A 72,089-nucleotide genomic window follows, 5' to 3' on the forward strand; every position below is an offset into this window, starting at 1 on the left:
CAGTGTGTGTATAAGTATTTTTTGTGCACGTTCAACAATACCGCGAGAATATTGACAACCATGATAATGTTGGTCACGATAACCGCAACATGAAATATTTAGATCAGGGGTGTCAAACTCAAATACAGAGTGGGCCAAAATTTAAAACTGAACAAAGCCGCGGGCCAATGTTGAACAAATTAACCTTTTTCATAGGGACTCAAACAAGTTTTGCATTAAATATTGAACAAGCAAGGCTTATATAACTTTATAGTGACATGCAAAATCGCGTTTCAAATAATAATAATTAAAAAAAATCAATGGCATATCAAATACAATTTAAATAAAAATTGAATGCCTATTTTCTATTTGCAGCCTTCTGAGGTAAATATCAACATTAACTTTTTCCACAGGCTAATAAATTTGAAAATAAAATAATGAATAAACCAACCATTCAGGACTTTAAACTGCTCAGTTTTCAACACACTGATCTAATCTGATGTGCCCAAGCCAGATACCTGCCATCTTTTCTTGGATGCTAGTTCATTAATGTCGGGGCTCAGGCTTTGAGCTGAGGCATCTTTCATTATCGAACGAAGGTGTTCATCAGTCATTATAACTCGTAATCCACAGTCTTGGGGGCGTGCCTTAAAGACACTGCTTTTAATGTCCTCTACGAGCTGACGTCACGTCCGCTTTTCATCCCTTCTAACAACGTGCTGGCCCAGTCACAAGATATGAGTGGCTACTGTAGCACACACAATTGAATGCAAAGCATACTTCATCAACAGCGATACAGTTTACACTGAGAGTGGCCGTATAAGCAACTTTAACATTGTTAGAAATATACGCCGCACTGTGAATCCACACCAAACAAGAATGACAAACACATTTTGGGAGAACATCCGCACAGTAACACAACATAAACAAATACCCAGAACCATTTGCAGCACTAACTCTTCCGGGACGCTACAATATATACCCCCGCTACCTCCAACCCCCCCCCCCCCACACACACACACACACACACACACACACCTTGTAGCGTCCCGGAAGAGTTAGTGCTGCAAAGGGTTCTGGGTATTTGTTCTGTTGTGTTTATCATCAATCAATCAATCAATGTTTGCAAAAAAACAACAACAAAAAAACAATAATACTACAAAAAACTACGGAGCCCCTAAAGGGCGTGGCGAAGTTGGTAGAGTGGCCGTGCCAGCAATCGGAGGGTTGCTGGTTACTGGGGTTCAATCCCCACCTTCTACCATCCTAGTCACGTCCGTTGTGTCCTTGGGCAAGACACTTCACCCCTTGCTCCTGATGGCTGCTGGTTAGCGCCTTGCATGGCAACTCCCGCCATCAGTGTGTGAATGTGTGTGTGAATGGGTAAATGTGGAAATACTGTCAAAGCGCTTTGAGTACCTTGAAGGTAGAAAAGCGCTATACAAGTATAACCCATTTATCATTTATTATCATTTACCATTTTTTTATATAGCCCTAAATCACAAGTGTCTCAAAGGGCTGCACAAGCCACAACGACATCCTCGGTACAGAGCCCACATAAGGGCAAGGAAAAACTCACCCCAGTGGGACGTCGACGTTTATGTTGTGTTACTGTGTGGATGTTCTCCTGAAATGTGTTTGTCATTCTTGTTTGGTGTGGATTCACACTGTGGCGTATATTTCTAACAATGTTAAAGGTTTTTATACTGGCACCCTCAGTGTAACCTGTATCGCTGAAGATCAAGTATGCGTTGCATTCACTTCTGTGTGCGTGTCAAAGCCGCACATATTATGTGACTGAGCCAGCACTCGTTTGACTGGACGAAAAGGGGACGTTACAATTTTCGGGAGGGGCACTGAAAATTTGGGAGTCTCCCGGGAGGCTTGGCAAGTATGAGAATTAGCGGTGTACCGCGGCACCGCAGCTGTATATAATCGGCGGGCCAGCTCTAGTGTTAATTTGATATCACCTCACGGGCCAAGTGAAATTACACGGCCAAATTTGGCCCGCGGGCCAGAGTTTGACATCCTTGATTTAGATCGTTAACATCGATAATGCCGACTTACACTAAAAATGTCGGAAGTCCATCCATCCATTTTTTACCGCTTGTCCCTCGGGGTTGCAGCGGGCTGGAACCTATCCCAGCTAAACTCGGGCGGAAGGCAGGGCCAACACAGACTTGTTCATGAAAAAAAAAAACTCCTTTGTGTCCTTAGTATCAAATCGATACCAAAACTTGCTGAATTTCCCAATCCTAATTTGTGATAGTAACAGCTCTCATGAATAAAAAGTAGGGATGTAATTAGTCATGATGCTTTTACTTGGTTGTGATGTATTGTTGAACATGTGAGAGAGCCAGGCTTTGCATAAGACTTCATTTCCGCTAAAGTGCACACAAAAAGGGGCGCATAGAAGCAGGATTTGCAGCTCGGTCACGTTTGGCTCACGTTTCTGAGCTGGCCGTCGGTCAGCTGACGACCAGGGGGAGGGGCTTGTTGCTGGAACATGTAAACACTAACACTGCGGCCACGTGAGCACGCCAATGACACATTGTAAAATAGTAATAATAATATATAATTATATTCAAAATTTAAAACATGTCGTGATGGTGATTACGTCACATTACCTGAGGTTATCTGGGGTGAAAGCTCGGTTGAGGTCGGTGTCCACGTATCTAGTGCATTTCTCCACTGCCCTCGGGTTGGTGATGAAAGGTTTGGTGTCCACCGTCTTCCTCTGGATCTCGGCGCTGTTCTTCATCCACAGGTTGACGAGCGTCACGCCGGACATCTCGTTGCCGTGAGTCCCCCCGAAGATAGCCACCCTCCTGGCCTCGTTCAAGCGCGCGCTGTGGCTATGGGACGCAGACATGGCGGGCGGGACAAGTTGGAGGCGAGCGGTTGGTGCTTCGAGAGCTCGAGACAAAAAAAGAAAGTTTCCAGCCGAAGCGTGGCAGTTTTTCCGGCTTTTAAACGCCTCCTCCTGTGGTTCTGCGCTTGCGTAACGTCGCCGCGGGATCATTAGAGTCCGCCACTGAGCAAGACATGTCTACCTGCAATACAGCTGTTGTCGTACCCACACTATGGAGCATAAACTGTACCGTGTTGCCAGATGTAAAATGACAAATTATCCTACCAGAAGCTTGACATCGTATTTTAAGGAAATTAACGCACATACCCGATTTGACAGTGACCTGGAACATCTGCAACAATAAAATGTCGTGTATAGTATAGTTTATAATGCAGTTTTCTCTTTAAATAATCAGCACTGTTGAAAAACGCTCACACCTGGCTGTAAAGCGGCACGTGAGACAACGCCCAACATAATGTATCTTGTTTATTTATGCTAAAAGTCATGTATTAAAGAATTACTGCACAATATATACTTTTTTGAATTATTGGTAGGGTACAGAGAGATATAATCGACAAAAAATATCGTACGTCTGGCAACGTTGACTGTACCACAGGAAACAATCATACCGGAAATACACTTCCGACATAGTCCTTTCAAAATAAACTCACAGAAAAAAATATAGCGGTTAGGCGTTACTTCCTGTAATTACCTTTCTTATTAAAACAGTATCATGCAAGCTTCATTTATTGCCGACCATAATTTCCACAGTGCATGAAATATATTTTAACCTGAATTCATTCATACATTATGCAAACACTACTGGGAATATGGGTAACATTTTAGTATGGGGAACACATATTCACCATTAATTAATTGCTTATTAACATGCAAATAATAACATATTGTCTCTTAATTAGTTATTATTGAGTACTTATTAATGCCTTGTATTAATAAGTAAGCCATTAACTAAGAGTCTTCCCTCAATAATCTCAGAATTATTGCTTATTAGTAACCCTAACCCTAACCCTTATATGTTCCCCTAGTGTCCAAATAACTCTAAATTAAGTCTTTGTTACTTTAATAAGCAACTAATTAATGGTGAATATGTTCCCCATACTAAAGTGTCACCGAAATATGTGATGCATTACATTGTATCGAATGCATGTTCGAAAAAAAACTGAAACTGAACTGAACTGGACATTTAAATATTATATAAATATGCAACATATAACATAACACCATATGAAACAATACATTAATTCAGGATAAATGAGTGGTGTCCAAAGTGTGGCTCGGGGGACATTTTCAGCCCGTAGCTAATATTTTATCGTCTACAGGCAAAATGAACACACTTTTGATTAGAAAACTAACACAAACAAAGGAAATATGGAAGAAGCGCAATTTCCCTCCAAAATGGGACCTGAAAAACAAAATGGCTGTGAACCTGTGTGTCTTCTACATGGTGTTTGATGAAAAGATGTGGTAAGAGTTTGAGTGCGCTAAAGCCCAGGTATAATAATGAGCTTAATATTAATAATAAGAATTAACATTTTAATAAACTATATTGTATTGGTTTTTGTTACGTTTCGGTGTATATATGGTCCCCAAATGCAGAGACGGCAGGCAAGTGCAGAGAATAAGCCATCTCTTTTATCATTTAATATCAGCAATTAACTGCTTGCCTGCTTCTGCCATCCTAGTCACTGCCGTTGTGTCCTTGGGCAAGACACTTTACCCACCTGCTCCCAGTGCCAACCACACTGGTTTAAAAATGTAACTTAGATATTGGGTTTCACAATGTAAAGCGCTTTGAGTCACTAGAGAAAAGCGCTATATAAATATAATTCCATCCATCCATCCATCTTCTTCCGCTTATCCGAGGTCGGGTCGCGGGGGCAGCAGCCTAAGCAGGGAAGCCCAGACTTCCCTCTCCCCAGCCACTTCGTCCAGCTCCTCCCGGGGGATCCCGAGGCGTTCCCAGGCCAGCCGGGAGACATAGTCTTCCCAACGTGTCCTGGGTCTTCCTCGTGGCCTCCTACCGGTCGGACGTGCCCTAAACACCTCCTTAGGGAGGCGCTCGGGTGGCATCCTGACCAGATGCCCGAACCACCTCATCTGGCTCCTCTCGATGTGGAGGAGCAGCGGCTTTACTTTGAGCTCCCCCCGGATGACAGAGCTTCTCACCCTATCTCTAAGGGAGAGCCCCGCCACCCGGCGGAGGAAACTCATTTCGGCCGCTTGTACCCGTGATCTTGTCCTTTCGGTCATAACCCAAAGCTCATGACCATAGATGAGGATGGGAACGTAGATCGACCGGTAAATTGAGAGCTTTGCCTTCCGGCTCAGCTCCTTCTTCACCACAACAGATCGATACAGCGTCCGCATTACTGAAGACGCCGCACCGATCCGCCTGTCGATCTCACCATCCACTCTTCCCTCACTCGTGAACAAGACTCCGAGGTACTTGAACTCCTCCACTTGGGGCAGGATCTCCTCCCCAACCCGGAGATGGCACTCCACCCTTTTCCGGGCGAGAACCATGGACTCGGACTTGGAGGTGCTGATTCTCATCCCAGTCGCTTCACACTCAGCTGCGAACCGATCCAGTGAGAGCTGAAGATCCTGGTCAGATGAAGCCATCAGGACCAAATCATCTGCAAAAAGCAGAGACCTAATCCTGCAGCCACCAAACCAGATCCCCTCAACGCCTTGACTGCGCCTAGAAATTCTGTCCATAAAAGTTATGAACAGAATCGGTGACAAAGGGCAGCCTTGGCGGAGTCCAACCCTCACCGGAAACGTGTCCGACTTACTGCCGGCAATGCGAACCAAGCTCTGACACTGATCATACAGGGAGCGGACCGCCACAATCAGACAGTCCGAAACCCCATACTCTCTGAGCACTCCCCACAGGACTTCCCGAGGGACACGGTCGAATGCCTTCTCCAAGTCCACAAAGCACATGTAGACTGGTTGGGCAAACTCCCATGCACCCTCAAGGACCCTGCCGAGAGTATAGAGCTGGTCCACAGTTCCACGACCAGGACGAAAACCACACTGTTCCTCCTGAATCCGAGGTTCGACTATCCGGCGTAGCCTCCTCTCCAGTACACCTGAATAGACCTTACCGGGAAGGCTGAGGAGTGTGATCCCACGATAGTTAGAACACACCCTCCGGTTCCCCTTTTTAAAGAGAGGAACCACCACCCCGGTCTGCCAATCCAGAGGTACTGCCCCCGATGTCCACGCGATGCTGCAGAGTCTTGTCAACCAAGACAGCCCTACAGCATCCAGAGCCTTAAGGAACTCCGGGCGGATCTCATCCAACCCCGGGGCCTTGCCACCGAGGAGCTTTTTAACTACCTCAGCAACCTCAGCCCCAGAAATAGGAGAGCCCACCACAGATTCCCCAGGCACTGCTTCCTCATAGGAAGACGTGTTGGTGGGATTGAGGAGGTCTTCGAAGTATTCCCTCCACCGATCCACAACTTCCGCAGTCGAGGTCAGCAGAACACCATCCGCACCATACACGGTGTTGGTAGTGCACTGCTTCCCCTTCCTGAGGCGGCGGATGGTGGTCCAGAATCGCTTCGAAGCCATCCGGAAGTCGTTTTCCATGGCTTCCCCGAACTCCTCCCATGTCCGAGTTTTTGCCTCCGCGACCGCTGAAGCCGCACACCGCTTGGCCTGTCGGTACCTGTCTGCTGCCTCAGGAGTCCCATGAGCCAAAAGAACCCGATAGGACTCCTTCTTCAGCTTGACGGCATCCCTCACCGCCGGTGTCCACCAACGGGTTCTAGGATTACCGCCACGACAGGCACCAACTACCTTGCGGCCACAGCTCCAATCAGCCGCCTCGACAATAGAGGTGCGGAACATGGTCCACTCGGACTCAATGTCCAGCACCTCCCTCGTGACATGTTCAAAGTTCTTCCGGAGGTGGGAATTGAAACTCTCTCTGACAGGAGACTCTGCCAGACGTTCCCAGCAAACCCTCACAATGCGTTTGGGCCTGCCAGGTCTGTCCGGCATCCTCCCCCACCATCGCAGCCAACTCACCACCAGGTGGTGATCGGTAGAAAGCTCCGCCCCTCTCTTCACCCGAGTGTCCAAAACATGAGGCCGCAAATCCGATGACACAACTACAAAGTCGATCATAGAACTGCGGCCTAGGGTGTCCTGGTGCCAAGTGCACATATGGACACCCTTATGCTTGAACATGGTGTTCGTTATGGACAATCCGTGACGGGCACAAAAGTCCAATAACAAAACACCACTTGGGTTCAGATCCGGGCGGCCATTCTTCCCAATCACGCCTCTCCAGGTTTCACTGTCGTTGCCAATATGAGCGTTGAAGTCCCCCAGTAGAACGAGGGAATCACCCGGGGGAGCACTCTCAAGTACTCCCTCGAGTGAATCCAAAAAGGGTGGGTACTCTGAGCTGCTGTTTGGCGCGTAAGCGCAAACAACAGTCAGGACCCGTCCCCCCACCCGAAGGCGGAGGGAAGCTACCCTCTCGTCCACCGGGTTGAACTCCAACATGCAGGCTCTGAGCCGGGGGGCAACAAGAATTGCCACCCCAGCCCGTCGCCTCTCACTGCTGGCAACGCCAGAGTGGAAGAGAGTCCAGCCCCTCTCGAGAGAACTGGTTCCAGAGCCCTTGCTGTGCGTCGAGGTGAGTCCGACTATATCCAACCGGAACTTCTCTACCTCGCGCACTAGCTCAGGCTCCTTCCCCCCCAGCGAGGTGACGTTCCACGTCCCAAGAGCTAGCTTCTATAGCCGAGGATCGGACCGCCAAGTGCCCTGCCTTCGGCTACCGCCCAGCTCACATTGCACCCGACCTCTATGGCCCCTGCTATGGGTGGTGAGCCCATTGGAGGGAGGACCCACGTTGCCTCTTCGGGCTGTGCCCGGCCGGGCCCCATGGGGACAGGCCCGGCCACCAGGCGCTCGCCATCGTGCCCCAACTCCGGGCCTGGCTCCGGAGGGAGGCCCCGGTGACCCGCGTCCGGGCGAGGGAAATCTGAGTCTCGGTTCTTGCATTTCCATAGAAGTCTTCGAGCTGCTCTTTGTCTGATCCCTCACCTAGGACCTGTTTGTCTTGGGAGACCCTACCAGGGGGCATGGAAGCCCCCGGACAACATAGCTCCTAGGATCATTGGGACACGCAAACTCCTCTACCACGTTAAGGTGGCAGCTCAGAGAGGAGCTGCCACCTTAACGTGGCTAAATATAATTCACTTCACTTCATAATTGTCTTACAAGTACATTCACACCATACTTGGTGGTGGCAAAGTACTATAACAGCTACAGCTGCCCCTGAGGTAGACTGATTGATTCCATCCATCCATCCATTTTCTACCGCTTATTCCCTTCGGGGTTGCGGGGGGCGCTGGAGCCTATCTCAGCTACAATCGGGCGGAAGGCGGGGTACACCCTGGACAAGTCGCCACCTCATCGCAGGGCCAACACAGATAGACAGACAACATTCACACTCACATTCAGACACTAGGGCCAATTTAGTGTTGCCAATCAACCTATCCCCAGGTGCATGTCTTTGGAGGTGGGAGGAAGCCGGAGTACCCGGAGGGAACCCACGCAGTCACGGGGAGAACATGCAAACTCCACACAAAAAGATCCCGAGGCCGGGATTGAACTCACGACTACTCAGGACCAGAGGTGGGTAGAGTAGCCAGAAAGTAGAGAGTACTGTTACTTTAGAGATTTATTACTCAAGTAAAAGTAAGGAGTAGTAACCCAAATATTTACTTGAGTAAAAGTAAATAGTATGTTGTAAAAAAACTACTCAAGTACTAAGTAACTGATGAGTAACATACACACACATATCATATATATATATATATACACACACACACATATATACATATATATATATATACACACACACACACATATATATATATATATATATATATATATATATATATATATATATATATACATACATTGATATATACAGTAAATAATTTTTTATTTTTTTTTGCCGTTTTTGTTTACATGTTAATAGTGTTTTAATGAATATACATGCATGTTTAACACATATATATTCCTTTCTTTCATGAAGACAAGAATATAAGTTGGTGTATTACCTGATTCTGATGACTTGCATTGATTGGAATCAGACAGTAGTGATGACAAACGTCCACGTTTTCAAATGAAGGAGAAAAAAAGTTCCTCCTTTCTGTCTAATACCACATGAAAGTGGTTGGTTTTTGGCATCTTATATGTCCAGGTTCCATATTCGTTTTTATACACTTTACAAGAAATACATTGGCGGCAAACTCCGTAGCTTGCTAGCTTGTTTGCGCAGGCTTTCGGAGACTCTTATTTTGAAAGCGCAGGCGCGATGGAGCGGCACTTTTATTGTGAAGACAGGAACTGTGCAGTCAGTCTTTAGGCTTTTGACGGGGTGTACGGTTGAAATAAAAAATGGTCTTTTTTCCTTCACACTTTTGATTGATTGATTGGAACTTGTATTAGTAGATTGCACAGTACAGTACATATTCCGTACAATTGACCACTAAATGGTAACACCCCAATAAGTTTTTCAACTTGTTTAAGTCAGGTCATGTGACCCCTGGCTCTGTTTGATTGGTCCAACGTCACCAGTGACTGCATCTGATTGGTGGAACGGAGTGAACGTCACCAGTGACTGTATTTGTTGAAACGCAGGCACTATGAAGGTCTGTCTGACAGACCAAAACAAACAAAGCGTGCATTAACAGATCGATAAAAATTAGTAGCGAGTAGCGAGCTGAATGTAGATAAAAGTAGCGGAGTAAAAGTAGCGTTTCTTCTCTATAATACTCAAGTAAAAGTAAAAGTATGTTGCATTAAAACTACTCTTAGAAGTACAATTTATCCCAAAAGTTACTCAAGTAGATGTAACGGAGTAAATGTAGCGCGTTACTACCCACCTCTGCTCAGGACCTTCGTATTGTGAGGCAGACGCACTAACCCCTCTTCCACCGTGCTGCCGACTGATTGATTGATTGAGACTTTTATTAGTAGGTTGCACAGTGAAGTACATATTCCGTACAATTGACCACTATATGGTAACACCCGAATACGTTTTTCAACTTGTTTAAGTCGGTTTTATGGGTGCCACCCCTTAAAAAGACTCTGCAGCCACTGCTTGAATGTACAAAAAAGTACAAGGTGGCCCCTACAGCCTGGAAAAAGTTTGGACACCCCTGTCTTAGTACATTGTTGTATATCCTTGCTCATTGTATCATATATATTTTGCAGTGAATTGTCTATTTTAGTGTTTCTATCAGTTTTTATTGACATGTGTTCCGTCTCCCCCCCCCCCCCCTCTTTTAGAAAAATGGTAAAACAAATACAGGATGAATGATGCAGACGTGATTTTCAGCATTCTTCTTCACTTGTTTTTTTTCTTCCTTAAACTGGCTCGCAATAGTACTTTGAGTTCCCAGTATAAAGTATCATATATTTTGTAGTTAATTGTCGATTAAACATTGTTCGTCAGTTTCTACTCCTTTATCAACATTCTTCCATTAAGCTATCCACAATCTCTTTTAAACCTTTTATTATACTTTCCCGTTCTTCTGATTAAATAAGATCGGCAGGTTGTGAGTTCAAACCCCGGCCGAGTCATACCAAAGACTATAAAAATGGGACCCATTACCTACCTACTTTGCGCTCAGCATCGAGGGTTGGAATTGAGAGTTAAATCACCAAAAATTATTCCTGGGCGCGGCCACCGCTGCTGCTTACTGCTCCCCTCCTCTCCCCTCCCAGGGGGTGAACAAGGGGATGGGTCAAATGCAGAGGACACATTTCACCACACCTAGTGTGTGTGTGACAATCATTGGTACTTTAACATGTTAGGAGTATAACTTTTAAGCTGTAGTGCAAGGGTGACCAAAGTGCAGCTTGGGGGCCATTTGTGGAACATTTAAAAAAATACTATTCCTAAAACAACCCAACAAAAAAAAAATGGAATGAACGAGCAAACGTCGTGGCTCAGATGGTAGAATCCAGCTTCCGCCATCCTTGTCACAAGCGTTGTGTCCTTGGTCAAGACAAGTCACACACCTTGTTTCCGGTGCCGCAAGTACTGGTGTATGAATGTAAATAAATATTTGGTGGTAATCAAAGAGGCCGTAAGTGCAAATTGGCAGCCATGTTTCCATCAGTCTACCACGGAGCAGCTATTGCCAAATGTAGCTATTGTTACCATCAATGTGTAAATGTGAAGTGATTGAATGAATCTGATTGGTTCTCAGTTCTCAATATAAAGCGCTTTGAGTGTCTAGAAAAATCCCTATATAAATCTAATTATTATTCTAACCGGTGTAATGTAATAAGTTTAAATGTTTTTTCTTAAAAAAAATAAAAAAAAATCTATATATTTCATTTCAGTATGCGGCCCCCCAATGGAAAAAGTTTGGATGCCTATGTTGTAGTGTGACCCAGGCAATGATTAAAAGTGTACATACTTTTTCATGACAAACTATCTCTGAAAATGTTTCACCTCTATCATGACAACAGTATTACCTATTAACCTTAGAAATGAGTTGCAGCTCTGTTCCACTTAACACAGCTGTGTTATTTTGTGTAGAACTACACAGGTTGCACACGACATGGAGCAACCTCACTTTTCCTGGGCAGGACAGCACAAAAACTTATTGGACAATATAGTGTAGTATTCAAAACAATGCAATAGTCTGAGTCATGAGGAACTGTGCACAAAGATTGTCCTTCAATGTTCAAGTTTAAATCAATGTCCCCAGCTGTCAAAAGTACAGTAGTTATCCAAGGGGGTCACAGTCCTAGAAAGCAGTGAATGGCGATAAAACCGCGAATGGATGCACCCATAACAAGTCCTAAAAATGCCTAGGTTTCATGCTCCAGGAGTCTCCAAAGAGTATAGCTCGTGATTATGAAAAGCTTACCAAAGGGTTAAATATTTGTTTACACGCCCAGTATTTGTGCAACCTGTCAGTGACAAGCCTGACATAACTGTTCAATTCACACAATATGCCTACGGTATATTTAATGACAAACTAACGCAACAACAATGACTGCACTGTTTGGATGCAGATCTGCTTCCTAACATAAAGTACTTATATGATGCCAAAAACGTACTTTTTTCTGTCAAAGTAGCTCTAATAGTGATACAGTATATAAAAAAACCCTGAACTAAACAGAAATACATACTGAAATATGCAGATGACCAATTTTTTGGTTGATTTAATACATTTTGTTAATCTTTTGGCAAAACAAGCTTATTCCCATTGTTTAAGTTGAGATAAACTACTGTACGAAAATAAACGCTCTTAGGTTTTTATTTTGTAAAAGTAACTCTCAAAAGAAAAAAGATCGGACGCAGATCCTTGCATAGACATTTTAACCTTGCGAGCAAACTGCAATAAAGGGCGGTGGGGTCCAAACCTGTGGTTTACATAACGGAGGCGTTCCCCGACGCACCGTTTTAGGTTCTCACCTTTTTGGCCGTTATACGTTTTTCGTGATGTGATTTATGTAACCAAGGTGTTGCTGTAACTTGCTTACTTCAAACGCAGTCAGTAGTCATTTGTTCAACCTATTTATACGAGTGGTTATCTTTAAGGTTCCATTATAGGTCCTCTCTTTTTCATCATTTGAGCTATTCAACTGGTGGCCCATGACTTCCGTTGAAAAAAAAACAGTGACACATTTTTGCAGAAGATCTTTAAAAACAGCAGATTGCTCCTGTAACTCTCCCAATACAATTAGACACAAATTAAAGTGGCTCTTTAGTATATAGTAAAATAAGTCCTTAGCTTCCGGTCCTTAGCTTAATGAAAATGTGGCCCCCAAAACAATTTTGTTGAATATTCCTGCTCTAAACTATGTATTAGGACTCTAAAAGGCATTTTTTGTAAGTTTTACACTATAGGGAATAATTACAGAACGACAGGATACAGTATTGTACTTAAAACATGTACATTCACCCAACATATCTTGTCAAAGAATCATTCTGCTTGAAAATATTGAGTGAAATGACTGAGACTGTCACGTTTGAGATTGTGGCGGCAAAGTGAGGTGTACCTAATTACAAAAAAGGCAAAGGCAACAGTGGTGTGCTGTTTATAAAAGGTTTATTCCAAAACCACTTGAGGAAGTCAGGATGTAAAGGTACAACATGGTAACCATATGTCCAAAATGCAAACACAGGCAAAAGCTAGAAGCATGAAAATAATGACTGGCTTGGAGCAAGACTCACCATGACAAATGATGTTTGACAACCAGACAGCAAACTGAGAACTAAATACAGACTATAAATAGACAACATAGCTGGACAAGACACAAAAGGAAGGAGCAAGCTGACTGGAGGAAACAGCTGTCATGACAAGGCACAGGTGCAACTCAGGACACAAATCACAGGACAACCAGAAACAGATTGCACCATAGTTGCAGCACTTTCCCCCCTGTAAATAGTGCCATCAAACCACTTTCTTTTAGTTAGGATACCAACACAGAAATATAAAAAAATTTAATTTGAAAATACATTTGCAAATAAAAATCTGAATATACAGTATCACTCATTTCAATTATTTTTAATGAAAAGCCCACAGATGAGCAGTCTCAGTTAGCTGTAAACACATTGAAAGCTTTCAAGGTAATAAAACTGTCATACAAAACAAAGTGGATTTCATGCATTACTGAATGTCTATGTATGTGTATACACACACACACACACACACACATATATATATATATACACACACTGTATATATATACATATACACTTATATATATATATATATATATATATATATATATATAAATACACATACATACACACACACATATATATGTATATATACATACACACATATATATACATATGTGTGTGTGTGTATATATATATATATATATATACATACACACACACACACACATACATATATGCACATATATATATATATATATATATATATATATATATATATATATATATATATACACACACACACACATACAAACCCCGTTTCCATAGGAGTTGGGAAATTGTGTTAGATGTAAATATAAACGGAATTCAATGATTTGCAAATCCTTTTCAACCCATATTCAATTGAATGCACTACAAAGACAAGATATTTGATGTTCAAACTCATAAACTTTATTTTTTGCAAATAATATTTAACTTAGAATTTCATGGCTGCAACACGTGCCAAAGTAGTTGGGAAAGGGCATGTTCACCACTGTGTTACATGGCCTTTCCTTTTAACAACACTCAAACAATTGGGAACTGAGGAAACTAATAGTTGAAGCTTTGAAAGTGGAATTCTTTCCCATTCTTGTTTTATGTAGAGCTTCAGTCGCTCAACAGTCCGGGGTCTCCACTGTCGTATTTTACGCTTCATAATGCGCTACACATTTTCGATGGGAGACAGGTCTGGACTGCCGGCGAGCCAGGAAAGTACCCACACTCTTTTTTTACAAAGCCACGCTGTTGTAACACGTGCTGAATGTGGCTTGGCATTGTCTTGCTGAAATAAGCAGAGGCGTCCATGAAAAAGACGGCATTTACCGTAGATGGCAGCATATGTTGTTCCAAAACCTGTATGTACCTTTCAGCATTAATGGTGCCTTCACAGATGTGTAAGTTACCCATGCCTTGGGCACTAATGCACCCCCATACCATCAAAGATGCTGGCTTTTGAACTTTGCGTCGATAACAGTCTGGATGGTTTGCTTCCCCTTTGGTCCGGATAACACGATGTCGAATATTTCCAAAAACAATTTGAAATGTGGACTCGTTAGACCACAGAACACTTTTCCACTTTGCATGAGTCCATCTTAGATGATCTCGGGCCCAGAGAAGCCGACGACGTTTCTGGATGTTGTTGATAAATGGCTTTCGCTTTGCATTGTAGAGCTTTAACTTGCACTACAGATGTAGCGACAAACTGTATTTAGTGACAGTGGTTTTCTGAAGTGTTCCAGAGCCCATGTGGTGATATCCTTTAGAGATTGATGTCGGTTTTTGATACAGTGCCGTCTGAGGGATCGAAGGTCACGGTCATTCAATGTTGGTTTCCGGCCATGCCGCTTACGTGGAGTGATTTCTCCAGATTCTCTGAACCTTTTGATGATATTATGGACCGTAGATGTTGAAATCCCTAAATGTCTTGCAATTGCACTTTGAGAAACGTTGTTCTTTAACTGTTTGACTATTTGCTCACGCAGTTGTGGATAAAGGAGTGTACCTCGCCCCATCCTTTCTTGTGAAAGACTGAACATTTTTTGGGAAGCTGTTTTTATACCCAATCATGGCACCCACCTGTTCCCAATTAGCCTGCACACCTGTGAGATGTTCCAAATAAGTGTTTGATGAGCATTCCTCAACTTTTTCAGTATTTATTGCCACCTTTCCCAACTTCTTTGTCACGTGTTGCTGGCATCAAATTCTAAAGTTAATGATTATTTGCAAAAAAAAATTTTTTTTATCAGTTTGAACATCAAATATGTTGTCTTTGTAGCATATTCAACTGAATATGGGTTGAAAATGATTTGCAAATCATTGTATTCCGTTTATATTTACATCTAACACAATTTCCCAACTCATATGGAAACGGGGTTTGTATATATATATATATATATATATATATATATATATATATATGGTTAGTGCATGTGCCTCACAATACAAAGGTCCTGAGTTCAATCCCGAGCTCAGGATCTTTCTGTGTGGAGTTTGCATGTTCTCCCCGTGGCTGCGTGGGTTCCCTCCGGGTACTCCGGCTTCCTCCCACCTCCAAAAACATGCACGTGGGGATAGGTTGATTTGCAACACTAAATTGGCCCTTGTGTGTGAATGTTGTTTGTCTATCTGTGTTGGCCCTGAGATGAGGTGGCGACTTGTCCAGGGTGTACGCTGCCTTCCGTCCGAATGCAGCTTAGATAGATACCAATGCTATTTATATCATATTCTATTTACATTATTATTACGTAGATATCATTGTTCATGTGGTACTCAATGGGTTAAATATTGGACGTTGTGTACTAAATTTGCGCCATCTCATGTGTGCTTGAATCTTTAAAAGAGGACTTTTTTGATTTTCTTGATACTTTTTTATGAGAACTTTGAATGAGGGAGTCAGTTTTTCTTATCACAGAATTCTTATTTTTGTTACATTTATCAGCCTCATCAGACGTCAGCTGTTCTTCTTGTGCATCGTCCATCATGTGCTGCTTTTTTAGCTTCTTTTTCTTACGTTTTAAGTCACTGAACATCTGCTCTTCAGGTTCCCAATTAGAGGTGAGAGAATCAGCATTGTGCTTTTCATTCCGTGTTGTGACTTTCTTACATGACTTGATGGTGGAGCTCTCAGATTCGGGTTGATTTTCTTCGGCTTCGCCATGCAGTAAATCTTTATGCTTCTTCTTCTTCTTTTTTTTCTTTGTTTTCACCTCAGCCTGGTCAGGTTGCAAGGGTTCCAAACAAACATTTTCGGGGGTTACCTTAATTTCTGAGCCCACCTTGGCGGTTTCAGACGAATCACTCTGACATGATGCTCTACCAACATCCACAGCATTCTGGTGGTCAGCTGACTTCTTTTTCTTTTTCTTCTTTTTCCGATCATGTGAGTCTGATTTTACACAATCAGCAACGAGGAAGGAAGAGGTCTGGTTTTCTGGGATGTTTCCACAAGATCTTTTCCTCTTGAGTTCAGAATCTTTGTCGTCAGTCGTCTTCTGGGTTTTGTCAGCAACATTTTGAGGGTTATATATAGACGCCTCCTCAGATACACAGGAAGAAACTTTCTTCCTCTTTCTTGTACTCCCAGTCAAAGGTTCAACTTCACTGGTGGGTTTCTCACTTATGTCATTGTCTTCTTGAGTTTTATGATATTTTTTGTTCTTTTTTCTTTTTATAGTTTCTTGAGAAGCTGCCATCAAGTGTAAATGACTCTCTGGTTCTTCTAACGACTCTGTTGATATTTCATGCAATTTATTTTTCTTCTTCTTTTTCCTTGGACTCTCATCTCTGGTGGTGCAGGAAGATAATTCTTCAACATTGTCACTCTCCTCCACTCTTTTGTTTTTCTTCTTCTTGCAGCTGCTCTCTCTGGGCACAGAAAACACACAATCTACTTTCACACTGAGGTTATGCTCCAAGTTTGCATTCTCATCCTCTTGTCTGTTCTTTCTCTTCTTTTTCTTTTGTTTTAGTGGGGCAATGTCACTTTCCCCCCTGCAATTATCTTCTGACCTCATTGTGCTGGCATTATGTGACACGTTCTCCATCTCCTTGTATCCATTAAGCAGCAGGTCGTCGTGGGCTGATGTTGCAACATAACCACCTTTTTCCTGTATGAACACAAAATCCGTTTCTTTTTCTTGGTCAATCTCATCGACATTGTCTGTACTGTTGAGATGATCATTAACTTCATTGACAACATCTTGTCCTTCCAATGACAGTTCATCACAATAAGTGTCCACTTGGCTTTTCTCTTGATTGACTGGCTCATATCCAGCCAAGGGAGCCAAGAAAGTGCTCTTTGTTCTTTGTGTTGGACACTTTGATGTTTGGGTCTGTACTACATCATTTCTTATGAGTTTAATATTCCTGGTAGAAGACGACCCAACATTGGTTTTCTCTTTCGTCAAAGACACCTCAGTTGACATTTGGACATTTTTCTCTCTTTGTTGAGAAGCAGCACCTTTTTCATGCGTGGTACACGGCGGTGGTGAGTACCAAGTTTGAAGGCTCTTTGCTTTGGATTTTGCCAGGAAACACTTTCTTTCCTGCAGCATAACACATAAACAGCGAGGATCACTTTCATTTTCAGGATATACAATGCATCTGGAAAGTACTATAGACTGTTGACTGCACCGGCAAATTAGCCGCACCCACTAAATTCTAGGGGAAAAAAATGTTTTCCATATATTAGCCGCACCGCAAATATACAAGTCGCGAAATTAGTTATTTACAAAGAAAGATTCTATAAATTAGGGATGTCCCGATCCGATATTTGGATCGGATCGGCCGCCGATATTTGCCAAAAAATGCGTATCGGCAAGGCATGGGAAAATGCCGATCCAGATCCTGTTAAAAAAAACAACTCCGGTCCGTGTTTTCCAACGCACCGATTTAAATAATACATTCCACTTTTCTGCTGCTCCCTAATTTCCGTTCCGCATTTTCCAGCACACCTTCAACACATCCACAAATCTGTGGATTCTCACGCAGTTGCTTTTAGCTGCTGGTATTACACGACAGGCTCTTCTCACTCTTTTCTGTGTCTCCCTCTCACAGACAGCAAGCGCACCTTCTTACACACGTCACATACTGTCACGACATACGTCACATACGTATACGCCCTCCCCGAGCAGAGAGGTAGCAGCATGGCTAACGTTAGCTGTGATGCTAGCGCAGCCGTGTGACCAACGTTCCCTATAAGGTGCGCGCCTGTGCAATTGCGCACTGCCAAAGCGTCCTCTGCGCATAGCAATTATATGCCACGCACAAAATCAAATAAAAAAATAAGCGCATAACAATTTTGACACACGGACACGACAGAGAAAACAGTTTTCGTTATCATTGTTCAAATATTGTAACGTCTGTCGAGACGCTTATCTCCATTCGGTGCCACACGCCCACACCATCAAAATGCCGAGGCAAACATTTCCACATCAACACCGTATGAAAAAAATTAGTGACTTTTTTAGTTGTGATTTTCTTCTCTGCATGAAAGTTTAAAAGTAGCATATATTAATGCAGTATGAAGAAGAATGTTTTAATGTAGACATGCAAGCCTTGAAAGAAATTTTTGAAAATCAAGACTGCATTTCCTGCAAATGGGTGCATTTCTACCCTATATTTTAACTTTAGATTTATTCTCATATGAAACTCTTTTAGCTGTCTTTTTGACACCAACATCCGGCGCCCCCCTCCACACCCCGGATTATAAATAATGTAAATAATTCAATGTGATTATCTTGTGTGATGACTGTATTATGATGATAGTATATATCTGATAGTATATATCTGTATCATGAATCAATTTAAGTGGACCCCGACTTAAACAAGTTGAAAAACTTATTCGGGTGTTACCATTTAGTGGTCAATTGTATGGAATATGTACTTCACTGTGCAACCTACTAATAAAAGTCTCAATCAATCAATCAAAACACATAGAAACATCATACTGATGTGATTATATGCATCAAGTGTTCATTCAAGGCTAAGGCAAAATATCGAGATATATATCGTGTATCGCAATATGGCCTTAAAATATCGCAATATTAAAAAAAGGCCATATCGCCCAGCCCTAGTTTCAATGATGCCATTTCTGTTTATCATGTATAATTTTGTCTATTTTGTGTTTATCCTTGAATAAACAGGTCAGTTTCTTGTTACCAACCATTGTGTATTATTCAAACTCCCCTAATTCAGCTGGCTAGTTGTTATCAAGAGTACTAAAACCCTTTTCAACATGATTCTGACAACTAAGTAGGCTAAATAACTTTAAACTTTAATACATGCTCGGATAGGCCAGTATCTGTCAGTATCGGTATCGGTCAGTATCGGTATCGGATCGGAAGTGCAAAAACAATATCGGTATCGGATCGGAAGTGCAAAAACCTGGATCGGGACATCCCTACTATAAATGTTTATTTAAATACCTTAATGGTTTCCAAACGGTGTCTGTAACATGACAGTAGAGTAGTTATCAGCTAAACAGACCTAATAACTCCACAGCGAAGCCTTGGTGAATTTATTGAGGATTTTGTGAATCAATACAAAAAGAATGCAGTTGTAAGTTAATACTACTAACACAGACACTCGTAAACGTGCAAGCATATTAGTTAATGCTAACAATGCTAGCGTCATTACATTACGACAGCATGTACACATGCATGAAAAAACACTCCTACAGAGGACGGTTTAGTAAGTATAAACAGTTTCAGTTATACTGTAAAACTTACAATCGTTGCTTGAAGTCATGAATGAAGAATTCATACAAGTAGAACTTTATGGACGGCTAGAGGACTGAACGCCACTCTACTTCCTGTTGAAAGCACTACCGGTAAATCGAAGGACACTGCAGCTGCTGCAGTGAGCAAACTCATCCAAAAGATGGCGCCACAGCACAAACAATAAAACACATTCTGTGTATTTGCTTTTTTTTTTTTTTTTTTTTTTTTACTTTTTATTATGGTTGTCAGCAAAGAAAAATCCACGAATTAGCCGCACTGTCTTATAAATCGCAGGGTTCAAAGTGTAGGGAAAAAAGTAGTGACTTATAGTCCGGAATTTACAGTATTCACAGTGCTTCACTTTTTCCACATTTGGTTATGTTACAGCCTTATTCTAAAATGGAATAAATTCACACTAGACCTCAAAATTCTACAAAAAATACTCCATAACAACAATGTGAAAAGTTTTTTTTAATAATTTTTGCAAATGTATTAAAATTTAAAAAAAATAAATTAAAAAATCATATGCCGATAAGCTTTTTGGGGCGAAACTGCCCAAATAATACTTTGTTGATGCACCTTTGGCAGCAATTAAAGCCTCAAGTCTTCTTGAATACGATGCCACAAGCTCGGCACACCTATCTTTGGGCAATTTTGCCCATATCTCTTTGCAGTACCTCTCAAGCTCCAGCAGGTTGGATAGGAAGCATTGATTTTCATCCAGGATGTCTCTGTACATTGCTGCATTAATATTTCCCTCTCTCGTGACTCGCCTCCCAGTTCCTGCTGCTGAAAAATATCCCCACAGCATGATGCTACCACCACCATGCTTCACTGTAAACATGGCATTGGCCTGGTGATTAACTGTGCCTGGTTTCTTTCAAACATGATGCCTGGCATTCACACCAAAGAGTTCAATATTTGTCTCATCAGACTGGATAATTTTCATGTCAAAGTCTTTCTGGTGCATGTTGGCCAACTTTTTAATAAAAAATGGCTACTGTCTGGCCACTCTACCATACAGGCCTGATTGGTTGCCAGCTGCAGAGCTAGTTGTCTTTCTGGAAAGTTTTACTCTCTCCACAGAGGAATGCTGTAGCTCAGACAGAATGACCATCGGGTTCTTGGTCACCTCCCTGACTAGACTAAAATTAATGCAGCAATGCACAAAGACATCCTGGATGAAAACCAACGCTTCCCATCCAACCTGATGGAGCTTGAAAGGTGCTGCAAAGAGGAATGGGCGAAACTGCCCAAAGATAGGTGTGCCAAGCTCGTGGCATTGTATTCAAAAAGACTTGAGGCTGTAATTGCTGCCAAAGATGCATCAATGAACGAATTCTATGAGCTTGGGGGCTTTTTTACTTTAATAAATTCCACTATATTGTATCATGTTTGCTTACCACTACTTTGATGTCCTCGTCTCCAGAGTTTTCTTCTCCCTCATCCCTATATAAATACAACATTTTTCTTAATTACAGGCATCATCATTTTCACAAATCAAATTTGTCACTGAGCAGTGCTAAAATGCACATGTCAACTTTCTAATCTAAACTTTTTTGTATGTGTGTGTGTAGACAAACCAAGAAGAGCAACATGTAACAATATTTCAGCTCATCATTGCTCTAACCACACAACAGTCATCCTCTCCTCACTCATAGCTCAGAACCTCTTCCTGTTTGTTTATCCAGCACTGAGCCTTCTGAATACTGTAGTACAGTGGAACCTCCATTTAGAAACTTTATTGGTTCTTGAACATGGTTCGTAAACCAAAAAATGTCATACAGTGAAGCAGAGTTCCCCATAAGAATCAATGCAAACTTAAATAATTGGTTCTAGCCTCGACAAAAGTCAATATCTTAGTCAAAAGCGGCACATTTTGAAGACACTATAATTTATATGTACTAGGGTGTTAACAACAGGTTCTTTTAACAGCAATAATTTTTTCAATGCCGTTTTGCGCCTGGTTACTGTTGAGCCACAGGCTTGAAAATAGCTAGCAAAACTGCAAAGACAGGGGAACCTGATGGAAATATCAGATCCAAAGCCATGGCAAGTCGTTCTGTGGACATGACAAGACAATTTACCTTCAATCGCCGTGAGATGAGATCATTGGAGGGAACGCTGAGTGCGCATTGCTGCTTGGAGTGAGGAGAAGCTTCACGTCCATGTTTAGATTACAGTTAAGTGCATTGAAAACATAAAATATAGATCGTTACTCAAACTGCTTTTGTAAGATGCAATACTAACTCAGCAGAAACAAAGACATTAGAGAGGAAGTCTAAAGTCACTTTTATCAGAGATTTTCGTCAAAACATGTCAAGTCTTTTCTCATACTAATCGCACACGTCTGGTTGGCGACTTCACAATAACAGCGCAACACTTCACATTCGGTCCAACCAACAAAACAACGAAAACTTGTCGTACAACACGATCATGCTGGGATATTTCTACCTAAATAAATGTTTTCTGGCAGATTGAAATTAAGTGTATTGTAATGGCAGCGGCGATAGGAAGGTGAAAGACTCTTTGAACAAACTTGTCTTCTTTGCTTCTTTTACTGCTATATACTCTACCTGTCTACTTGTAAGTTAGGTTACACAACTTTGCAGTTTAAAACATCAATAAATAAATATATTTATTTCTTCTTCTTTATCACTTAATTGATTTCTAAACTATGCTTTCTGCGTATGTCTGCAAGATGTTCGTTTGTAGAGGTGTTCCCAGATTGCAAATAAAACCACACCCCACCCTCTCCAAAAGTATCAGAATTTAATGTGTCTTCTGAAAATGTATATTGTTTGAATGTATATCTTGAAGACAAACATCACCGCTAATTTTTTCTTTGACATATTAGAAAATATCTATTTATACTTGATTTTAGCAGAATTTATGTCGCTGCATGTTGCACATCGGTCCCACGATCAAATGCAAATAATACTTTTTCATAGTTTTTCTTGGGTTTATAAGTATGTCCACCTCACTGTGATGTCACAATGTAGCCAGACTGAAAAACACTGTGGGCAAAGGCATTCAAAACTCCACGCAAACTCGCGCCCAAATGCATAAACCGTAAGAATTGATGCTTTGGCATTGTTTAATACAAGTATCCAGCATTGTAACATGTCAGGAACAGTCAGAAAAGACAAAAATCATCTGAAGTCCCATCCCTATAAGTATTTACAGGGGTCGTACTATGACACTTCCTTGGACCCTCTTCAAGTCACTTTCTGACTGTCTGTTGAGGATGCACCGTTTTGTGGGCAGTCTTATCTACATGGCTCCACTTCGACAGCGTCTTCTCCCCGCCATAGTCGTTGTAGTTTTAGCGCTTCCACAGCTAGTCTACTGACAGATATAAGTTAGAACTACACTCTACTTTGTATTAGAATACTTGTCCATGTACAAGACAGTTTGCCTCACAACAAGAGGATAGCGAAAAAGGAGATTATTGGATACAGGGCGGACAACAATGGCGGATGCGCGCAAGGTACTGTGGTTACCTTTACACCATATTAAGGATGGACAATTAATTACATTTTGATTTCGGCTTCTCACAATCATGAAAATATAATAATCCAAAAAAATAATAATAATAATGAGCCACGCTACATGCATGCAAATTCCAGAGCATGTAACAGTGGAAGAGATGAGGAACCTACTCAGTGGCCTAGTGGTTAGAGTGTACGCCCTGAGATCGGTAGGTTGTGAGTTCAAACCCCGGCCGAGTCATACCAAAGACTATAAAAATGGGACCCATTACCTCCCTGCTTGGCACTCAGCATTAAGGGTTGGAATTGGGGGTTAAATCACCAAAATGATTCCCGGGCGCGGCCACCGCTGCTGCCCACTGCTCCCCTCACCTCCCAGGGGGTGATCAAGGGTGATGGGTCAAATGCAGAGAATAATCTCGCCACACCTAGTGTGTGTGTGACAATCATTGGTACTTTAACTTTTTAACTTTAAATGAGTGAAAAAAAAGAGCACGTCTACTAGAAGTTTGGGATCTTACCATGATTGTTACTTTTCATGTGACACAGCGCTAGTATTCCTAATCAATAATCACTAAACGCAACAAAAAAATAAGGCATATGATTTCCGCGTTGACGTAACAGCGGAATGAGTCACAGACTTGGCCAATATAATGAAATCCACTGTTAAACGCAGAATATCACAGAAATTGACATAAATGTGAGTGAAATGTTGTCATTGTGAGAAGAAGGAACATAAGTTTGGGAAAATAATGTGTCTGGGACCACTCATTCATCCCCGAAACTCTCAACCGCCCCGTCCTTAACAATGTCGAGACGGTCATTTAAAACACAGACTAAACTAAAACTAACAAGAACAATCCATACACCCACAACACATCTCCTCTGCTTGTGTTGTTGTAAACAACATCAACGACGTACGATCAACTTACAATCACGACAGCAGTCGCAACTTGAGAGGCGCTTTCTCTCTCTATTTTTTTTTTAAAACAGCCTCAAGTTGCCTCCACACATCAAGCTGAGAACAGCAGCACACCCCCCCAACCCCACAATAAAAGCACTGTGCACCACATCTGGTCTGACTCCGCTAACAAATTAAAGGTTTCAAAAAAGCACCTTAATCAAGCATAATGAACTTAAAAGCACTTATTGATACATTTACATAATTATTATACAACGACCTAAAATACTGGTCAAAATTGTAAAAAAGATGTATTGCACTAATAAATGTAAGATATTTTGCATTTAATTTAAAACAAATTATATAACATTTTATTTGACACAAAAATACACACTTTATGGTGGTAAAATAAATGTGGAAGGTAAAAAATTGGACTAAAAACAATTAAAATATAAAAACAGAATTGCATTGTTTTCTATATTGCTATTTACATTTTTTGTTATTACTATTATTTATGATTTATTCGTTACTAATTTATATCCGTTTTAATGTTTAGTTTTGGTAGTACAATAAATACTTGTGTTTTTAAATTAATAAATAATTGTGTAATGAATTGGGATTACAATATCAATCAAAATAATCTTAATTATTATTTTTGCCATAATCGTTCAGCTCTACACCATATATGGATAGTTTAGTGACATCACAGGTTGGGCAAATTTCAAACAGCAAGTTTGGCAGAAGTAGTAAGGAAGGCAAGACTATTTTATTAATATCTCCACAATACCCCCATGGTTTGATTTAAAATTTTCAGGACTTATGTAGATTCCAATTAGACAACAGCAGGGACCAATAAGTAAGAAAAGTTTGTTTTGCATAATTATGCCCTTTAAATGACCCGACACATTCCTTGAAAAAAGGCTACATAAACTCACTCTGTCAGGGGTGATATGTCCTCGCCATCTTGGTCAACTGTGGGTAATGCTGCTTGGAAATGATGTGCAGTCTGCCAGACATCTACACATTTAAAGAAGCCCCCAATCATATAATTCTGAAAAGGAAAGAAAACAAAATATGGAATTAGCATACATGTTGCAGAACGGTGACAAACCAGGATGCACATTGAACGCCTTACATGGAGTTTGTTATTCTTTTGGGTGGTTAACTGAGTGCTTTTGGCCTTCCCCCTTCTCTCCGTGAGAAAAGGAAAGCTATATTTCGGAATAGTTATCCTTCTTTTCTTTCTCTGTCGGACATAAAACGATGAAGTGGATCCCTCACTGTCCTCGAGCTCGAAGGGAAAGTTATGCGGTGATGATCTTCGGCGTCTGGTGGTCCTCACAGGCTGGGACAATTGCGTGAGAAAGAGGCTGTCTCCTGAATCACTGCACACACACAAGCACCAATTGAATACAGCAACGCAACCTCTGTCGTTTTTGATTGATCGATTGAAACTTTTATTAGTAGATTGCACAGTACAGTACATATTCCGTACAATTGACCACTAAATGGTAACACCCGAATAAGTTTTTCAACTTGTTTAAGTCGGGGTCCACGTAAAACAATTAATGGTACAAATATATACAATCAGCATAATACAGTCATCACACAAGTTAATCATCAGAGTATATACATTGAATTATTTACAATCCGGGGGTCGGGATGTAGATGGGGGGGGGGGGGAGTATTGGTTGATATCAGCACTTCAGTCATCAACAATTGCATCATCAGAGAAATGGACATTGATACGTGATATTTAGATGTACCTGTCGGGTCCAGTTGGACCAATCACTGGATTTTGGCTGAGCAGACCCGCCGAACCATCGAGAAACGTTGATATTTCCGTCACATAGTCAGGGGGGGACTTATCCACAACCAAGTGGCATGAGTCGGACAAAAGTGCGCCCTTACTCCAACCTAAATCTGTATCCGCTTCGGACATGTTGTTGAGGTAAAGTTTGTACACTATTCGCAGGTCCCGAGACTGGTTTTCCGTCATGAATGGGTACATAACAAATGATAGCCATACAAATAAAAAACACAGCGTATATGGCTAAAATAACAAACATGTAAACATCACATTACATACTACTTGCTACACGCGTGGTAGTTCTTCTTCTTCCTTTAGTACTTCCTGCGGCATCCCCGGCTGCGGTAACGCGTCCTTCGCAGCGCACTACTGCCACTTCCGTTGCTTCACGAACATTACACTATCCACCATAGGTTAATGATATATTTCCTGAATATGTTCCTCAATGTGTTATAATCCAATATTTTTTGTCGTTGGTCAAGTCCACCATTCCCTTTTGCCTCGTCCCCTTTCTTTTTTATATATTGTACATTTTCAAATAAAGGCGAGGCGAGTGGTTGCCGATAAACCCGGAAGTGATTCACGTACCCTCACGTGACGTCACAGACAATGTAACAGTCAAGCAATTATTACATTATAACTATTTATAATCTTTTTTTTTTTGCCTCGACACACCTAATTTACTCTCCACTGATTACCTTATCCTGTGACCCACATTTTATACTAACAACATTCTTTACACTTGTTATGGATTTACAGGTCATAATCAACTAAAGACGGACTAGACGATAACTCTCTCAACCTTATTTACTCTTTGACTGCTTTAAATGGAACTCATCATCTACTGTACAGGTGAAACCTTCCAGTCAGTTTTCGCTCAGGTTTCCTGCGTTTCAGCCAAACTTGCAATTAAGTACAGTAAAGTAATATCATGGTGGATATTAGCAAAACTGAAAAGGTTCAGTTGCACGTCCCAGAACTGGAGGAACTAAGTACTGGTAAGAACTTTGAGTAATCTGTAAATATGATACACTTCGCTTATTTCTGTTGCTTTTTGGGCTAATACCATGTGCTTTTGTGTTTTAATTAAGATACTGAATAACAATATATGTGTGTATATGTATATATATATATATATATATATATATATATATATACAGGTAAAAGTAAATTAGAATATTTTGAAAAACTTGATTTATTTCAGTAATTGCATTCAAAAGGTGTAACTTGTACATTATATTTATTCATTGCACACAGACTGATGCATTCAAATGTTTATTTCATTTAATTTTGATGATTTGAAGTGGCAACAAATGAAAATCCAAAATTCCGTGTGTCACAAAATTAGAATATTACTTAAGGCTAATACAAAAAAGGGATTTTTAGAAATGTTGGCCAACTGAAAAGTATAAAAATGAAAAATATGAGCATGTACAATACTCAATACTTGGTTGGAGCTCCTTTTGCCTCAATTACTGCGTTAATGCGGCGTGGCATGGAGTCGATGAGTTTCTGGCACTGCTCAGGTGTTATGAGAGCCCAGGTTGCTCTGATAGTGGCCTTCAACTCTTCTGCGTTTTTGGGTCTGGCATTCTGCATCTTCCTTTTCACAATACCCCACAGATTTTCTATGGGGCTAAGGTCAGGGGAGTTGGCGGGCCAATTTAGAACAGAAATACCATGGCCCGTAAACCAGGCACGGGTAGATTTTGCGCTGTGTGCAGGCGCCAAGTCCTGTTGGAACTTGAAATCTCCATCTCCATAGAGCAGGTCAGCAGCAGGAAGCATGAAGTGCTCTAAAACTTGCTGGTAGACGGCTGCGTTGACCCTGGATCTCAGGAAACAGAGTGGACCAACACCAGCAGATGACATGGCACCCCAAACCATCACTGATGGTGGAAACTTTACACTAGACTTCAGGCAACGTGGATCCTGTGCCTCTCCTGTCTTCCTCCAGACTCTGGGACCTCGATTTCCAAAGGAAATGCAAAATTTGCATGGTTGGGTGATGGTTTGGGGTGCCATGTCATCTGCTGGTGTCGGTCCACTCTGTTTCCTGAGATCCAGGGTCAACGCAGCCGTCTACCAGCAAGTTTTAGAGCACTTCATGCTTCCTGCTGCTGACCTGCTCTATGGAGATGGAGATTTCAAGTTCCAACAGGACTTGGCGCCTGCACACAGCGCAAAATCTACCCGTGCCTGGTTTACGGACCATGGTATTTCTGTTCTAAATTGGCCCGCCAACTCCCCTGACCTTAGCCCCATAGAAAATCTGTGGGGTATTGTGAAAAGGAAGATGCAGAATGCCAGACCCAAAAATGAAGAAGAGTTGAAGGCCACTATCAGAGCAACCTGGGCTCTCATAACACCTGAGCAGTGCCAGAAACTCATCGACTCCATGCCACGCCGCATTAACGCAGTAATTGAGGCAAAAGGAGCTCCAACCAAGTATTGAGTATTGTACATGCTCATATTTTTCATTTTCATACTTTTCAGTTGGCCAACATTTCTAAAAATCCCTTTTTTGTATTAGCCTTAAGTAATATTCTAATTTTGTGACACACGGAATTTTGGATTTTCATTTGTTGCCACTTCAAATCATCAAAATTAAATGAAATAAACATTTGAATGCATCAGTCTGTGTGCAATGAATAAATATAATGTACAAGTTACACCTTTTGAATGCAATTACTGAAATAAATCAAGTTTTTCAAAATATTCTAATTTACTGGCTTTTACCTGTGTGTATATATATATATATATATGTATATATATATACTGTATATATATATATATATATATATATATATATATATATATATATATATACATTGTCTCAATGGGTAGTATTGTTAGTTGTTATGTTCAAAATAAACGTAATTAAATTAAATGCATGAGAACATACTGAGAGACGATATCGTTGCCATGTGACAAGAGTGTCAAATGTTTGCAGTTTTAAAAAAAGGACTGGAAGATAACTTTGCAGAAGTTACAGTGAGTGTTGTGGAATGTCCGGACCTCACAAAGGAGCCGTTCTGCTTTCCTGTTAAAGGTAATTAAGATTGGGACAAACGCACAGCAAGGTCCACATGCTCCAAACACTGAAACGATACAATACCAAAAACACTTGACCACCATAAAAAAAAAGCAGGATGAACTAAAACGCAAAAGGAAATGCAAATGCCAAAACACATATGAAGTCCCAAAACATATGCATGATAAAAATGTAAGTTCATTGAAACCCAGCTGAGAAATATCCTGTGTAACATGAAAAGCAACATTTTTCATAATGACTTTGTAGAACACTTGACCCTACAAATGACCAGGGCCACCCTCATATACACATATCACGTGTGCTTAGGGCTACGCAATTCATTGGGGACCCTGTTTTGCATGAATAAGGGCATATAAAGTGTCAATTAATAAATGATAGGGCGCTTCATATGAAAATTTACCGCAAACTTATTCCTATCCGGCTCCTACTATGTCACTGATGATTCACTGATAATAAAATGGCAATTTTTCCATGACATTGTCATTGGTGTGCATCATTAGGCCATTTTCCTTCCTCTGGTTCCTGGATCTATAGGTTCCTGTAGAACTGGGTGCTTTGTGTTTCCAGTGCATTTCACAGTTCATTGTAGTTCCTACAAATCATGCTGATAACATATGGGGGAGTGGTTTACTATATTTCTATCCTGATACCCTGTAAATAAACAGACAATTTTTCACTAAAAAGAAAGTAAATGAAATACAAAGCAGTCACATACAAAACGAGATCATTTAAAAAATAAAGTGTACAGAATTGTTGATAAAAAGTCAGGCTTTGTCCGCAATGGCCAGCAGTCAGAAAGTTGTCCTCTTGGTAAATGATGAATTCATGAGTGTCAGGCAATCCCTTCTGGTCCATTTCAGTTGTAAATAACAATATATAAATAATTAACTGTCAGTGTTTATCTCATGTCGACAGCACAAACACACCGGCTTTAGCGTTAGATTGTTAGCATTAGCATTCTGTTCTTTCGGGTTGAGGCTAATAACTACACAAATGGAGTGCCACTGACTACTTTTACAACATGTAATAAAGTAAATAGTTAATATTTGATGTTGTTTACCTTCGTTCCACCCATGTGCTGCCTTTTTTTTACATTTATCCAACAAAGTCCGAGTAGTAAGCAGCTCATTTTGCCGCTTAGAGTCTGGTCTCATACTCCTTCGTAAATACGTTTAAAAGTGTCTGTCCACGTCTTGTAGCTTTGCGTAACAAATTTACATTTGTAAAAACTAATAAACCACAATAAATTGCATATAGTTTAAAGACTACGGCTGAGTAAAAACACTCCAAAATACTGCCACTGATCAGCATTCTTCAGCACAAAGATGCCATACACAGGTTCCTGCATTTTGAAAGCTCCTTTTGTTCTTCTTTCTCTCCGTTTTCAAGTTTATTGTAATAGAAATATACAAGAAATAAGAAATAAACAAGTTGCCGCATATATTCCAATGGCATGTGTCTGAAAAATACGTTTTAGGAACGCCCCCAACCCCGAAAAGTTTCCTTTTTGCTTGGAAAAGGCCCACCTAGCTAGGAGGAACTCCGAACAGTTCCTGAAGAACTAAATCTACCCGGGTAGTTTTTTGTGGAAAACGTATTTACCCGTGTTAGTGGGAAAGTTCCTGAAAAAGTTCCTGCGGTGGAAAAGAGCCTATTAGTGCTGGGCTGGTAAACAGAATCATGTATGATATATGCAAAATTGTGTCATTTAAAAAAAAAAATTGCACCATGTCTGAACAATGTATTTCATATGAATTTATTACAAGTACAAAATATGCACCAAATTAAATTAAAGTTTTATATAAAAACTATAAAAATCGATTGGCAACACTAAATTGGCCTGACTGTGTGAATGTGAGTGTGAATGTTGTCTGTCGATTTGATCTGTGATGAGCTGGCGACTTGTCCAAGGTGTACTCCGCCTTCCGGCCCAGTGCAGCTGGGATAGGCTCTTTACTGGGTTGCTGACTGATGGGATGGTTGTATTTTTCAGCACAAAACTTGTGCTCTTTTTGAGCTGCTAAATTCAGCGTACTCTTCACCCCTCAGACAAAGAATGCTGAGAGCAAATATGCATTTGCTAAAGTATTCCGTGCGATGTTGTCAGGTCTCGTGAATTTCAAAGTCACCCAACATCTGGGCTTGGTGCCACAACCTTCTACAACACAGGTGAGCGAAATTATTTATAACCCGAGAATTAACTTTTACCAACTCAAGACGACACAGCAGCAACGGAAGAAGCTCAAGTAGCTAGCTTACCTTTCGCTAGTGGCCGGAGGAGCATCGCAATGTGTCACTCCACCAGAAAAGTAGTTCCTCCGTGTTAGCATATACAATAACAATATCGATATACTGTAGATAAGTTAAAAGGCAGGTCACAGAATGTAAACGGAGCATTGTTGGCAGTTTTTTAGAGAGCTTTATAGACGGAATAGATGACTCCCCATTACCTACATTGATAGTCGCCACCCGCTAGCAGTTTTTCACTATTTAGGGTGCAACATTTAGGGATTGTGGAGGATGGCATTTTTTTGTGTGGTGCTGATGGACCTTGCTGCACATTTACCCTGGTTGGCAAGCATGAAATTATTAACCCAAAATGTGTTCCTGTTAATTTCTGAATGCAAATGCATAACTGACAAGTTGTAAAACCAAAAACAGCCATAAATACAGCTGTCGCATGTTGGTGTGCTTGTAGGCCTGTGTTATTTTGCCCTGTTCTTCCTGCTTAAGGTTTGTGTGGAAGTCCTCGGGTCACAGATGTGGGAGGAAAGCCTAACCTGCTACCCGTGGTTCAAAAGCACAAGGTAATTTTTGCAACACGTCACCTGGAGAGCAGTATAATGCTGATATTTTGTCTTATCCTCTTTCAAGGAGTATGACATGAATGCAATATCAAAGATGGTGGAGCTACCAAAAGCATTTTTTCTTGGGGCAGGAGCTGCATCTCCCAGAGTGGTGGGGATGAACGCAGAGGTATGCATGCTAACAACCACAACCAAAGAACATTTTACTTTGACAAACAGGTTTTCACACCAACTTATGATACTGCTTTACACATTCTTTAAATTCGAACAATGTTGACTTAATAAATATTTCCACAGCTAATACCTCTAGTTCTAACTGAATCAGAAGGAAGGCCTGCAGTGAACAGCAGCTACTTCTCCTCCATCAATCCAGCGGATGGTCAGTGTCTGCAAGAAAGATACAGCGACAAATTCTCAGATTGTAACTTTGCTCTGCTCGGGAATTTTTACGCTTGTGAGGGGAAGCCGGGAAAGGTAATGACACTTTTTACAGCTCATTAAAAAAAACGGATGCTTCATCAGTATTGTCGGTTTGGTTAAACATGAGCCCACTTACTAGAGCAAACTGACAAGGCTGCCTCTCCTCTCCCTCAGGTCATTGAGGTACATGCCAAGAAGAGAACAGGAGCCTATAGCATAGTGACGGCCTTGAGAAAGACTCTGGAAGTGGAGTACCCTGATAAAAGCCTTGCTCTGGGGGGCACCTTCATCATCCAGAAGGGGAGAGCCAAAATCCACATCATGGTGAAAAATTGAGTGTGATGCAATAACTGTATGTATATATAAACATTGAAATGATGTCATGCTGACAGGTCAGAGAGTTCCCCGTCTGTCCACTGGTCACCGATGAAGCGGTCAACCATCGTGTGAAGCACTTTGAGGTGAACACCCCCATCATCTGCCAGTCTGTGCTTGTATCCAAGGACCCTGTGAGTAAGCATCAATAACATTCTGTCATTAAAAGTCTTAGCCCACCATTACATTTTTTTAATAATATAATTAGAATTAGGGATGTCCCGATCAATATTTTTGGCCTCTGATCACCATCCAATTTTTTTTTCGGCCTGAGGCCCGATCTGATTTTAAGTCTCGATTCCAAACATTGACGAAAGAGTTAGTCAAATTTAGAATTTGCTTGTATGGCATACTTGCCAACCCTCCCGGATTTTCTGGGAGACTCCCGAAATTCAGCGCCTCACCCGAAAACCTCCCGGGACAAATTTTCTCCCGAAAATCTCCCGAAATTCAGGCGGACTCAGGTCCATGAGGACCTGAGTCCGCTAACCCACAATATAAACAGCATACCTGCCCAATCACGTTATAACTGTAGAATGATGGAGGGCGAGTTCTTGGTTTCTTATGTGGGTTTATTGTTAGGCAGTTTCATTAACGTCCTCCCAGCGCGGCAACAACACACAACAACAGCAGTCACGTTTTCGTATACCGTAAAGCAGTTTGTCTGCCGTAAACAGCAATGTTGTGACACTCTTAAACGGGACAATACTGCCATCTAGTGCATTTGATGAAAGCACTTTTGTGCGTGCCACACATCAATGCATCATCAGAGAGGGTGTTCAGCATGGTTCGAAAAATAGTGACAGAGAATAGAACAAGGATGGACAATTCAACCCTTAACTCAACAATGAGTAGATGAGTGTTATGTGTGTGTATATGTGTAAATAAATGAACACTGAAATTCAAGTATTTATTTTATATATATATATAATAAAATAAATATATATATATACGTATATATATATATATATATACGTATATATATATATATGTATATATATATATATATATATACATACATATATATATATATATATATATATATATATAATAAAATACATATATATAATAAAATACATATATATATACGTATGTATATATATATATATATATATATATATATATATATATATATATATATATATATATAGCTAGAATTCACTGAACTTCAAGTATTTCTTTTATATATATATATATATATATATATATATATATATATATATATATATATATATATATATATGAAATACTTGACTTGGTGAATTCTAGCTGTAAATATACTCCTCCCCTTTTAGCCATGCCCCCAACCACGCCCCCGTCCAACCCTGACCACGCCCACCCCCACCTCCCGAAATCGGAGGTCTCAAGGTTGACAAGTATGTTGTATGGTTGTAAATCAGATGTATTGAATGTGAAGTACAAGTTTTTAAACAAAATAAAACGGCTCGTGCACAATACTAAAACAAAAGCAAAAACTACGATTGGCTCCAATGGGGAACTGCACTTTTTAAATGTTGCCTATCATTCACAATCCTTTATGTAAGACAAGAACTTATATATTTTTCTTTTCTTTATGCATTCTACGTATTAAATCGATCAACATTCGGCACAATATTAACATTTAATATTTACGTGTTTTGATCATTTTACACATACGCAGAGCATTAATTTACATCACTGATTACTGCTCACTGCAGACTTCATGAGAGTCAACAAAAATAATTAAACATCACTTACTGTGCAAAGTCTGCTGTCATTAAGATGGCGACTAATAGATTCTTGTTAGTGATAACGGCGCCGCTATAAAAAGTTTGTCTGCGTTAGCGCTTATAACAATATCCATAGTACTTGGTTGATATTCAAGTTACAAAATGTAAATGTTTTTTTAATTGTTTTTTACGGGCGGAATGGAGGACTTCCCATTGGCTCCGCTGTAAGTGGAGTAGGGTTGTCCCGATACCAATATTTTGATACCAAAATGTATTTTGATACTTTTCTAAATAAAAGACACCACAAAAATGGCATTATTGGCTTTATTTTAACAACAAATCTTACGGTACATTAAACATATGTTTCTTATTGCAATCCAAGAACAATGATGTCCTTAAATAAAATAGTGAAAATACAAGACAACTTGTCTTTTATAAGTAAGCAAACAAAGGCTCCTTATTTGGGTGCTGACATATGCAGTAACATATTGTGTCATTTCCCATTTTATAATTTTGTCAAAATTATGAAGGACAAGCGGTAGAAAATGAATTATTAATCTACTTGTTAATGTACTGTTAATATCTGCTTACTTTCTGTTTTAACATGTTCCATCTACACTTGTGTTGAAATGTAATAATCACTTATTCTTCTGTTGGTTGATACTTTACATTAGTTTTGGATGATACCACAAATTTGGGTATCGATCCGATACCAAGTAGTTACAGGATCATCACACTCTTGTACTTGGTATCATTAGAGTGGATGTCAAGTGTAGATCCACCTATGGCGTTTGTTTACATTGTGAAGCGCCAGCGTGTTAGCGGTGACGCCGGTGAGCTATTGTATCCTCCTACGGTGTGTAGTGAAACATGTTCAGCTATTCCTCATCCTGCAGGGATGATACTTGTAAGAAACTTACTTTATTTGTCGCCATGGAGGCGAGGATTAGTGATTTAGAAGTAGCTACAACACATTAGCCGCTAGCTAGGTAGCCATGTCTTAAAGCACCTCTTGCTGAGCAGCGTTTTAGTGTTACAGCTTCACCTTTATCGTTAGTTTTTAAGCCAAAATGCATCCACTCTCCCTTTTCTGTCTACACACTGTCTGCTTGTAAATCTTTCCTGTGATCAAATGGCAACCAAGGTAATCAAAAAGGTCAACCAACGAACGAGATTTCTCTATAGAATCTCCTCTCTGGTCAACAAAAGCACCATGAGGATTCTAGCGGGAACTCTCGTTCAACCCTTTTTTGATTACGCATGCACCTCCTGGTACCCCAGCATCTCCAAAACCCTCAAATCAAAACTCCAAACATCCCAGAACAAGCTAGTCAGATTACTTCTAGACCTCCACCCCAGATCCCACCTCACTCCTACCCACTTCTCCAAAGTGGGCTGGCTCAGGGTGGAGGACAGAGTAAAACAACTTGCACTGAGCCTAGTCTATAAAATCCGCTACACCTCCCTGATACCGAAGTACATGTCAAACTACTTTCTTAACGTAAATGACCGCTATAACCACAACACCAGGGGGAGCTCCACTAACCACATTAAACCCAGATTCCGATCTAACAAAGGTCTTAACTCATTCTCTTTCTATGCCACATCAATATGGAATGCGCTCCCAACAGGTATAAAAGAAAGGGCATCTCTATCCTCCTTCAAAACTGCAATAAAAGTACACCTCCAGGCAACTTCAACCCTAAACTAACACCCTCCCCGGATTGTTAATAATCATATGTAAACAATCAAATGTAGATATTTTTCTTATGCCTTCTGATCTCTCTCTCTCTCTATGTCCACTACTTGCTGTACATATCCTACCAAGTCAGACCTGCACTGTTTCAATATCCATTTCTCTGTTCTCAATTGTTGATGACTGATGATAACAACCAAACCTAACCCGCCCCCCCACACACACACACACCCCGAATTGTAAATAATGTAAATAATTCAATGTATACACCCTGATGATTATCTTGTGTGATGACTGTATTATGATGATAGTATATATGATAGTATATATCTGTATCATGAATCAATTTAAGTGGACCCCGACTTAAAAAAGTTGAAAAACTTATTCGGGTGTTACCATTTAGTGGTCAATTGTACGGAATATGTACTTCGCTGTGGAACCTACTAATAAAAGTCTCAATCAATCAATCAATCAATACTCCGTGATTGTGTGTTGCCAAACATGCTACTCTGCTCGTAAACCAGCAATGTCACGACATGACGACGGCGCGTCGTCATGCCCGTAAAAAAAAAAATGGAACCGGTACTTTTTAAATGCGGTATAGTACTGATTATGATTCATTAGTAGCGCGGTACTTTACTAGTACCGGTATACCGTACAACCCTAAAGCAGACTTTTATTTACGAGTTAGAATGCATTAAAAAAATACGTCCATTGTCATGTATTTCATAATGATTATGAACGATAGGCAAAATTCCAAAAAAGTGCAGTTCCTTTTTAAATAATTTGGGTTTGGCCCCTGAGAGACCTCTATCCACAGACTTAGTCCCAAGAACAAGAAAATATATCTTCAAATATACCGCACAATGGGCCCAATTAAATAGCTTAGTTGCACAAACAGCTAGGGATGGCGATTGAAAAACACATCGGAAAACTTAAGAACCTGTTCCTAGTGTTTCGATTTCTGACAATCATTTGCCAGTTTTGTCGACAGTTTTCTTATCGATTCTTGTGGGTGCGTGTGACGTTGCCACACACGCGGCAATTATTGACCAGAAAGGATGACAACAGAGCAACTATAAATATCTGTGGATATTTCATCAAAGACATAAAATATTATATACCAGAAACATTAGCACACACGGAAAGTGATAACTTCGATTGGATGATGCATTTTGGATCCCGTTGGAGCTTGAAGTGCATCTGCACTAGCAGTTAATACTGCATATAACCAATGAAATAACACTGTGGATCATGTTAGTGCTTCTTTGTAAGCTCTGCTGTTATTAACTGTAAACATGAAATTATTGCTCCAATGCTTGACTGGCGCAGGAGTGGCACACCTTTGTCTGTAGAGACACTGTAATTAGTCAGAAGGATCGCGTATGCTTCCTAAAAAAGCAGATTAGTTTATTTTCCAGCAAACTACCGTAAATTCTGGACTATAAGCCACTACTTTTTTCCTATGCTTTGAACCCTGCGGCTTATAAAACTGTGCAGCTAATAATAATGCAAATAATTCTTATAAAACACAAGAAAATACACTGAAAAGGTGTGTTATTGTTTGTGCAATGCCGCCATCTTTTGGGCAAGTTCACTCTCTGCAGGTGCTGCAGGGCGAACGTCTACATTATTTCCTTCTGTTTAGTGCTTTGAGCCGGAAGTACAAGTGCCGTTCTTTCTTCTCGTCGTCGACAGCGTTTCTACTCGTATGGATTCTTGATTCATCACTCCAAGCAACGTTCCTAAGTTTTACAATAAAATAGGGATGTAACGATATCAAAACCCAACGGTTTTAAGGCCACAATACGATATTATTGTGGTGGCCTTGTGGTTAGAGTATCCGCCCTGAGATCGGTAGGTCGTGAGTTCAAACCCCGGCCGAGTCTTACCAAAGACTATAAGAATGGGACCCATTGCCTCCCTGCTTGGCACTCAGCATCAAGGGTTGGAATTGGGGCTTAAATCACCAAAATGATTCCCGAGCACGGCCACCGCTGCTGCTCACTGCTCCCCTCACCTCCCAGGAGGTGGAACAAGGGGATGGGTCAAACGCAGAGAGTAATTTCACCACAATTTCACCAATGTTTAGGATAACACACTTACTGTAATTGACCACCAATATAATGCTAAAATATTCTAATCATATTTATTACTACAAACATATATTTTTAAGCGCAAATAATTGTGCAGGAACATCCACAGTTTCAAGAAAATATTTAAAAACATTTTTTTTGTGGCACCAGCTTCTAGCTATGGAGGGATTCAAATTTTCCAGGAAGTGCATTGCGGCAGCCATTTTGAAGGGCGAGCGTGATCGTTCACGATAGTGCTACACGTAATATTTCCGAACTATTCAGTGCAAAATAACACTGTGATACGATGGAGGAATACTGTGAGTCATTACATAAGAAGTCCCTTTGTTGTTATAAGGCGCAAACAGCCCTAATTGGATGTAATGTCTCATACCCGGATTTTGTGAACTACCTAATTGTTCAACCCAGCCCTTTTTACACTTTGAGACTTTCAAAATTATAAGAGTAAAGATAGCTACGGCGGCTTTGTTTGTCAAGTTAAGTTAAAGTTAAAGTACCAATGATTGTCACACACACACACACAAGGGCTTCACGGTGGCAGAGGGGTTAGTGCATCTGCCTCACAATACGAAGGTCCTGAGTAGTCTTGGGTTCAATCCCGGGCTCGGGATCTTTCTGTGTGGAGTTTGCATGTTCTCCCCGTGACTGCGTGGGTTCCCTCCGGGTACTCCGGCTTCCTCCCACCTCCAAAGACATGCACCTGGGGATAAGTTGATTGGCAACACTAAATTGGCTCTAGTGTGTGGATGTGAGTGTGAATGTTGTCTGTCTATCTGTGTTGGCCCTGCGATGAGGTGGCGACTTGTCCAGGGTGTACCCCGCCTTCCGCCCGATTGTAGCTGAGATAGGCTCCAGCGCCCCCCGCGACCCCAAAGGGAATAAGCGGTAGAAAATGGATGGATGGATGGACACACACACAAGGTGTGGTGAAATTTGTCCTCTGCATTTGACCCATCCTCTTGTTCACCCCCTGGGAGGTGAGGGGAGCAGTGAGCAGCAGTGGTGGCCGCGCCCGGGAATCATTTTGGCGATTTAACCCCCAATTCCAACCCTTGATGCTGAGTGCCAAGCAGGGAGGTAATAATGTGGATGGATTCATGACGTTTATGTTTATCTGTATAAACCCAGTGGAGACATCAAGCCAGGCAGTGATGTACTCACAGAAATGAGCCGACCCAAGTTTGACACCCTGGATAATCATGGATTACCAATCTAACGTCATCTCAGCACACTGACTGTAAGGCAGAATTGAGAGAATGTTGTTTTCATGTCGCTTCACTTTTGTTTTATGTGGAGGCTACAGTCTGGATAGAAGAAAGTGTGTATTATTTTCATTGAATACATCCATCCATCCATTTTCTACCGTTGGTCCCGTTCGGTGTCGCGGGGGTGCTGGAGCCTATCTCAGCTGCATTCGGGCGGGAGGCGGGGTACACCCTGGACAAGTCGCCACCTCATCGCAGGGCCAACACAGACAGACAACATTCACACTCACAGTCAGACACTAGGGCCAATTTAGTGTTGCCATTAACCTATCCCCAGGTGCATGTCTTTGGAGGTGGGAGGAAGCCGGAGTCACAGGGAGAACATGCAAACTCCACACAGAAAGATCCAGAGCACAGGATCGAACCCAGGACCCTGGTATTGTGAGGCAGACGCACTAACCCCTCTTTCACCTCATTGAATACAGTTACTACCAAAGTTCTTTGACCAAGCATATCAAGTTACTGCAAAGTGGGGCTGTTATTTATTTTAAATTACTTTTTACTTCCAAAATGTTTTACCTGAAATAATCCGTACAAACATAAAGTTGTCAGCACGTCACATCTCGGTTGATTGAAGGAATTAATCTACGTATACTCGCCTTTGCCATTCACTCTTCTTTCCAGCCGCTTCCGTTTGTCCAGGAATACGCTTAGGAATGCAAACAAGCTAGGAATATCTCTCCCACCTCGATCGTGGCAGTTCACAATGGCACACGTCATCGGCATTATGAATATTTCTGGACAAATTATCGTTGACGATTAGCGTTTCACTAACTTCCACCCTTAATAATGGATATCGGCAATGCATTATGAGAAATGTAAAAAAATCAGGACTCCTCTTATAGCAAACAGCGGCGCTAGCTTTCTTCTCTAAGAAATGAGCACTATCACCAGTCAATGGGTTTATCAAATTGCGATAACCAATCAAGGTTTTTACGACTGTCAGGCTTGTCCCTGACAGTTTGACTGTGTTTTAGTTTTTCCTCTGCGTTTGTCTTAGTTTTCTGTCAGCGCTTTTATTTTGTCTTCATTTCCTGATTATCTCCCTGAGTGCTTTGTCCCCTCAGCTGTGGCTGATTGGCACCTGGCCACACCTGGTGTCAATCAGCCAGCTGCTATTTGAACCTACCTTCCTCTCCAGTCAGTGCTGGATTATTGTCATTGTCGATGTCACTACTACCTGTCATAATACTTGTCGTTGTAGCTCTGTCTACTTTTGTTCACTCTGCTCATGTCATAGTTCCTTCGTGTCACACCTGCCGCCATCTCTGCATCTTGGGGTTCGTCACCAACAAACTCTGACAACGACAATTTGAAAGAGTAATACTAACCGTCAGGGTTTTACCGCGGTTTATCATTAATACCAATAATCGTTACATTGCTACATGGAATGGATTTGTTATTGTATATAGCATGTCATACCTACTTCCCACATGGTCTGATTGTCCCAACAGTTTTCATGTTGGGTTCGCACCATTGTAACCACACATACTCTGATCCTCTCCAAATTGTATATGGTGGCTAAGTTTACCACTTAATCACCCCATACTGGTGGAAAATAACAATCATAACTACCTACCACACATTGCCGCCGAAAAATGTTATGATGGATAAGGTCGCCCTCCAATCGGTGACTGTGTTTGCATTGACCAGAGATTCTCAAACTTTGGTATGTGTACCACTAGCAGTACGCGGGCTCTATCTAGTGGTACGACAAAGAATCGCTTGGTTAAAGTACAGTGTTTTATTTTCCTATAGTCAAACACAGCGTCACTGTTCAAACTGTGGCCAAAACTATTAAATATACCTGTTAAATAAAACCTTTAATTTTGGACATTATGGTGGCACCTGGAAAGCCAAGTGTTTTCTGCGATAGTACTTTGTAAAAAAAAGTTTGAGAACCACTGGACAAGCGGTAGAAAATGGATGGATGGATGGATGGCATAGACTCAGATGGTGCCCCCTACTGGTTAAATAGTATCCACGTGTAAATTATGCTTGCCCATTCAACACAACTTGCAACTTTAATTCTTTTTATTGACTCCTAAATCACCGTTTTTGAGGACTTTAACATACTCAAACGTACCAAATGATGCAATGTGCTGTATACCCTGTGCATGACAAACTGAAACCAGTGGTGAGGGTTTGGGGCATGAGCTATGAAGTCTTGGAAAGTGGACTCACCCATCAATTACCATCACGCCCAGGTTCACTCTGACATGGAGTGATAGTATCTGCAAGGGTCCCAGCTATGGCTAAATAGTATTGCATTTGGCAGCAGGGATGCTCCTTAAGGGTTCTAGCGGAAGGTCCACTACACAGAGCGCAGCCTTCCACCACTTTAAAGTAAGGAAAAAAGTGTCCTAATTGTGTTTGCCAACCTGTATAAACCATTAAGACAACAAAGCTAATGGTGGCCTAATATTTTTGCATGGCACCTTTCAATGAACAAAGCTACTCTGTATTTTAAATTAGAGTTTCAGGAGCATTTAAATGTGTTGCTTTGTATAAAGGGACTGGACCTGTGTATGGAGCACACACACTGCTTCAGCCACCATGGAGAAGGTGGCCACTACTACATCGACACCACACCTGACAGTGTGGAGTACCTGGGCTACTTCATGCCTGCAGAGTTTATTTACCGCATCGACAGACCCTAAGAGACACATACAGTGGCGAGAGATTGAAAAAAAATCTACCTCAAGTACGACCTAGTGCTATTTAATCACTCAATTATGAAGTACAGAACCACACAATTGCCAATGCTGTAAAACTCTTGATTTTGAGTGTACAATTTGAAAAGCACTACATTTAGAACACAGATGCGATTTTTATTTTCCATGAACGAATAATGAATGCCAAAATGAAATTAACAATAATTCCAACCTAGCTGTCAAGAAAAGTCTTGAATTAGGCTATGTCTACACTAATGCGCAACATGTGCACACAGACATATCTAATCTAACAGTTTGAGTAAGTAAACATTTGTACTTGTCAAATAACTTGAGGATTCAATACACCTTTTCTGGAAAATATATTCAATAAAAAATAAAATAAAGCATGTGTTGTGTATTGTTTTTTATGTATGTATTTGTTTTAATGATTTAACAAATGAATGGTCACCTATGGGTCTAAACAAATTTCCAGTAAAACAATTATATTTTGATATTATACCAGTCAGAACTCTGTCAAACATTTGCATGTTCGTGACTGCGTGGGTTCCCTCCGGGTACTCCGGCTTCCTCCCACCTCCAAAGACATGCACCTGGGGATAGGTTGATTGGCAACACTAAATTGGCCCTAGTGTGTGAATGTGAGTGTGAATGTTGTCTGTCTATCTGTGTTGGCCCTGCGATGAGGTGGCGACTTGTCCAGGGTGTACCTCGCCTTCCGCCCGATTGTAGCTGAGATAGGCTCCAGCGCCCCCCGCGACCCCGAAGGGAATAAGCGGTAGAAAATGGATGGATGGACATTACTATTATGCTTATTGAGATCAGTAGCTAATCGGGGTGGGTGGATTGAAACCAACTAGGGTAGGATCAGTATTCGATCCATACTAGCTTGATAAATTTAATATTTTTCAGGGTTTCCTGGTTTTTTCCCCACAAATTTGTGTTTTTTCTACTGATATTATGTTTATACTGTATATTGTTTACAAACTCAGGGAATAGTTTCAGTTTATTTCAAACATGCACATGATACAATGTAATGCGTCACATATTTCCAGTTGTTTCATTACAGCACGTCCGAAAAGGAGTAAAGAGAAGCAGAGCTTATTTAATCCAACCCTTTTTCATATCATAGCAATTTTATCCCATTTCCTTGTTCTCTGTAACAGAACAGTGGAATAAATAAATAAAAAATAAATAATGTACCATATGTAGACAAATATTAAATACATAAATAATTATCTAAAAAAAAAAAAAGTTAAAGATATTCATAATTGTTCTTCTTTGTACTTTGTGAACACTTGTAGTTTGAACAGTCTCTTAAACTGAATCATATTGGTGCTTTGTTAGATTTTCTTATTCCATGCCATAATTTAATTCTACATGCGGATATGCTAAAGGTTTTAAGTGTTGTTCGTGCATACAAATGTTGCCGGCCCAAGTGTCCCCGAATTCATTGGGGACGAGTCTGGTGGCGGCGGTGAGTATAACGCCGCTGCGGCGGACGAGGCGGGCCACCAAGGAATGGCCACCTTCTTGGCCGTCGGGAAGGCGGACGCGAGTGGCGCCAGAACCACAGCAGCCTACTGGATACCTGTCCATGTCCAGGGCGTCGCTGCTGTTGGCGCAGAAATTGTCCATGCACTGGCCACAGAGGGCGACGCGTGCGGATGCCTGATGGCCACCTGTGCGGCCGGCCAGCTGGAAGTCGCGGGAGCGACAATGCAGGAGACGAGGAGGCTGGCGGCGCTGTGGAGATGTCCGCCAGAGACGTAGAGGATGCAGGCTGAGGAGCTGGCTGAGGTGCAGAAGCATGTGCTGGGAGCTGGTGCTGTTGCGGGGGCCAGCCTGGGAGCTGGTGCTGACGCTGGGGCCAGCCTGGGAGCATATGCTGGGTCGGGGGCCAGCCTGGGAGCAGGTGTTGGGTCGGGGACCAGCCTGGGAGCAGGTGCTGGGTCGGGGACCAGCCTGGGAGAAGGTGCTGGGTCGGGGACCAGCATTGGAGAAGGTGCTGGGTCGAGGACCAGCATGGGAGCAGGTGTTGGGTCGGGGACCAGCCTGGGAGCAGGTGTTGGGTCGGGGACCAGCCTGGAGCAGGTGCTGGGTTGGGGAGCAGTTCTGGAGCAGGTGCTGGTAGTCTGGTTGGTGGGTGCGGCCAGGCAAACCGAAAGACCGGTGGTAGCGGTCTTGCTGGCCGCAGCTATGCTACCCCACACCTCCGTCAGTACTACAAGCTTGTGGATGGCTACCAAAAGCACCTTATTGCAGTGAAACTTGCCAAGGGACATGTAACCAAATATTAACATTGCTGTATGTATACTTTTGACCTAGCATATTTGGTCACATTTTCAGTAGACCCATAATAAATTCATAAAAGAACCTCTATCACAAAAAAAGTTGTAGAAATGATTGGAAACTCAAGACAACCATGACATTATGTTCTTACAAGTATATGTAAACTTTTGATCGTGACTGTATATCACAGTGATCGTGTTGTTTACAGCAATGTAATATTAATATGTGACACAATCATGAAGTAAGAGTGCAGCAAAATGATGAAAGACACATACAAATAGAAATAAGTGTATTCATACAGACAGCATACCTTTGTGTAAGAATCAATTCCATTCATAGTCAAACGCAGAAGTGCAGTGTCAACGTGTTTGAATGTTTAATTGTCTTTATGCAACACACCATGCACACTCACACGTTTGGAGCAAACTTTTTTTTTTTTTAAATATGCAACTTCATTGGAATTATTTGTCATTAAGCATCTGTCATGTTTCCTTCTTTAGCAGTAAGAAATACGTAGGAGTGTTTGCACTGAGAGGGATTGGTGGAATATTGACATCCTATAAATATTAATCTTTACACTTAGCAGATACTTAGCGCTCGCATTTAGATTTGGATTAAACATTTAGATCATACTTGCCAACCTTGAGACCTCCGATTTCGGGAGGTGGGGGGTGGGGGGCGTGGTTGGGGGCGTGGTTAAGATATATATATATATATAAGAAATACTTGACTTTCAGTGAATTCTAGCTATATATATATATATATATATATATATATAAGAAATACTTGACTTTCAGTGAATTCTAGCTATATATATATATATATATATATATATATATATATATATATATATATATATATATATATATATATATATTTTATTACATATATATATATATATATATATATATATATATATATATATATATATGTATACATATATATATATGTATATATATATATATATATATACATATATATATATATATATATATATATATATATATATATATATATATATATATATATATATATATATATATATATATACATATATAAATAAAAGAAATACTTGAATTTCAGTGTTCATTTATTTACACATTTACACACATATAACACTCATCTACTCGTTGTTGAGTTAAGGGTTGAATTGTCCATCCTAGTTCTATTCTCTGTCACTATTTCAGAACACACACATTATACAAATATACATTATAAAATCAATAAGAAAACGGGAGCTCTAATTTGGGAGTCTGAATTAGGATCAGAAGTTCCTATATAAACATTGCGTACTCACGTCGCCTTTTTGTATTGATTACTGCAGCTGTGCACTGGAATCATTCACAAATACAAACTACAACTCACAAACACTTTAGAATTAGGCTCCACCATCAGAATGTGTACTTAAACTTATAAAGATCACATGGATATTATTCAGTGAGTTGATTCACCAAAACTAACCTGTTATACAGGAGGAAAAAGCACACAGGACGTTTCAATTGTTCACAGACTGGTCGCGCTCATCAGAATGACAAGACACTTCCGGTCTGCAGGTGATAGCATTCAATTGGGAAGAAACGCCCTACTGCCCCCTACTGACCAATGTGAATACTGATAAATGTGTAATGACAGCTCCAAAAACGAATTCAAACCACAAAATAAAATAAATAAATCAACACAAAAATGTGACACATTATGGGTGGGTCACATATGCATGTACAGTAGATGGCAGTATTGTCCTGTTTAAAAGTGTCACAACATTGCTGTTTACGGCAGACAAACTGCTTTACGGGGGACGAAAACTTGACTGCTGTTGTTGTGTGTTGTTACCGAGCTGGGAGGACGTTAATGAAACTGCCTAACAATAAACACACATAAGAAACCAAGAACTCGCCCTCGATCATTAGCTGTTCATATGGTGGGAAAGCGGACGTGAGAACAGGCTGTCAACACGTCACTCAGGTCCGCATGGAGCTGGAGGGGGCGTGGCCTCCAGCTCCGCCTGAATTTCGGGAGATTTTCGGGAGAAAATTTGTCCCGGGAGGTTTTCGGGAGAGGCGCTGAATTTCGGGAGTCTCCCGGAAAATCCGGGAGGGTTGGCAAGTATGATTTAGATTTAGATTTAATATTTAAGTTTAGATTCAACGTTTAGGTCTAGATTTAACATATAGTTTTATATTTAAGGTTTAGGTTTATATTTAACATTTAGACATAATATTTAGAGTCAATATTTAATTAATTTGAATGTGATGAAAATTAGCTTAATCTGAGAAAAGTGAGTTAATAATCTGAGAAATATATCTGTATGACTGAACTTTTCCATCCGGCAACCAATACTGCAGTGGATGTATGATATCCCAAATGTAGATATGCAAGAAGTTTAAGTCCTTACCAAATAGACAAATGGATTGGGGAAACTTATTCAGAGACTGTCGTAACATATACAGATGCATCCATCCATCCATCCATCCATTTTCTACCGCTTATTCCCTTTGGGGTCGCGGAGGGCGCTGGAGCCTATCTCAGCTACAATCAGGCGGAAGGCGGGGTACACCCTGGACAAGTCGCCACCTCATCGCAGGGCCAACACAGATAGACAGACAACATTCACACTCACATTCACTCACTAGGGCCAATTTAGTGTTGCCAATCAACCTATCCCCAGGTGCATGTCTTCGGAGGTGGGAGGAAGCCGGAGTAACCGGAGGGAACCCACGCAGTCACGGGGAGAACATGCAAACTCCACACAGAAAGATCCCGAGCCCGGGATTGAACCCAAGACTACTCAGGACCTTCGTATTGTGAGGCAGACGAACTAACCTCTCTTCCACCGTGCTGCCCATACAGATGCATCTAAAACTATAAATAATAAAGTAGGAGCTTCAGCAATTATTCCACGAGAAAACATATATTTAAATAAAAGAGTTAGCGTCAATAATCATTTTTTACGGGGAATTAATAGGAATTTACATGGCAGTTAATTGGGCAGAGGAAAATCAAGCAAGTTAAGCAGTCGTCTGTTCAGACTCCAACAGAGTTGATCAGCATAAATACATCCATCCATCCCATCCATTTTCTACCGCTTATTCCCTTTGGGGTCGCGGGGGGCGCTGGAGCCTATCTCAGCTACAATCGGGCGGAAGGCGGGGTACACCCTGGACAAGTCGCCACCTCATCGCAGGGCCAACACAGATAGACAGACAACATTCACACTCACATCCACTCACTAGGGCCAATTTAGTGTTGCCAATCAACTTATCCCCAGGTGCATGTCTTTGGAGGTGGGAGGAAGCCGGAGTACCCGGAGGGAACCCACGCAGTCACGGGGAGGACATGCAAACTCTACACAGAAAGATCCCGAGCCCGGGATTGAACCCAAGACTACTCAGGACCTTCGTATTGTGAGGCAGACGAACTAACCTCTCTTCCACCGTGCTGCCCATACAGATGCATCTAAAACTATAAATAATAAAGTAGGAGCTTCAGCAATTATTCCACGAGAAAACATATATTTAAATAAAAGAGTTAGCGTCAATAATAATTTTTTACGGGGAATTAATAGGAATTTACATGGCAGTTAATTGGGCAGAGGAAAATCAAGCAAGTTAAGCAGTCGTCTGTTCGGACTCCAACAGATTTGATCAGCATAAATACATAACTTCAGAAAAAAGACAAGATTTAATATATGAAATAGTTTGGACAATCTATAGAATGAATAAACCGGGAAGTGTGGTTAAATGTATTTGTATAGGGAACAAATTAGCAGATAGGTACTCAATTAAGCAAGTAATATTTGAAACAGAAATAAACATGGCGAATAACCACATATCAGAAGTGAAGAATCACAGAAGGCCGTATGTTTTTAAACATCCAAGAGTGCGAACAAATTTGAAACAAATGTGCTTGTCTGTTGTTGGTGTGAAAGCATGGAATTCTCTAAAGAAAGTCTTAAAAAGTTGCAAGAATATTTTAGAATTTAAAAAGAGTTACAAAACGAAACAACTGGAATTATACCAAACTGATTTTTGATTTTGATTGGACGTGTCATTGTGAAAATGCTTAAACGAAAATTAAAAGTAGGTTGGAGTTCGGGTGTTGGTGGAGGGAACAGTGATAAAGTCATCTAAAATAATTTGTGTTAAAAAATGGGGGCAGATAAATATAAGAGTACTATTCTTCCATCTGCTCCTTTGTGATCATGGAAATGTATAAGAAACAAAAAACAATGAAAGTGTGAACTGTACGTGGCTTGCATATACTGTATTTAGACTTAGACTTAGACTTCTTTTTATTGTCATTCAAATTTGAACTTTGCAGTACAGATAAGAACAAAATTTCGTTGCATTAGCTTATGGTAGTGCAGGATAAAAGAGCAATAAGATGCAGATATAAATAAATAGATTACTGTACAGATAAATATATTGCACTTTTGCATATGCATCCATGTTTATGGATGTATGTTATATTGTCTTTTTTATTCCAGCGAGTTAATCAATTTTTGCGGGGAATTGAGGGGATTATTTTAATGCGTTCAAGAGTCTTATGGCCTGAGGGAAGAAGCTGTTACAGAACCTGGAGGTTCTGCTACGGAGGCTGCGGAACCTCTTTCTAGAGTCCAGCAGTGAAAACAGTCCTTGGTGGGGGTGGCAGGAGTCTCTGCAGATTTTCTGAGCCCTGGTCAGGCAGCGGCTTTTTGCAATCTCCTGGATAGGAGGAAGAGGAGTCCTGATGATCTTTTCATGAAAGCAATAAAAAGAAATGATGATGAAGAATATAGTTAAGATAGAACACAATAAAAAGGGGCAGGATAATTGGACTAAAGAAACAAAAGGTAGGGAGTATTACAAAGTCCAGAGGAGAGTATAGGCATAATGAGAGGAGGTAATAGAAATAGGAAGGAAGTTTACATTATTACTAGAATGAAGTTATGACATGCAAATAGTTCATTGAAAATGATAGGGTAACAAACACATGGCTGTGTGATTATTTTCATCATGTGTAGCCTAGGGCAGGGGTCGGCAACCCAAAATGTTGAAAGAGCCATATTGGACCAGGGGGGGACCAGTGTGTCATGAGATATAAATTGAATTAGGAGGACTTAAAGGAAACTAAATGACCTCGAATATACCTACAAATGAGGCATAATGATGCAATATGTACATATAGCTAGCCTAAATAGCATGTTAGCATCGATTAGCTTGCAGTCATGCTCTGACCAAATATGCCCGATTAGCACTCCACACAAGTCAATAACATCAACAAAACTCACCTTTGTGCATTCATGCACAACGTTAAAAGTTTGGTGGACAAAATGAGACAGAAAAATAAGTGGCATAAAACATGTCCTAGAAAGTTATACATGTAAACAAACTACGGTGAGTTCAAGGACCGCCAAAATTAGTGGGACAAAACGGCGCTCGCCAAATACTCGAATCAGTGAAGCATGTTTAATACAAACAGTGTGCTTTATAACAATTAGGGAGGTTTGTGTCATGTTTGTCTTCCTACAGAAACCATATTAACACAAAAAATATATTTTTTCCCCTCATCTTTTTTCATACATTTTCGAAAAAGCTCCAGAGAGCCACTAGGGCGGCGCTAAAGAGCCGCATGTGGCTCTAGAGCCGCGGGTTGCCGACCCCCGGCCTAGGGCATATATTAATGCAGTGTAGGATGAATTGATTAACGTGGTAACAAGTTGAAAAACTTATTCGGGTGTTACCATTTAGTGGTCAATTGTACGGAATATGTATGTACTGTGCACTCTACTAATAAAAGTTTCAATCCATCAGTCATATATAATAGAGACAGGGAAATACTGGAAAATAAGATAGCGAAAGAGAAGTTTAGGTTAGTACTGGAGGATATTTTAGGATTGCACTCAGAATACGTAGGGTGCAAAGCATTACTTACATTTAAAAAAAAAAGACAGGGTTAAATCAAAGAATGTAACGTAAGGTTCCATCTCGGTCCACACTCCATATCAGAAAGTGGCGGTAATGCGCACTACAAGGTTACTTGCCAACTGCCGTAGAACCAAAGAAGAAGACGTAAAGGAGTGACGCACTACGTATTGTGCGTCGGCGCGACGTACGCTCGTGGGTCTTGCCATACTTTGCTTGTTAGCATGTTGTTGCTAAACTCTTTTTCTCCAACTTACCTCGTCTAATAAATTCCAGTTTTTGAACTTCCCGCTTTTGAGGGCACCATGAGTACGCTATGGATGGGAAACGTGAGTTCATCGTTACTTCCTTGCTTTGTGTGATGAATATTGTTGTAATGTAGCTTGGCGGTCATGTTAGCTAGAGTGCGCACATAGAGTAGGGATATTTACAATCACATTTTAAAATACAAACCCTTCCTTACACGTTTCCTTTCATGCAATTGATTTATTTAGTATTTATTTATTGAATCAAAAATACTGAAATTCCACGACATAGTGAATTTGCAAACAGTTAAAGCTATACACAAAACAAACTATAACCTGCTACCCAAGAATATACAACAATTCTTCTCAAAAAAAGAGAAGAAATATAATCTTAGAGAAAAATGTAATTTAAAACATTTGTACGCACGTACAACACTTAAGACTTTCAGTGTATCAGTATGTGGAATTAAATTATGGAATGGATTAAGCAAAGAAATCAAACAATGTACTAATATGATCCACTTCAAGAAACTCTTCAAACTTTAAGTGTTTACAAAGTACAAAGAAGAAGAACTATGATAAACATTCTGAATTTATCTCATCCATCCATTCATTTTCAAGATAATCTTACTCATCTCACTATATAAAATGTAATTTACTTCCCCGAGTATTATTTATTTATTTTTATTGTGATTACTTATGGAGTATATTGTGAATAAATTGAGAACAAGAAGTGAACAGAAGTTTTATCAACTGTTATGTAAAGGAAAAGGGGTAGGATTAAATAAGCTCTGCTTCTTCCTACTCCTTTTCGAACATGCGAATAGAGAAACTGGAAATTGTGATGTATCACGTTGTATGCATGCATGTTCGAAATAAACTCAAACTCGACTCAACTCAATATACAGAACAGCCAAATACACAACATATTATTAACACTTGTCGCAGATGACGTGTGTTAATGTTAATTGTTACCATTAACATTTTTTGGTTTAACTGGCTTCTGTGTCTAGTTGAGGCGGATAGCGAGCAATGTTCTCTCAACCTGGTCAACTTATCTTCTTGCTCATGTCTTCAGATTTATTTTCTTGACTAGTACCGCGTCATCTAAATGCTCCAATTCGAAAAGTGCCAAAGCATTCATACAACGCGATAGAGAAATCGCTAACACAAACCTGGGTATGTCAGAAAAAACATGAAACAGGAACGTATAAAGCACCCACGTGACCAAAAGGTACTTCCGCAACTTTTGTTATGTTATCATTTATTTTAATAGTATTTTTAGAATGCGCCGTGGGCCTTTAAAACATCTATCGATAAAAGGCAGAGCCTGGTGATGCAAGCGCATTTATCATAACGCACAGTCACCATCTCTGCTTCAGTAAACAATGACGGTGAAGCTTATTATATTTATATAGCGCTTTTCTCTAGTGACTCAAAGCGCTTCTACATAGTGAAACCCAACATCTAAGTTACATTTAAACCAGTGTGGGTGGCACTGGGAGCAGGTGGGTAAAGTGTCTTGCCCAAGGACACAACGGCAGTGACGAGGATGGCGGAAGCGGGGATCGAACCTGGAACCCTCAAGTTGCTGGCACGGCCACTCTACCAACCGAGCTATACCTCCCCACTTGCTAACTTGTCAGCCACTTCTCCAAGATACTCCTTTCGAACACTGCTTGCACATTAACACTTCAGAAGGCACATATTACCCCGTTTGTTGACCTGCAAAGTATGTTTTTGGGGTGGAGGAGTCTGGTCGGGTGCTGGTTAGCTTGAAGCTAACAGTTAGCCTGTCTCCATCCTCGAACGATGTCGATCCAGCGAGAGATAAAAGTGAAGTTTCCATGGACTCACAAAGACTAAAACAACTAATTTACTCTCGGAGACATGGCACGGGATGAAGTTAAAAAGGTTGACTTTACACTCACCTTAGTGTTTACCATGAAGTCTTTCTTTTGACAGCCCCTCGCGGTAAAGTTGTCCGAGTGCAAACTGAGGCAGTATTTGTGATTGATAAACCTTTCGGCGAATCAAAATGTAAGAAATTGTACCGGAAAGTTCATTACTTTGAAGACGACCAATAAAAACGCGGAGAAGGCAGGGTCAGTTAAAAAAAAAAAAAAAAAACAAGGACGCGTGGACTTCGAAAATGCGCGTCCTTTCTGATTTCTATGCGCAAAAAGACACGAAAAGTGCGTTAACGCCAAAAGTGAGATTTATGAGATGTGTAATGTAATATCAAGCCTGTAAGGTAATCAAATAAAGCATCTAAATACGTTAAATGGCTACACTAACTTTAAAACTGTACGAAGAAAAATACAGTAACTTTCAGTTACAACTTCAAGACAAAAAGCTATGTTTCTTATTATTTATTTCAACTCAGTGTGCTCAATTGTAAGAGTGCTGAATGTTTTCCCACATAATCGCTGATTGTAAGGATTTAATTTTGCATATTGATTTAATACCAAAGTGAAAAGGGAGAACAGGCGGTAGAAAATGGATAGATGGTTGGAAGTTTGCCAAACATAATAAATAAGCCTCAATGCGTATTTTAAGGAAAGCAACACAGAGAAAAAGGATGACGCCACGTCGCAAGGGCAGTGTTTTGGGTTGATTTATGCTCTCGCTCACCTGTTTAACAGCAGCACGGCGGCCATTGGATCCTTTTGTAATCTGTGGCTGTGGATTAAAAACGAGAGACAGCTGTGATTGACAGCCATGAAAGTCTCCGACAAGTGATGTTTTTTGAAAAGTTAACTTCTATTTGTGAGAAATATAGACATTTAGTTGTTAAATTTGTTCATTTAAAACCACAGTTGGTAGCATATGGTAGCCATTGGTTGTTTCTTCAATTTTGGGGTGGGCTAAAAAAACTGTAATCTTGAGCCAGTGACATACAGCACCTTTAAGTGTGACTCTAGAGTAGATAGTTTATGGTGCAGCTCCTACTAACCAAAGAGATTACATCCATTTTGAGATTCCACCATCATTGATTTGATTGTTGCTTTGCCTAAAAACATCCTTAACTTAATAAAACTTGGATTGAATAAAATATTTTACATTTAATTTAGCTGGACTCCTACATGGATGAGAAGTTCATCACTCGAGCCTTTTCTACCATGGGGGAGCAGGCGGTCAGTGTTCGGATTATACGCAACAAATTGACAGGGTGAGTGCCAAACCCACACATTGTATTTTTTGGTAATTGTTGCTGTCAGTCTAATTTTACTTTAAACAGTGTCCCATCCTCCAGCAGTGCTCTAGGTTATTGTTTTGTTGAGATGGCAGATGAGGCCACAGCTGAGAGGTGTCTTCGTAAAATCAATGGAAAATCACTACCAGGAGCCAGCCCGGTATGAATAAAATAACTGAAAAAGTGTCATTATTTCTGTTCGAGTGACATATTTTATTGTAAATGTGCTTCCTACTCACAGCCTACAAGATTCAAGTTAAATCGAGCCACCTTTGGGAAACAAGAGACTGGGTGAGTCCAAATGAAAAACAGGACATCAGCAAAAGACTAACACATAACTTAAGTAGAATCCAGAATTTAGTCACGTTTTACACATTTTGTTATGTTACCGCCTGATTCACCCCAAAAAATTACAAAATATTTTTTTGTGATTTTTGCAAATGTATCAAAAATGTAAAAAGAAATCGCATGTACTTAAGTATTTAAAGCTTTCCTTTGTTTTGTATTGCCTAATTGGAGTCCATCTGTGGTGAATTTAGTTCATTGGACATGATTCAGGCCATAAACACTGATGCCATTAAAAAAATGCCTCTCCTGTATTAAAACTATGTCTATCCGCACGTGTAGTTTCAAAACTGTCTCTGTCTAAACAATAATTAATTCAGCCCAGTTGTCTGATCAGAAGCAGTAAAAGTAACCCTAGCTGACTTAGTGGCATTACGATGTCAAGCGATTTAAAATAAATTAATACGTACAAATAAAAAAGGGATTTATTAATTATGATCTGTAAATCTAATTAGTTTCTCTTTAAAATACATTATTGTGGTGTATCAAAAGATTGCTATATAGGGCTGGGCAGTATGCCAATTATAGACGTTATACCGGTATATTTTAGACAGAGATATGTATTTGAGACAATACTGCCATACCGGTACATCATATCTTCATATGCTGCCTTTGGTAGTTACTCGTGCTGTTTACCTGTGCTTCATTGAATTTCTTCACTTTGACATTCAGAGAGCACTGGGCAGAAATCGCAATGCTTTGTTTTAAGTGTGTGAAAGCATTCACACATAAAATATTCTTTAAACAGTCGGATTGCTTTTGTCAGTACCAGATCTGACCGTCAGCAATATACTTTGATGTAACGTGGCACGCTACTTTTGGATATGGTTTTATTTGAACAAGACAGCGTCAGAAAAATAACTAGTTCAATGCAGGAAATATCTTTTTACTAATAAAAGCAACAACCAATATCACGCTAAAATGTACTTGATATCAAATAGTTTTGTCTGCTGTCTATCAAATAGAGTTGTTTTGTACATGACAGCAGACAACAACACATGCACACGTACACAATACTACTACCGGTATGTGCCGTGGGAATACTGAACTACAAATCAATGATTGAAGTGAAAAGCTTTCCAATCCAAACTATGCCCCATTTTTTGACAATAACAAATGACAGCCATCAAAGCACATTCAATCTCTTTATTAACCAGTTGTAATATAATCCGGTGAAAAGATTAAACAGAGCAGCCGTCAGACCCGACAAACTGCCGCTGCTAACTGCTAAAGCTAACAAATGCAGCACAGCTGAAACCCTTGCTGACGTCACAGACACCACCTTTTAAAGGCACACACGCGCACGCACTTCTCTCATACGAAACTTCTCTCAACTGCATATGACATATAAATATATATATCTTTTTTGTTAAGTAACGCATTAATTACTTTCTCTAAAAGTGAATACGATTTATTAAAGTGTAATTCCATTAATAATTAAATTACTTTTTGGGTTAAGTAACGGGTAACTGTAATGTATTACTTAGTAAAAGTAATTTTCTGAAATCTGGTAGTAACAGTCATGTGGTGTTGAGTTTAAACTAAACACTTTGCACGTTTTGTTTAAAATACCGTGATATCCGTTTTGGTGCATGTCGTGTAGCCCTATTGCTACAACCAAAACAAATGGACTTTATGAAGTCGTTGATTGTTTTTAACAGACTTAAACAGATTTAGTCTTTTTACAAAAAAAACATCAGGTCCAATAAAACGTTGACATTAAAGCATCAAAACACAGTAAAATCACTTTTCTGAACAATACAGTTTTCATTAAGTATTGAACGTTAAACATGTTGCTTTTCCTGTGCTTCAGAAAATACAGTAAACATGACAGACCCGTCAATCTCAGCACTTTTAAATGAAGCTGCATGTTTCGGGAATTTTACCAATCATTCACAACCCTTATGTGAGACGACAACACATATGTCTTTCTCTTTTCCTGTTTAACAACCTCCAAAAACGTTTTTATAAACATGCTGTAAGTATATATGTAATGTAGTAACGGTCACATTCATTATAACATGTAATATTGAAGTATGTTGGTCATTTTAAGCATTGTCGGAACATTTTTTGGGGGCACATTGATTTCACAAAGTGCATTGGAACGTTCGCAATTGTTTTTTTCAACCATACTAACTGCTACTAATCATGGCAGACTTTGTGAGAGACAACTTCTACTTTGGGACAAATGATGATCCAGACTGTTTTTTTTAGCTTGAATATACAGAGGAGTTTTACAAGCTGTATGCTAAGCTCATTTAGCTCTAGTTAAACACTAACTATCATGTAGCAGTCTTGTTGAGTGCTAAACAATAAATACAAACATAATTAAAGCTGCATGCAGCTTTGAGGGCCCGTGCCTTGGGGTTCACAGGAGTCGGCAGGCTCCAATGACTCTTTTAATGATGTCCTTCCCATTGGCCAACCCACCATCAAAAATTTCAGGAAGATTGGAGCATGTGGAAGGAAGTTATGACCGTTATAATTTTCCACCACAAGGGGGAACGGAGGTCTGATCGTTTTAAGTGCATTAACGACAGTTTGATGGTTGATGAAGAGTAGCAGTTTTTGCCTCCAGGCTCTGCCCACTACGAATGTATAAGAATAGGTACTGACCAACCCAAACTTCAGGGTCTCATTGCATTTTTACCAATTTTGATCAAGTTCTGAGTTTGTGGAGCCAAGTTATAAATGTTTAAAAGATTAGTTGCGAACCGTCAACTCAAAGCGTGGCGCCATGTCACGCTTACTTAATGGCATAGGCAAAATTCAATTGCAATTTATCATCGGCTATCAGTTTATTACAGGGGTACCCATTACGTTGATCGCGAGCTACCGGTCAATCGCGAAGAGTGTGTCAGTCAATCGCTAGCCAGGCATCACTGGTTGCAGCGAGCTCAGTATTAACAAAAAAACAATGGACAAGTTGGCGATAAACACTTTTTATTTCAACAGACTCTCGCGCTGCACCTGCTGTCAAATTCCCAAAGACCGACCGCACAGTTCCTGTCTTCACAATAAAAGTGCTGCTCTATCCTGCCTGTGCTAACAAAATAAGAGTCTTAGGAAGCTATCACGCACAAGCTAGAAAGCTACAGAGTTGGCTGTCAATGTATTTCTTGTAAAGTGTATAAAAAAACAATATGAAAGCTGGACAAATAAGATGCCAAAAAACAACCACTTTCATGTGGTATTGGACAGAAAGGAGGTCTTTTTCTCCTCCACTATGTAAATTCGAAAATGTGGAAGTTAGCAGCACTACTGTGAATCCTGTCTGATTCCAATCAATGCAAGTCATCAGAATCAGGAAATACACCAACTTATATTCTTGTGTTCATAAAAGAAAGGAATCTAAATGTTATGGTTTGAGGTTATTTCGAACATGAATATAATTACAACATTATACATGTTAAAAATATGCTTGTAATTTTATTAAACACCTTTAACATGTTAACAAAAAATGTCTTTCATAAATAAATAAATATTAGTCATAAATATATATATATTTAAATTAGTTTGCATGTTCTCCCCGTGTCTGCGTGGGTTCCCTCCGGGTACTCCCGGCTTCCTCCCACCTCCAAAGACATGCACCTGGGGATAGGTTGATTAGCAACACTAAATTGGCCATAGTGTGTGAATGTGAGTGTGAATGTTGTCCATCTGTGTTGGCCCTGCCATGAGGTGGCGACCAGGGTGTAAACCGCCTTCCGCCCGAATGCAGCTGCGATAGGCTCCAGCACCCCCTGCGACCCCGATAGGGACAAGCGGTAGGAAATGGATGGATGGATATGCATATAAATATAATGTGTATATATAAATAATATGTGTAAATATTATATACATAAATATATATATCCATCCATCCATCCATCCATCTTCTTCCGCTTATCCGAGGTCGGGTCGCGGGGTCAGCAGCCTAAGCAGGGAAGCCCAGACTTCCCTCTCCCCAGCCACTTCGTCCAGCTCCTCCCGGGGGATCCCGAGGCATTCCCAGGCCAGCCGGGAGACATAGTCTTCCCAGCGTGTCCTGGGTCTTCCTCGTGGCCTCCTACCGGTCGGACATGCCCTAAACACCTCCTTAGGGAGGCGCTCGGGTGGCATCCTGACGAGATGCCCGAACCACCTCATCTGGCTCCTCTCGATGTGGAGGAGCAGCGGCTTTACTTTGAGCTCCCCCCGGATGGCAGAGCTTCTCACCCTATCTCTAAGGGAGAGCCCCGCCACCCGGCGGAGGAAACTCATTTCGGCCGCTTGTACCCGTGATCTTGTCCTTTCGGTCATAACCCAAAGCTCATGACCATAGGTGAGGATGGGAACGTAGATCGACCGGTAAATTGAGAGCTTTGCCTTCCGGCTCAGCTCCTTCTTCGCCACAACGGATCGATACAGCGTCCGCATTACTGAAGACGCCGCACCGATCCGCCTGTCGATCTCACGATCCACTCTTCCCTCACTCGTGAACTAGACTCCGAGGTACTTGAACTCCTCCACTTGGGGCAAGATCTCCTCCCCAACCCGGAGATGGCACTCCACCCTTTTCCGGGCGAGAACCATGGACTCGGACTTGGAGGTGCTGATTCTCATCCCAGTCGCTTCACACTCAGCTGCGAACCGATCCAGTGAGAGCTGAAGATCCTGGCCAGATGAAGCCATCAGGACCAAATCATCTGCAAAAAGCAGAGACCTAATCCTGCAGCCACCAAACCGGATCCCCTCAACGCCTTGACTGCGCCTAGAAATTCTGTCCATAAAAGTTATGAACAGAATCGGTGACAAAGGGCAGCCTTGGCGGAGTCCAACCCTCACCGGAAACGTGTCCGACTTACTGCCGGCAATGCGAACCAAGCTCTGACACTGATCATACAGGGAGCGGACCGCCACAATCAGACAGTCCGAAACCCCATACTCTCTGAGCACTCCCCACAGGACTTCCCGAGGGACACGGTCGAATGCCTTCTCCAAGTCCACAAAGCACATGTAGACTGGTTGGGCAAACTCCCATGCACCCTCAAGGACCCTGCCGAGAGTATAGAGCTGGTCCACAGTTTCACGACCAGGACGAAAACCACACTGTTCCTCCTGAATCCGAGGTTCGACTATCCGGCGTAGCCTCCTCTCCAGTACACCTGAATAGACCTTACCGGGAAGGCTGAGGAGTGTGATCCCACGATAGTTAGAACACACCCTCCGGTTCCCCTTTTTAAAGAGAGGAACCACCACCCCGGTCTGCCAATCCAGAGGTACTTCCCCCGATGTCCACGCGATGCTGCAGAGTCTTGTCAACCAAGACAGCCCTACAGCATCCAGAGCCTTAAGGAACTCCGGGCGGATCTCATCCACCCCCGGGGCCTTGCCACCGAGGAGCTTTTTAACTACCTCAGCAACCTCAGCCCCAGAAATAGGAGAGCCCACCACAGATTCCCCAGGCACTGCTTCCTCATAGGAAGACGTGTTGGTGGGATTGAGGAGGTCTTCGAAGTATTCCCTCCACCGATCCACAACATCCGCAGTCGAGGTCAGCAGAACACCATCCGCACCATACACGGTGTTGGTAGTGCACTGCTTCCCCTTCCTGAGGCGGCGGATGGTGGTCCAGAATCGCTTCGAAGCCGTCCGGAAGTCGTTTTCCATGGCTTCCCCGAACTCCTCCCATGTCCGAGTTTTTGCCTCCGCGACCGCTGAAGCCGCACACCGCTTGGCCTGTCGGTACCTGTCCGCTGCCTCAGGAGTCCCATGAGCCAAAAGAACCCGATAGGACTCCTTCTTCAGCTTGACGGCATCCCTCACCGCCGGTGTCCACCAACGGGTTCTAGGATTACCGCCACGACAGGCACCAACTACCCTGCGGCCACAGCTCCAATCAGCCGCCTCGACAATAGAGGTGCGGAACATGGTCCACTCGGACTCAATGTCCAGCACCTCCCTCGTGACATGTTCAAAGTTTTTCCGGAGGTGGGAATTGAAACTCTCTCTGACAGGAGACTCTGCCAGACGTTCCCAGCAAACCCTCACAATGCGTTTGGGCCTGCCAGGTCTGTCCGGCATCCTCCCCCACCATCGCAGCCAACTCACCAACAGGTGGTGATCGGTAGAAAGCACCGCCCCTCTCTTCACCCGAGTGTCCAAAACATGAGGCCGCAAATCCGATGACACAACTACAAAGTCGATCATAGAACTGCGGCCTAGGGTGTCCTGGTGCCAAGTGCACATATGGACACCCTTATGCTTGAACATGGTGTTCGTTATGGACAATCCGTGACGGGCACAAAAGTCCAATAACAAAACACCACTTGGGTTCAGATCCGGGCGGCCATTCTTCCCAATCACGCCTCTCCAGGTTTCACTGTCGTTGCCAATATGAGCGTTGAAGTCCCCCAGTAGAACGAGGGAATCACCCGGGGGGGCACTCTCAAGTACTCCCTCGAGTGAATCCAAAAAGGGTGGGTACTCTGAGCTGCTGTTTGGCGCGTAAGCGCAAACAACAGTCAGGGCCCGTCCCCCCACCCGAAGGCGGAGGGAAGCTACCCTCTCGTCCACCGGGTTGAACTCCAACATGCAGGCTCTGAGCCGGGGGGCAACAAGAATTGCCACCCCAGCCCGTCGCTTCTCACTGCTGGCAACGCCAGAGTGGAAGAGAGTCCAGCCCCTCTCGAGAGAACTGGTTCCAGAGCCCTTGCTGTGCGTCGAGGTGAGTCCGACTATATCCAACCGGAACTTCTCTACCTCGCGCACTAGCTCAGGCTCCTTTCCCCCCCAGCGAGGTGACGTTCCACGTCCCAAGAGCTAGCTTCTGTAGCCGAGGATCGGACCGCCAAGTGCCTTGCCTTCGGCTACCGCCCAGCTCACACTGCACCCAACCTCTATGGCCCCTGCTATGGGTGGTGAGCCCATTGGAGGGGGGACCCACGTTGCCTCTTCGGGCTGTGCCCGGCCGGGCCCCATGGGGACAGGCCCGGCCACCAGGCGCTCGCCATCGTGCCCCAACTCCGGGCCTGGCTCCGGAGGGGGGCCCCGGTGACCCGCGTCCGGGCGAGGGAAATCTGAGTCTCGGTTCTTGCATTTCCATAGAAGTCTTCGAGCTGCTCTTTGTCTGATCCCTCACCTAGGACCTGTTTGTCTTGGGAGACCCTACCAGGGGGGCATGGAAGCCCCCGGACAACATAGCTCCTAGGATCATTGGGACACGCAAACTCCTCTACCACGTTAAGGTGGCAGCTCAGAGAGGAGTAAATATATATATATATATATATATATATATATATATATATATATATATATATACATACATGTATATATATACATACATGTATATACTGTATGTGTATATAGTGAATCTGGAGGCTGGGGCAACTTTTTTTAAATGTTCAAGGGAGCACTAGAGAGTCAATTTAGAGATTTCTTAACCCCAAAATATAAAAAAATTTCCAGACCAGACACGCTCGCAGAAATTGGTGAGTTTTTGTGTATGTTAAAGGCCTCAAAAATGGGATCAATTTGGGAGAAAAATAATGCATGGAGCAATTACAATAGGGCTTTCACGACCTTTGCTGCTCGGGCTCCAATAAAACAATCAATTACGGTACAATGTTCGCTCTCACTAGGATGCTGGCTAGTGGGATGTTTATATCTTTCAGTATAAGGCTTCTGTTCCCCGTTTAGATGATGAATTCATCATAATCCTCATTACGCGGTTAAAAAAATGCTGAGAGCAAACAAGCTTCTTGCTGTGTCTTCCTTGCCATGTATTCAGGTCTAACGTGAATTTCAAAGTTCACCAATTTCTCGATTTATGGCCACTTCAACTATACAAGTAAGGGGCATGATTTATAATTCAGCACAAACTTTTACCAACTCAGAGGCGATGCAACAGCTCGTCGGCTCAGTATGTCAATAGCTGCATAAGCTAGTTACCGCTCTGTGACCAATGCGCCATGTTACTAAAGATAGTTTCTATACATTAGCTGTTATAATAAAAATGTTGGTAATACTTGGTTAACATGCAGGTCACGACATGTAAATGGAGCATTTTTGGCGGTTTTCGAAATCATTTTTAGAGGGCTGTATAGGCGGAATAGATAAATCCCATTAGCTGCATTGTTAGTTGTCTTGTATGAGCTGTTTTTTACAATCTACAATCTACAAAAAAGAGAGACATATGTGTTCTTGTCACACATAGGGATTGTGAATAATAGGCAAAATAAAATAAAAAAAAGTACAGTTCCCCTCTAAGTAAGAACATTAAAAATGAAATTGTTCATCCTCACAATATAAAGTCCAGTTTAGTTTGGTGAAAAGATAATGCTGTATGTACATATGATATTTTAAAATCTTTTTTCAAAAATGCATCTATGTGGAGTTTGCATGTTCTCCCCTTGACTGCGTGGGTTCCCTCCGGTTACTCCGGCTTCCTCCCACCTCCAAAGACATGCACTTGGGGATAGGTTGATTGACAACACTAAATTGGCCCTAGTGTGTGAATGTGAGTGTAAATCTTGTCTATCTGTGTTGGCCCTGCCATGAGGTGGCGACTTGTCCAGGGTGTTCACCACCGCCTTCCGCCCGAATGCAGCTGGGATAGGCTCCAGCACCCCCTGCCACCCCAATAGGGACAAGCGGTAGAAAATGGATGGATGAATAAAGCTGTAACATAACAAAATGTGGCACTCCAGATGTCGTCTTAACCAATCCCTTTCTCCTTATATAGTCAGATGTATTCTTTGTTTGTGGGAGATCTGACTCCAGAGGTGGATGATGGAATGCTGTACGAGTTCTTCTACAATCGCTACCCTTCTTGTCGTGGAGGAAAAGTGGTTTTGGACAGCATGGGAAACTCGAAGTAGGTGTTTTTTTGTTTGTTTTTAGCTGATTCTTACACACATTTACTATATGGATAATAACGTATTATAATTTTTTTTCTAATTAAACACAATTACATAATTAGATCAAAGAAGCATTAAATGTGTTTAAAAAAAAACAGGACATTTGCTATTTTTATTTAGGATTGAAGTTGACTGAGCGATTTTAGCAAAAAAGGTAGACAAACGTATGGATCCAAGAATGTTTTATAAACTCATAACTCCTTGAGTACTTTTTAAATTCTTTAGCTACTCTATTGCTATACAATTAGATATTCCCCAGAGAGTTAACTGAACAAATATTTAAAAGCATCACATTGGATGATTAGCATGGGCAATCGTTGGGAATATGTTTTTTTGAACCAAACATTTGGAGTAAGTAGCTGCTCATTTGTTAAAACAACCATGTCGAAAGATGCTTCCTGTGGTCGTACAAAATATATTATTGTTTTTGTAGGGTGAAATTATTGGCACGCATTGAGCATAAACACATCTAACAAGATATCTTAAATCAAGATGATTAAGACAACGTGTTAATGTAAAAAAATAGAAAAGTTTGGAACATGCATACACGGCATACAGTTAGGGAAATTATCTCTTCTCCTTCCGATTTTATAAGTGACCACCTATCAAAGACATGAACAGTGTCATACCAAACCATAATTTTTTGGTAGTTTTATTATAACAAAGACTATATTCACAAAAAATCAAGACAAATATTACAAGTGAATTTGTATTCGAGTTAAATATTTAATGCGGAAGCAAAACTGCAATGACTAAAACAACTCATTTACTGGACACATGGCACAGGATGAATTTAAAAAGGTTGACTTTACACTCACCTTAGTGTTTACCAGGAAGTCATTCTTTTGACAGCCCCTCCCGGTAAAGTTGTCCGAGTGCAAACTGAGACAGTATTTGTCATTGATAAAACTTTCGGTGAATCAAAATTTACGACCAACAAAAACGCAATAAACAGGGATGGGAATTTGATCCGGCAAATATAAACACAACAAAACAAAGGCGGAAAGCGATGATCGATAAATAAAAAAAACAAGCAAACCGGGCAGTAAAATATATATATATAGCCGCGTCCGGGTGACGCGCGGGCTTCTGGAATTGCACGTCATTTCTGATTTCAATGCGTAAAAAGACACAAAAAGCACTGTATATATGTGTATATGTATATATATATAATAATGTATGTATGTATGTGTGACTTTCTGTAGGGGCTGCGGCTTTGTTCAGTTCCCAGATGAGCGTCTGCAGAAGAAAGCATTGGACGAGTGCCAGGGAGCTTTGGGGCTGGGTAGTAAACCTCTGCGACTAAGCTTGGCTGCTAACAAGTAAGTAACTTTCCGGTAATACAAATTTTGTAGTACCGGTATTAGTATAGTACCGCGATACTAATGAATCATATCCGATACTATACTGCCTCTGAAAAGTATCCGCCCTGCGCCCCCGTCGTCACGTCGTGTCAATGCTGGTTTTATATATATATATATATATATATATATATATATATATATATATATATATATATATATATATATATATATATATATATACACACACACACATGCATATATACACACATATATATATATATATATATATATATGAGGTGGCGACTTGTCCAGGGTGTACCCCGCCTTCCGCCCGATTGTAGCTGAGATAGGCTCCAGCGACCCCAAAAGGGAATAAGCGGTAGAAAATGGATGGATGGATAAATATACATGCATATATACACACACACACACACATATATATATATATATATATATATATATATATATATATATATATACACATACATATACATTCTTGTAACATCATGCTAAAATGCCATAGGTTTACCTTTGACTTTCCCTATGTGTGCAGTTTAAGGAACAGGCCGCCACAGACTGAGACCAAAACCTGGCCAACTACTACCTCCTACCCTACAACCTATGACCAGTACAGCCAGTACCAACAGCAGGCTTATCCTAACTATTACTCTTCTTGGGGCTACGATCAGACTGCAGCAACGTATGGCTACGACTATTCACAGTATGACTACTCACAGTATGCCCAACAACAGGTATGCTCTCATGACCTTAGTTGATGACCATTTCCATATTTTGGAAGTGGAAACGATGACATTGCCTTTGTTTTTATGTTTTAGGAACCAGAGGTTCCTGAGGATGATGGACTTGAAGGTTTGTGTGTAGATGCCAGCACAGTGCTATTATTAATTGCCTGGTTGTACATTCACAACGTATCTTGACCAAAATGTTAAGATATGGATCGATTTTTGGCTTAAAAATCGATATTGGTTTTTCAGATGATAATTATGTAGGCCTACTGCATCAAACTGCGCCATGCTCCACAGAGCAACAAGCATGCTGCTCCTAGGATTATATACATTTGACAGACAATAACAAGTTTTTAATACTATCGTTCTATTGTGATAATGCATTTTGATGACCTGCAAATTTGACAGCAACAAGTGAGCAAACGCGTCCTCAAAGCAATGTAGCATTCTCGGTAGTGGCTAATGTCCGTCAAAAGTACAAAGCTACTTCCAAGTCTGCCTCCATGGCGGCAAGTAAAGTAATTTTCTTAAAAGTGTCATCCCGAGAGGACAATGAATAGCTAAACTACACGTAGGAGGATGTGCCAACCGCAAATAGGCAAGGCTTTTATTTTTACCGGCTGCTGCGGAAAAGACGCATCAATTTCGCACAGATAAGCTTCGAGCAGAACAGGAAGTTTAACATGTAAACAAAATAAATCTGGTTAATTTTCAGAATAAAACACTAAAACACTTTGTGTGTAATAATAGCTTACTTACTTTTTTTAAAAACACAAAACTCCGGAAATAAAAGACAAGTCAACCCCTCTTTCCCTTCTCCAATTGGATCTTCTGCCTGTTTGTTACACACAATATGTAAAGTAGTTCCTTATTCTTTTTTTATTACCGTACATACAATTATTTAAACAAAACAAAGTCAGTACTACAATAACTAAACAAAAGCACTAAATACAGTCTACTGTGCTGCTGACTTAAATAATTTGGTTTTTGCCCTAAAAGTCCTCCTATGTCCAAGGATTTATTCCCTGAGTTTATTAAGATGAATAAAATTTAATTTGTGAAAATAAAAATATTGATCAAATCACTTTAGTATCGATTATATCTTAATTCTACGCTTGTACGGACACTGCCGATATGTGGATCGATCCACCCAGCTGCAAGCTCAACATATCTCAGCGTACCTCCAACTTATTCGGCTTGTCAGACTTTTCCACTGCACTTTCCCAGGACACAGTGAGCTCAATGATGTTAAATGAAAAAAAATTGGGATCGAGCAGAAATGACACTCTTCTCATGCAGGGCAAAAGGACAGTTGCACGAGTGGTCTGTTTGTACATGTAGCTGTACTTTGATAATAATTTCCTCTGGTATTAAGATTTTATTCAGGACTGTATGTTCCGTTCCTATATTGATATCGGATATTAGTCCGATTATAGTAAAAAAACAAGTACCGGTATCAAATGAAATTGGTTTGCATCTAAAGTATCCGATCTAAGCTCTGATACAAGCAGTCTTGCAACATGTTTACTTGTGTAAAGCTGGACAGCCAGTTAACATCTAAACATCCTCCGCTAAGCACACAGTTTGTCTATTCTTGTATTTCAGTCAGTTTTACACTTAGCAAACTCATCTCACCGCAGGCCTGATGTTTGACATCCCTGGTCTAAATGCAAGGCGACCTGAATGTGACATTTTCGTCAGCTTTGGGTAAGCTACGTCATTCGTGTGCGCTGGAAAAACGCAGTCGCCAGCAGAAATGGGTATTTCATTACAACATCCGGTTTCGGTTTCTATTTAACACGACCCAATTATCGGTGCATCACTTGTCGATAGTGCACAAATAATAGCCTATATGTAATATATGAATATATATTTTGATTCCGAAGAAATAGCGGTTGTTGAAAGACCGAATTTGACGCTGTGGCGCATTTGCTTACATGTGAGTTGTAAAATAAAGCTCCCGTAGATCCATGCTGATGTCCGTGTCTCCTCTACTTAACAGCCATAAAAATATTACCACCCTCCCAAAAATATTACACTATATACATCCATTCATACATTAATTTAATTTACTCTCATGTTGCGACTTTTATCTTATTTTATATTAGTAGCGTCTTCTTCCTCACGGTCAAGTTCCTTTGTTTTCACTTTATCAAAGTGCGCATGCAAGTGACGTGCACGTTTACACTGGAGTCTGATTCAAATCCCATTTTATTTGCAGTATAAACAGTCAGCTGGAAAAAATCAAATCTAAAAAAAATCTGATTTGGCCCACTTTGGTCTGCAGTGTAAACCTAGTCCATATGTGTACTATTATTCTATGAGTAAACTCACTTGATTAAACCTTTAATAACATTCCACATTACAAAATGATAAAAGTAGGAAATGTTTTGCCTTAACTTAGTGTTTTCATACCTACTGTTGTTCTCTGACTAATTTTGCTTTATCAAGCCTATTTTTAACATGCCACACATGTATGATTTGTGCTCATATTTTTTCGGAATAATATTGGTACTGGCCAACACTCAAGGCTTCAATATTGGTATAATATCGGAAGTGAAAAAGTCGTATCAGGACACCCCTGATGTGTACAATGATCAATTACAGTCCAATCACATTGTAAGGAACGCATGCTGTCACTGTTTTTCCAGACCCTTCGCCACAACTGGATGTGGCAGAAACCAACAGGAGCTTCATAGAAAGCAGTGAAGAACTGTATGATGCTCTAATTGAGTGTCCTTGGCAATCAGTGGAGTTCGCCTTGGAACAGGACCAAGTGATGGCAACCATACCTGAACCACTTTGCTACTAAGTCCACAGGAAGTTGCCCCATACATTTTTATCTACAGCTGTCCACTGGAGGTTTGACAATATAATCCATCTTTTTTAAGGAAAAATAGTTTCATGGAGTCATCACAGGATAAAAATAAATTGCTGGCAATTCACATCCACAATGCTTTTGCCACCTAATCTCAAGTGTGTCGTCTTAAAATAGTTTATTTCTAAAAAACAAAACAAACTAACCTTCCATCCATCCATTTTCTACCGCTTGTCCCTTTTGGGGTCGCGGGGGGTGCTGTAGCCTATCTCAGCTGCATTCGGTACAAAAAATATTTCCACATTACCGTACATAAAATACAATTGTTTTTGTTCATGTGAAATTCCATCTGGAAATTCTTTGTACTTTGTGGTTTAATGTATACATCTGCAAGTGTTGTATTGAGTTATGCTGTTGTATTAAAATACAATAAAGCTGGAAAGAACAAATGTATATCTTGAGGTCTGGTTTAGATATGTTAATACAAAACTTGCCGTGAAAATGGGTATGTCACAGATAGGGATGAGTTCCTCTGGGAATTTACTTGAATTAACCTCCACCCCATTATACTGATGGTCCAGGCTCCCTAGTCCAGCAAGTTTTCAGAGTCAATTGAAGCAACAAAAAAAAAAAACTTTAGTTGGTGACACCCTCTAGTGCCTTGAGAATGTAAAACCAAAGCTCTGAAATCCTACTGATGTTCTGGATGTTTGTTTCTCTGTCAAACACACCATCAGCAGCTTCTCCATATGTTCATTGATACATGTCATGTCCACCGTTTAGATATTATTTTAACATCTTTGGCTGACAGTATACTCATTTTGCTTTAGTATGGTGCAGACGAGCAGTGATACGCTCAATTTATTTCGTCAAATCAACTTTACGCTCATTCGTATTTTTAAAGAGTTATTTCTTCAAATTAATATCACCCATTTCTTCTCAGTACTGTCCTTCATCTCTTAAGTTGAGGTACCACTATATTTCTAATTGCTACGCTTTAAGTTTGCGAGCAAAAATTAGATTTACAAGTATTTCCGCCATTAATTGGCGTAGTAAAGTGAACCCCGAAAGATCGGCCCAAAATTTCTGGGTTTTTTTGCTAGCATTAGCCTAAAGCTAGAGATCTACATAACTTTTTTCCTACCATGGGGAGGAAGAAGGTGAGTGTGAAGAACAGTGCTGAGAATAAGTGGATGATATTAATTGAATTAAATAAATAAATCATCAAAAATATGACTGAGTGTGTCACCAATTTGGCGAAGCAATTTGAGTGTACTGGGGAGGTGTTTAGGGCACGTCCCACCGGTAGGAGGCCACAGGGAAGACCCAGGACACGTTGGGGAGACTGTCTCCCGGCTGGCCTGGGAACGCCCGGGAGGAGCTGGACAAAGTGGCTGGGGAGAGGTTAAGTCTGAGCTTCTCTGCTTAGGCTGCTACCTCCGCGACCCGACCTCAGATAAGCGGAAGTGGAAGTGAGTGTGTCATTGCTAGTCTGCGGGGCGGCATGGCGTAGTGGGTAGAGCAACCGTGCCAGAAACCTGAGGGTTGCAGGTTCGCTCCCCGCCCCTTACCATCCAAAATCGCTGCCGTTGTATCCTTGGGCGGGACACTTCACCCTTTGCCCCCGGTGCCACTCACACCGGTGAACTGAATGATAGGTGGTGGTCGGAGGGGCCGTTGGCGCAAATTGCAGCCACGCTTCCGTCAGTCTACCCCAGGGCAGCTGTGGCTATGAAAGTAGCTTACCACCACCAGGTGTGAATGATTGATGGGTTCTACATGTAAAGCGACTTTGGGTACTTAGAAAAGCGCTATATAAATCCCAGTTATAATTATAATAATAACGCTGGCCAAGAATGTTGAGTTAGTATCCATAGGCAAACATATCTATGAAAATATGTCGAAGTTCCTGAGGCTGTTTGAGAAAGAGAATCAGTTGGAAGGAGATACCATATAATTCCACTCTTCAAGGTAAATGCTGTACATTATTATTACTACATACATCTACTATTGTTAATAGTACATTCAATTTAATTGTTTTATACAATATTTCTGTCCTAAAAATTTGTTTCTTTTAGAAAGGCATGTTACATGTTAAAGGTGTGTGGTTTTGGGGGTCAAAATTGATTTAAATTCACTCCATTGGGAAACGTTGATTTGAGATACAAGTGTTTTGAGTTAAAAGCTCCATCAAAGAACCAATAAGTTGTCACCAATAAGCTCGTAAGTTGAGGTACAACTGTTTTATCACTGTCAACGTTTCAACAGTTTTTTGCCTTTTTGAAAATGTTTACAATGTTGCAATATATTTTCTTGGTTTAATTGTATTTTAAGGATTTACTATGGGCTGAGAAAATACAAACTGTTTCCTAATTCATGTAGGGTTCTTGTCGGTAGACCTTGATCAAGATTTTTATGTAACCCTATAGTGCTTCACTGTTTTCAGGCCGTCTAACCTGAGCGATCGGGGGAGAAGGGTCCTAGTCAGGAAGGTGACCAAGAACCCGATGGTCACTCTGTCAGAGCTACAGCATTCCTCTGTGAAGAGAGAACATCCCAGAAGGAAAACCATATCTGCAGCATTTCACCAATCCGGTATTATATAGTGGCCAGACGGAAGCCATGCCTTAGTAAAAGTTTGCCAAAATGCACCTGAAAGACTCTCAGACCCTTTAGAAACAAAATTCTTGGGTCCGATAAGACAATGATTGAACTCTTTGATGTGAATGCCTGGTGTCATGTTTGGAGGAAATGAGGCCAATACCATCCTAACAGTGAAGCATGATGGTGGTAGCATCATGCTGTGGGGATGGGGAACTGGGAGACGAGTCAGGATAGAGGGAAGGATGAATGCAGCAATGTACAGAGACAACCTGGATGAAAACCTGCTCCAGAGCACTCTTCAACTCAGACTGGGGCGACGGTTCATCTTTCAGCAGGTCAAGGACCATAAGCACACAGCCAAGATATCAAAACGGCTTTCGGACAACTGAGTGGCCCAGCCAGAGTCCAGACTTGAATCCGATTGAACATCTCTGGAGAGATTTGAAAATGGCTTCCCATCCAACCTGATGGAGCGTGAGAGGTTCTACAAACAGGAATGGGCGAAACTGCCCAACGATAGGTGTGCCAAGCTTGTGGCATCATATTCAAAAAGACTTGAGGCTGTAATTGCACCTGCAGCAAAGTATTGAGCAAAGGCTGTGAAGACCTACGTATACATGTGATTTCTTAGTATTTCATTTTTAATACATTTGCAAAAAGCTAAAAAAAAAAATAGTTCACATTCTCATTAGGGGCTATTGTGTGTACAATTGTGAGGACCAACATTTTGGAATTAAGCTGTAACATAAAATGTGGAAAAAGTGAAGTGCTGTGAACATTTTCCAGATGCACTATAATACATGTACACAGTATGTGTATATTATGCTATTTCGAAATGAAAAAGGCTGTATAAAATGCACATAAACGTCAACACGGACAATGTTTATTTATATTTATAATGTACATTGAAACATGACAAAAGTTGCCCCTATTTTTTTTATATACTTGAGGTCATTTTCTAGCAGTACACATAAGGTTTATGGTTACCCACATATGCGGTCCTCTCCAAGGTTTCTCATAGTCATTCACATCGACGTCCCACTGGGGTGAGTTTTTCCTTGCCCTTATGTGTGCTCTGTACCGAGAATGTCGTTGTGGCTTGTGCAGCCCTTTGAGACACTTGTGATTTAGGGCTATATAAATAAACATTGATTGATTGATTGATGTCTATTTTGCCACACTATATTGTAATGATGGTTTTTGCCAGCAGAGAGCGCTGTATTTCCCGCAGCACTCGCTGAAGCCAAGGTAGAAGAAGTAGTCAGTAGGTGATGAGAATGTGGACGAACTAGTGATGGGATCGGCAGTTCTTTTGACTGTACTGAATCACTAGAATCAGTTCCTTAAATTGATTCGTTCCAAAAAAAAGAGGGGGGGGGTGCGTAGTACAGTGCAGCAGGGCCGACATCCGGGCAACTGAGCTACATACGGGTTCTTAGAGCCATAGCAACCGGAAGTGACGTAGGTCCGCCCTCGCCTATAGGGTGAACGCGAGTCCCTACACAGCTCTGTGCATGCAGTACACCAGGCAGTTGTTATGTTATTGTTTTAAATAACACATCGTTGGATGACTTGCAGAACTGTCTTTTAATCACGATCACATATTACAAACGCTACTTCAACACTCGTGCGTACAAGGTGTGTACCTCTCTCAAGAGTCCTACC

The 72,089-nt window shown here is 41.1% G+C and overlaps 4 protein-coding genes across 6 annotated transcripts in view; 2 read left to right on the plus strand and 2 right to left on the minus strand.

The window, feature by feature from the left end:
- Nucleotides 1–3,074, minus strand: part of aspa (aspartoacylase) — a 24,251-nt gene extending 21,177 nt beyond the window's left edge. Inside the window, exon 1 of the mRNA XM_061963350.2 lies at nt 2,607–3,074. Coding sequence (XP_061819334.1) covers nt 2,607–3,001 — 395 coding nt within the window. The 5' untranslated portion in view covers nt 3,002–3,074. The remainder of the gene's footprint in view (nt 1–2,606) is intronic.
- A 12,709-nt stretch (nt 3,075–15,783) lies between these two features.
- LOC133607403 (uncharacterized) lies at nt 15,784–26,349 on the minus strand. The gene is made up of 5 exons (XM_061961986.2): nt 25,954–26,349; nt 25,323–25,572; nt 25,123–25,238; nt 21,199–21,244; nt 15,784–17,620 (listed from the first exon to the last, which is right to left on the minus strand). The coding sequence occupies exons 1-5, from the start codon at nt 26,196–26,198 to the stop codon at nt 15,875–15,877; spliced, it is 2,403 nt and encodes an 800-aa protein (XP_061817970.2). The 5' UTR covers nt 26,199–26,349; the 3' UTR covers nt 15,784–15,874.
- Nucleotides 26,350–28,997: 2,648 nt separating this feature from the next.
- Nucleotides 28,998–42,295, plus strand: LOC133607291 (ester hydrolase C11orf54 homolog). The gene is made up of 7 exons (XM_061961775.2): nt 28,998–29,049; nt 31,786–31,859; nt 31,927–32,028; nt 32,157–32,333; nt 32,454–32,603; nt 32,672–32,788; nt 41,934–42,295. Exons 3-7 carry the CDS (start codon nt 31,936–31,938, stop codon nt 42,078–42,080), a joined length of 684 nt encoding a protein of 227 aa, XP_061817759.2. The 5' UTR covers nt 28,998–29,049; nt 31,786–31,859; nt 31,927–31,935; the 3' UTR covers nt 42,081–42,295.
- Nucleotides 42,296–50,414: 8,119 nt separating this feature from the next.
- On the plus strand, nt 50,415–68,273 carry LOC133607402 (tRNA selenocysteine 1-associated protein 1-like). Of its 3 annotated transcripts, none has more exons than XM_061961984.2 (9): nt 50,415–50,616; nt 53,607–53,704; nt 53,789–53,888; nt 53,970–54,019; nt 62,778–62,909; nt 64,158–64,274; nt 64,810–65,008; nt 65,093–65,126; nt 67,654–68,273. In XM_061961984.2, exons 1-9 carry the CDS (start codon nt 50,593–50,595, stop codon nt 67,812–67,814), a joined length of 915 nt encoding a protein of 304 aa, XP_061817968.1. In that variant the 5' UTR covers nt 50,415–50,592; the 3' UTR covers nt 67,815–68,273. The 3 variants fall into 3 exon arrangements, with proteins under 3 accessions (XP_061817968.1, XP_061817969.1, XP_061817967.1); XM_061961985.2 differs by having other exon boundaries at nt 53,792–53,888; XM_061961983.2 differs by having other exon boundaries at nt 50,416–50,616; nt 53,774–53,888.
- Nucleotides 68,274–72,089: the final 3,816 nt, after the last annotated feature.

The sequence above is a fragment of the Nerophis lumbriciformis genome, linkage group LG09 (genome assembly GCF_033978685.3).
Source record: "Nerophis lumbriciformis linkage group LG09, RoL_Nlum_v2.1, whole genome shotgun sequence".
In the NCBI taxonomy this organism is placed as follows: domain Eukaryota; kingdom Metazoa; phylum Chordata; class Actinopteri; order Syngnathiformes; family Syngnathidae; genus Nerophis; species Nerophis lumbriciformis.

Bases quoted from the DNA above. Each gene is read 5' to 3' on its own strand.
- LOC133607403 (XM_061961986.2), bottom strand. From the start codon at position 26,198: ATGTACCCATTCATGACGGAAAACCAGTCTCGGGACCTGCGAATAGTG. The intron at 25,573-25,953 runs GTACATCTAAAT...GTGTGTGTGCAG, and splicing joins GGTCCAACTGGACCCGACAG to TGATTCAGGAGACAGCCTCT. The intron at 25,239-25,322 runs GTAAGGCGTTCA...TTTCCTTTTCAG, and splicing joins AAAAGAATAACAAACTCCAT to AATTATATGATTGGGGGCTT.
- LOC133607291 (XM_061961775.2), top strand. From the start codon at position 31,936: ATGAATGCAATATCAAAGATGGTGGAGCTACCAAAAGCATTTTTTCTT. The intron at 32,604-32,671 runs GTGAAAAATTGA...TCATGCTGACAG, and splicing joins GAGCCAAAATCCACATCATG to GTCAGAGAGTTCCCCGTCTG. The intron at 32,789-41,933 runs GTGAGTAAGCAT...CTTTGTATAAAG, and splicing joins TGCTTGTATCCAAGGACCCT to GGACTGGACCTGTGTATGGA.
- LOC133607402 (XM_061961983.2), top strand. From the start codon at position 50,593: ATGAGTACGCTATGGATGGGAAAC. The intron at 53,705-53,773 runs GTGAGTGCCAAA...TACTTTAAACAG, and splicing joins ATACGCAACAAATTGACAGG to TGTCCCATCCTCCAGCAGTG. The intron at 62,910-64,157 runs GTAGGTGTTTTT...GACTTTCTGTAG, and splicing joins GACAGCATGGGAAACTCGAA to GGGCTGCGGCTTTGTTCAGT.